Source organism: Canis lupus, chromosome 3 (genome assembly GCF_011100685.1).
Source record: "Canis lupus familiaris isolate Mischka breed German Shepherd chromosome 3, alternate assembly UU_Cfam_GSD_1.0, whole genome shotgun sequence".
Taxonomy (NCBI): Eukaryota; Metazoa; Chordata; class Mammalia; order Carnivora; family Canidae; genus Canis; species Canis lupus.
The window spans coordinates 49,981,675-50,053,763 of record NC_049224.1 but is presented as its reverse complement, the minus strand read 5'-3'; the positions used below and the strand labels follow the sequence as shown (position 1 = coordinate 50,053,763).

The 72,089-nt window shown below is 43.8% G+C and overlaps 1 long non-coding RNA gene across 1 annotated transcript; it reads left to right on the top strand.

Moving 5' to 3' along the window:
- Window positions 1–50,850: 50,850 nt before the first annotated feature.
- LOC111095372 lies at window positions 50,851–62,384 on the top strand. The gene is made up of 3 exons (XR_005356368.1): window positions 50,851–50,946; window positions 53,086–53,206; window positions 62,267–62,384. It is a non-coding gene; the product is annotated as an uncharacterized LOC111095372 (long non-coding RNA).
- The last annotated feature ends 9,705 nt before the right edge of the window (window positions 62,385–72,089 follow it).

The window sequence follows — 72,089 nt, the reverse complement described above, 5'->3', positions numbered from 1 at the left end:
ACTTCAGGGAGGCAACCAGGATGAACAGAATATTATCCAACCCCCTTGGTCTTCTTTCCGAAGTGGCCATGAGCTTTTTTTCTCTACACCTTTGTTTGTGCTTTTCCCTCTGCCAATAATGTTTTTTCTCCCCCTTCCCCACTTTGTTTTCCTTCTAATCCTGCCACATGTGACCTCCTCCCTACAAACCATAGCACTCTCACCTCCCATCTTCATGCTACCACATGAAGCATTTTCCTCTATGTCAGGGATCAGCCTCCCTTATATTACATTGCCCTTCAACTTTTATAAAATATTCTCACTCCATTATTTCAGCTTCCCAGCAGTCCTGATGGGTCAAGGGGCCATGTCTTATCCATCCCATTCAATGATATGAGCTGAAGCTCAGAAAAGTTTCAAGAGTACCACAAAGACTAGGCTAACAATAGTTGGGACATAACTTGAACTCAAGGCTTCTGGTACAAGTTCAAGGTCTTCCCACCTCACCAGGCTGCCCACAGGATTATCTGAACAGCAGGAAAATCTGTGTGCATATGGGCATGGTGTTCTACACAGTTCTTTTTCATAGCCTTTTGGGGGAAAAAATCAAACTTTCTGGTACCAATGGTCATTCTGAATGGAAAGTTACTTTTACTTTGTTTTACCCTTGTGCCAGCTTACAAAATGGGCTTTTGCTGGATTCAGTGGCTAATACCTTTAAAGCACTGAAGGAAAAGATAGGAGACTCTGGAATTATTCCCTACAGACCACTTGCTAGTTCTACCTTGGCACACAGAGAATAGAAAGGCACAGGCTGCACACACATGTCAGCTGTGCTCAGCCTCTCTCCTCCAAAGGCAGAGATGAGAAAGCCATTTCTTCAGCTAACATCCATTGAGTCTTACTGGGTCTCAGGCTCTGGGAGCACAGAGTGAATGAAATAAGATGATCCCTCGTCTCAAAGTGTTCAATCTGTGCGGAAAATAGGTAGATAGTCCTGCTATTTTACTATGATTCTCTTCTCCCTGTTGCTCCTTATTTTTTCCTGCTTATTTTTTCAAACGTACCTATTTTACAGAGTTGGGGATTTTTTTCAGCTTGTTCTATCATTTTCATGTCTTGAGGTACTAATTTTTGTTTGTTGTTTCAGCAGACTGTTCCTCTTGGTTGTTAGTTTGCTTATATTTTGTTTTGTTTTATTATGGTTGTATTAGCTTGTTTTCAGCAAGTATTGTATATGCTGTAGGATTTTGGTGTGCTCTGGGTTGTAAAACATCATTACAGAGTAGCTTGGGGTTTGCTTTTGTTAGGCTCCTGGACCTTCAACAGTCTGGACCACTTTTATATAAATCCCTTGCCTTTCAGTGAATTTGGACCCCACACCCAGTTTGGATGCAGATCTGAAGTTTATTTTTCCTTCAAGAACCTTTGCTCAGGTGGGAAGAGTTTTCTATTCCCTGAGACTCATCAGCTCTTTGAGGCTCTGGGCTTTATGAAAGGTAGGTGGCTGCTAGCTATTTCCTTCCTGCTTTTACTTGCCCTCAGCCAGGTCTGTTATGACTGAATAGATAACAGAATCTCAGTCTTGAGGACACAAAGCCTCTATCCAGTCAAAAACCCCAGCCAGCCACCAGCAGTAAGATCTCTACTATTCTGACTCCAACCCCTTTACCCTTTATGAGACCTGGGGGTTTCCCTTCTCTTTCTTTATTTTTATTTTGTTTTGTTTTATACAGACTCTCTGTGTCTTATAGCAGACAAACTGGAACCATGTATCTAGAAGTCCCAAATGGAGACTTAGAAAGCATAATTAAGGGCAGCCGGGGCTTGATCCTGGAGACCCAGGATCCCTGCATGGAGCCTGCTTCTGCCTCTCTCTGTGTCTTTGCCTCTCTCTGTGTGTCTCTCATGAATAAATAAGTAAAATATTTTTTAAAAAGCATAACAAATCGGGGCACCTGGGTGGCTTAGTGGCTAAGCATCTTCCTTTGGCTCAGGTCATGATCTCAGGGTCCTGGGAACAAGTCCCACAACAGGCTCCCCGTTGGGAGCCTGCTTCTCCCTCTGCCTATGTCTCTGCCTCCCTCTCTGTGTCTCTTATGAATTAATAAGTAAAATATTGAACAAAAAAAAAAAGAAACCATAATAAATCATTTTGATTTCTTCCTGATGAAAGCAGGAGACCTAGGAGGTTCCACAGTGATCTCTCTCAGTGACAATGCTGCTCGCTGGAAAATGTCTACTGCAAAACAGACACCCACCAGGTGCTCTGGAGACAGCGACCAGTCCTGAGCTTGCTCTGGTCACCAGAGTTTTCTAGAGCTCCATGTCATTATCCCTAATGAGCAAAGCTCTTCTTCTGTGTGACATGAGCAAGAGTAAGAGAGTTCACAGAAGTCTTCAGAAATAAGGAGGAAGATTGGATACTTGGAGCAATGTACAAAGACAAACATTGGGTACCAGAGAGTGGATCCCAAGGGAATGAGCTGGTGAGTGAGAGAACTATCCTGTCCCTGGTGTGCCTTTCCAGACTCCTAGAAGAGGGCAATGTCCATAATGTGTAATGGCCAAAGTAGTGATTGTCAAAGAAAGTGAAGGAAGAGGAGTGAGCATTTATGTAGGAATTACTCAGTGAAGTGTTCCGTGATGTACTCACTCTTCCATGTTCTCTCTCTCTCTCTCTCTCTCTCTCTCTCTCTAATTGGTAAACTTTATTTTTACAGCAGTTTTAGGTTTACAGAAGAGATGAGCCCAAAGTACAAAAAAATTTCCATATACTCCAGCTCCCACCCCACCCCCTTTCACAATCTCCTCTAATGTCAATATCTTGCCTTGGTTTGTCACAATTGTCACAATTAAGGAGCCAATACTAAGATATTGTTGGTTTGCAAGTTTCCAGGTGAAATCTGAAACAGATCCCCATACTTAAAAATCAGGGAGAGATTGAAGAAAGAAGCAACCACTCCAGATTGGAATGTGGCGGGTTTAATAAGCAAGGGGACTTGGCTTGACACATGGCTTGTCTTGGGCAGCATCAAGACACCATCTCTGCACCCACTCACCAAATCTTAAAAAGTTTATAAGAAGGTCTTAACTGTGTTCAGTTACATATACCATCCAAATGAGCTCAACACCACATCCTCCACTCAAGGCTACATTCTTGGGGCAGTTTCTGGAGTGGGGAGGCAAGTAAAATGCACATTCCAAGGACAGGTAGGCGGTGAGGATCCTTCAAGGATGATTGCCTCGATCCAACTCATAGGTCAATGAGCAGCGACATTGTCTGGATCTTACCAAATAGACATTATTAATAACTAAAGTCCACAGTTTACATTAGGGCTCACTCTTTATGTTGTCTATTCCGTGAGTTTGGACAAAGGTTTAATGTCATGTATACTCCATCATAGCATCATACAGAATAGTTTCACTTCCTACCATAAACTGAATGTTTATGCCCCCTGCCCAATTCATACATTGAAAGCTAATCCCCAATGTAACAGTATTTGGAGATTAGGCCTTTGGGAGGTGATTATGTTATGAGAGTGGAGCCTTTATGAATGGAATTAGTATCTTTACAAAAGAGACCCCAGAAAGCCTCCTTTCCCTGCTATCATGTGAGCATACAGCAAAAAGACAGCCATATATAAACCAGGAAGTGGGCTTTTACCAGACACTGAATCTGCTGGTGCCCTGATCTTGGGCTTCCCAGCTTCTAGAACTGTGAGAAATGAACTTCATTGTTTGAAAGCCACCCAATCTATGGAATTTTTGTTAGAGCAGCTTGAACAAAGACACTGCCCTATAATCTCATTTTCAAAACATATGTATTCATAAACATGTAATTGCCATATGATTCAGCAATTCGACTTCTAGGTATATACAATAGATTTGAAAGTAGAAACTAAAATAGTTATTTGTACATGCATGTTCATACAAGCATTATTCACCACAATTACAAGATGGAAACAATCCAAATGTTCATGGATGGATGGATAGATCAACAGAAAACAGAACTCTTTAAGGATTGAATATATATATATATATATATATATATATATATATATACACATATATATGTGTATTGTATATATATATACACACACATACAGTGGACTATTCAACCCTTAAAAAGGAAAGAAATGCTGATACCTAGTCAACGTGGATGATCTTGAAAACGTTCCACTAAATGAAATAAACCAGGCACAAAAGGACAAACATTATATGATCCCATTTATATGAACTACCTCAAATGGCCAAATTTGTAGAGATAGAAGGTAAAAAAAAGAGTTTACCAGGGGCTAGGGAGGCAGTGGGGAATCAGTGTTTCTTGGGGACAGAGTTTCAGTTTGGGAAGATGAAAAAGTTCTGGAGATGGATGGTGGTGATGGCTGCACATCAATATGAATGTGCTTAATGCCACTGAACTACATGCTTAAAAATTATTAAGATGGTAAATTTTATGTTATCTCCACAATAAAAAAATTCACATGAAAAGCATATGTATTCAGGTCTTATTTCCAAAAGATTTTAAAGAAGTAGGCTACCTTAATCCTCACAGAAACCATATAAGGTGACTATGATGCTCAGTTTATGGAGACACTCCCTAACCCTACCCAGCCAGTGCATCTCGTATTGCCCAGTATGACTGACTGCCAACCAGTGCAAATCTCAGACATCTCACCACAGCAAGGTCTAGCCAGATGCTCCCTACCCAGATTATGACATGGAGCAGTAAGCACCCGCTGTTCTCTACCAGAGACCGGAGAACAGAAGACACAAGCTAGGGTGGCCATTGCAAAACAAGAAAAATTCCTCTTGTGGGTCCATGGACCACTCAGTAGTTGGAAAATCTGGTTTGGATGACCCCTTTCATCCTAACAGCTCAGAGTCCTACCCCTGTAGGGCTTAAATGCACAATCAGCTGTTGGTATTCCTCACTGGTAGGAGAATAAAGACAATACCATGCTCCCATGTATTCACTTGGACTTTCCAGCTTCGACAAGTGGCATCAAACTGGAGGAATTAGTATTTCATTGCTATTCCTCCCTCCACCCCCAACCATATTCTCACTCTCTTCCTGCCAACCCATAATGACATTCCTGTTCCATTCCTCCTGTTCGGCCTGCCTTTCCTCCCACCCCTCCGCACCCTCCCCACTGACACACTGGGGGAAGTTAAAAGCCAGGTCTGGCAATGCTAGAAGTCATGTATCGAAGTTGGAAATAAATGAAAACAAGCAAGCTGCAGCAACATGACAGGGCCCTATGCCCAAGGCTTGACAAGCCACCCACACCAGTTCTTTCTGCTCCTGACAATGTGTTATGATTGCATATCTGAGTCACCTACACCAAATGATAGTAATTCAGCTCAATCATGACAAAAATAAAAAATGAGCAGCCATCTGGCCACAGGCTTACTCACCTATTAGAGCCACCCGCTGACATACTGTTGGCAGTAAAGGTCATGGAAGGTGGGTGGGTAAAGAGAGGGTTGTGGGTGGAGAGATGGCACTAAATGGCTTTAGGCCACGGGTCTATGACTTGGCCTCTGTCCCATCTTTTTGAAATAATCATAGAAGTTGAAGGCAGATGGTCAGAACAGAGGTTTAGACAAAAACCTCCCTTTATTTCTTCTCTCTCTTCATTGCTGCAAATCTTTCCGTTGTGAAATAAACTTATTCTAGCTACCACTTTTCTCCAATGCACTTGGGAAAGATAAAAATAAAATAAAAGGCAATATTCATTGGCCACAACTTTGCAATGAAACCTGCACTTTCATGTATGGCTACTTAGATGATAAATTAATACATTTGGGGGAAAGTGTTTGGGAATTAATGTATCAAGATTTTTATAATTGCTCAAACCCTTTGACCCTCTTCTAAATAATTCCTCTTCTAAGTTTGTATCCTAAGGATATAATTAGAGATAAACACAAAAATTCGTGTTACAAGAATGTTTATATCAGCATTACTTATAATAGCAAAAAAAGAGGTGGGGGAAGGGAAGAGAAAAAAAGAGAGAGGAGGAAAAAAAATTAAATATCCTCCAATGATATAAATGGTTAAATAAATTATGGTCATACATCCAATTTACTAGAAGACAACCGTTAAAAACCATGCCTTCAAAGAAAATTTAATGACATGGAGAAATGTTTATGATCTAACAGTATATGCAGAGTAGGCCATAAAACTTTATATACAATGTGAAATGCATTATGTTGAATCATATATAAAATTTCCTTCTTTTATAGGTCAAAACGGTTGAATGTCATCAATTTTATATGATGCGAGTCAAAAGAGAAAAAAATACTGTAAACGAAAAAATTTAAATTGTAAGTTGTGGTTTACTCTATCGAGTTTTCTTTTCTTTCTCTTTTTTTGTCTCTCTTTATTCCAATGTCTTATAAAAAGGCATTTTGCAATTAGAGGGGGAGAAAAGTGTAACTTGAAGAAAAAGTGAAATTTCAGGAAGCCACCTTCGGCAAAGTCAACCCCAGATCCACCCAGGAGAGTCACATGCTAGAACCAGCTTCTGCTGGCTCAGGAAAGCATACTGGGTGCTTTACCCAACTGTGTTCAATGATATCACTTCAAGTTGGTAGCTTGAAATTAGCCGTGGTGGCAGTATTTACACTATGGAAATTGGCAAATGTCACAAATCAGGTCTTCCTTTCTGAATCATCTACCAGTACATCGTTGGTCCAGGGGTTTTGTTGGTCAGGTATGAAACATGTCCAGCTCAGGGTACCCCTGAATCCCACTGTCTGATTGAATGGGCCATGCCCACACTGCAGGCTCTGAGTTCTTGCTCCTCACACAAACTTCTGATTCAGACAGTTTCAGTGGACTTTGCCCAAAGGGACAGGTCCGTGTGATGAACTGGTCCATCAGGAGAGAGACAAACAAAGTAGTCACATTTCTCACTATAATTTAATAAATTAAAATTACTAAATGGGGGGGTACTCCCAAGACAAGTTTGGTTCCCATGTGCTGCTGAGCCATGGACAAGTCTCTTGACAAGTATCTTACATCATATACAAAGATTAACTCAAAATGCATTAAAAAGTTGAACATAAGACCTAAAACCATAAAACAAGATAAGTGTTAAGTTCTTTGACATAGGTCTTGGCCATGTTTTTTTTTTTTAATCAGACTCCAAAAGCATTAGTAGTGAAAGCAAAAATATTCAAGTGGAACTACATCAAACTAAAAAGCTTCTGTACATGGGCTATGCTGGATCCATGGCTCCTTGGTTGACCGCTCAGCCTCTGCTCCTTCTTTTTTTAAAAGATATTTTATTTATTAATTTGAGAGAGAGACAGAGAGATAGAAAAAGCCCAAGCAGAGGGGAGGGTCAGAGGCAAAGAGAGAAGCAGACTAACCACTGAGAAGGGAGCCCAATGCGTGGCTGGATCCCAGAACCCCAGGATCATGCCCTGAGCCAAAGGCAGACACTTAACCGGCTGAGCTACCCAGGTTCCTCCAGCCTCTGTTCTTAAAGCCACATGTCCTGCATGCTCCTCCTCAGCAACTCCACACTTGCTATTAATAATCAGTAATACTAGCAGCTATAGCACTTACTGCTTGCTTACTGTGCAGGCACCATGCTAAGTGCTTGATGTGCACTGAATCATTTCATACTCATCGGACCCTAGTGAGCTACCTTGGAGGGCACAAGGTCATGCTTCTGAAACCCAGCCCCTTCAAGTACCTTTCTTTTCTATGTTCAGGGACTTCCCCACCTTTTGAGAACTCTCCTCCCCAAGCTGGAGAAGCAGAACTCAGCTTCCCAGCCTCTAGTACAACTAGATCACAGGCATGTGACCCAATCTCTGCCAGTCAGAGACATCCACAAGATTTCCTTTGGGAAGTCAGCAACCCAAGACAGCAGGTACAACATGAAAACCTATGTGGCAAGAGTGGCAAAGGGGACATCCCAATCCAGGGACAGGGATGCAGGTGATGGTCCAGGGCCAAACTGGCAGGGTGAGCTGCAGTCTCAGGGGTGTCTGCTCTGGAGCAAGCCAGCAGAGTAAGGCAGCCCCCACTGCAGCCTACATGCCTTCCAACCCTGACTCTCTGGTCCTCCTGAGAAATCCAGGCACTACTGAATATTCTTTACCAAACTCCTCTTAGGCTTAATGCCCTAGAATACATTCCTGTGATTTTCAAACCCTTTCAGAACCCTGACAAGTGAAATTATTACAATGTATAAACATGCATTAATATCCCCATTTTATAAACGAGGACACAAAGGCTCAGAGGAATTAGATTATTTGCCCAAGGTCACGTACTTACCAGGATTAAACCTTAATCTCTTTGACCCCAGAACACCAGCCCTTATTTTAAAACACTGCCACAATTGACCGTGCCTCTCTACCCCCTACATCAGTCTTATTGCTTCCATTTTACTGATGCTTCTGAGCTATCTTGTCAAGGACACACTAGTGGTTGGTGGTTAGTAGGGCCAGTGTTCAAGCCAGGGCCATCGCTTCAGCATGTTCCTCTTTCCTTCAAGAGCTGACTCCATGTTCCACGCCCACATTATCTCATCCAGCCCTCCCCAGCATAGGCTAGACCAGTCCCTCTCACTCTCTTACGTGGGGTGATGGCCCTGCCCTACATCACCTCCTTCCCTGCCTCTTCCCAGCCCCAGAAAGCTCCCTTTCTCCTCACTTTCCATCCACATTCTACCATCTTTTCAAGATCCACAGATTAAATATCACCTCCTCCATGAGGCCTTCCTTACTGTGCCAACCGACACAGTGACCCAATTTTCTGAACTGCCATGTTCAGAATGTGTCTGAACCACCCATTTGGGGATATCTCCTATGCTGCCCAGAGTGCTCACTAATTCTGTATTGTCTTCCCTTCCAGAATGACAGCCGTTGGCAGGCAGAGACCTGCCTCAGGTAGCACTAATTTAGCACCAAGCCCAGTGCCAGTCATTTGGTAGGCACTCAGGAAGCAATGCTAAACAAATAACTGAACACGCTAGCAGTCAACTTGCCCTAATCAACAACATGATCTGTATGAGTAATTATCTTAATGCTGTTTGTTCATCTCTGCCCCATTTCATTAGTAATGTAGATATAAAAGATGGATATTGGTGGGACTTTTGTTTCTCTACTCAGTGTAGCAGTCCTGTGGGAACCCAGCTACTGTGCACACAGACTAGACAAGCCCCATCCATATCTCCAAACAAGGGGATTCTAGATCCTCAGCCTTGCTTGTGGTGCCATCAGGTCAGGCTGTATCAGGGTGCTCTGAACCAGCTCCACAGCCCATCTGCACACATCTCCTCTCCCCTCACCAACACACAGTGGAGAACAATCCTGCTTCCTTCTCTTCCCCAAAGACACTGCAAAGTCACTGGCTTATGCTGTGATATCTGTTCCACCCCTAGCTCTCCCAGATTCTTTATTAATTATCCATTGTGTTGTTCTATCCTCCCTCATACTAATCCCTCCCCCTACACATACATACATATCTGTCAAAATCTCTACCTGTACCAAAGAAAATGATGCCATGATTTTCTTCTCCAATGTACCTGCGGTGGACACCACTGTTTGTCTGAACTCTCATCCAAAATTCTCTCCTCCTTGTGTGCCTTCGAACTGCAGCTGGCCATTTTGGATATAGTCATAAGTGTGCTGAGAAAGGCTTCTTTTCCAGGGTTTAAAAAGAAAGAAGAAAGAGAAGGAGAAAAGCTTCTTGAAAAGAAGGTCTTTAACCCCTTTGCTCCTCCCACTTCCTTCTTACTTCCTAGGAAGCAGACTTGATGCCTTGAAGATGAAGCAGCCATTTTGTACCCATTAGGCAGCCAGCATAATACTAAGGTTTTCACACTAAGGCTGGTGAAATGGAAAAACTAGAAAGACCTTGAGGTCCTGCTGAGTCACTGCACCTGCCCTAGACTACCTACCCAAGACTTCTCATGGCATGAGATGATTCCAGGTTGTCCATTTTAGTCACAGCCATGGGGCTTGCTGGGTTTGGGAGCTAACCACACCTCTAATAACACAACACCTTTTCAGATGCCCCCCATCCTGACTCCAAATGAGAAAGTGGCAAAGTATTGTCACTTGTGTTTCTCCCTTATGATTTATCCTATCATAAGGATATGAAAGGTACTGATTTGTGCACTTTCATATCCCACTTTGTAACAGCTTCAGGTGTTCTGGGGACAGAACCTGTCTTCCTCATCTTGGTCCCCCTCAGCACATTGCCAAGTACGTTGCCAAAGTGAGAACTCTCTACCTATCTGCTGATTTAGGATAAAGTGTGTTTCTTTCTGGCTCAGTCCTTTGGCCAACATCTCACAATCACAGGGAAGAACCTACCAGTCCTTCCACCTCTGTGTAAAGAAGGAAGCTGTGTCTTTCAAGCAATCATCTGAATATCACGTATATTTTTCTCTGCTGCAAAGCACTTATTTACATATTAAAGTGGTTATTAGAGGAGAGAATTCACTGATGCAAATTTGACATTCGGATGTCAGCTACGCCGTGAATAAGGTCAACTGTGATGAGGACACATGTTAGTCTCCAATTAGAATCTCCTAATGTCTGAATAATGCTAATGTGAGGCATCTGCCAGCCCCAACTAGGCTCATAAACAAAGATGCTGACAAGAGCCAACCTAGTCCACAGTTTCTCCCACTGCCATTTCACACTCTCCACTCCCAGGAAATGAGCCGTCTCCATCTGGGAAGAGTTCCGGTCGGTTAGTGGACACAATGGCCAAGTCCTAGCAACATGAAATCCCCCAGCTCTGTGGACCTCTGTAGCTAACAGCTGCTTGGAGGGATCTTGCTGCTCACATCACCTCTCCCCATGGAACGTGGACTTGTACAAAGCCTCCACGTAATGCAGAGCATATTTTCTGGGAAAATCCATTTTATTCAATGATTTGGTTAGGAAAAAAAGACATCTTCTGGGGCTTCTGGGTGGCTCCATTAGTTAAGCATCCCACTCTTGGTTTCAGCTTAGGTCATGATCCTAGGGTTACGAGATCCAGCCCTGTGTCAGGCTCTGCACTCAGCGGGGAGTCTGTTTGAGATTCTTCTTCTTCCTTTGCCCTTCCCCCCCAAAATGAAGAAATAAGTCTTTAAAAAACAACAACAAAAATAATTATATGTTTTTTACCTGATGATAATTTAAAGTATTATTTGATGTTAGACATGAATATAAATGCAAACTCATACAGTGTTCAAATAAAACATAACAATTTTAAAAATAAATAAAAAACATAAAAATGCTCACAGAAATTTCATGCTTGCGGCGAACTCCATTGGGTTCATCCAAGGTGGTGGCACCTTTGATGGGAATGTCTGAGAAACACTGATTTAGGGGAAATTCATTCCAAAGCCAGAGCCACCATTTTTCTGCTGCAGCCTGGAAGAATTATAGACACATCAGAGTGGGAAGAAAGACTCTTTCTAGAGGTAATGCCAGCCTCACTCCTAGGAAAGCCCTCTTGCCCCTCCCCAGGAATTATGGTTCCTTCTTTATCAAAACTGGCAGGTACCCCAGAGTCAATATAATTTCCCTGTTGTGCCATGTCCTCCAGGAGTAATCCTGGTCTCTTCCTCATGGCAGATCTTGACTTTAATTCCCATTAATTAAACTCTAGATCCCTTCCCTCCTGGTTTGGACAACCAGGTCAAACTTGGGTGCCCTCTATGAAGGATGGTTTTCATACTTAAATTCTGGCCAGGGCACCATGGAGGAGCAGTATATTGTCCCATCACACATGTTCTGTCGTGTAGGACCATACAGGCTTGGCCTTCCCTTTGCCCTGCCTCTTCCATCAAGAGAAGGGAATTGTGCATGGCCCATGAAAATGTCTAAAAAAGGCAAAACGGCCCTTCCATTCAAGATTCATAAGATATTTTTAAAACACTGGTAGCAATTACCCCCATGCCAAAATTACATAAAGCTCATTCTCACAAGCTTAATTCCCCTGCCAAAACTGCACTTTAGCAAATCAAGTGTAAACTCTTTAACCTGACATTTGAGGCTCAGGCTCACAGAGAAGTAGAGGTGGCCCCTTATTCCAGATGTACCTTTCAATCTCTGCCACTAGCATACTCATCGTATAGTCTGGTCAGATTGGATCTTCCCGATGAATTCTTTTTCCCTGTGTCTCGGTCTCTGTCTCTCTGTCTCTGTCCATTCTTAAATGCCCTTCGTATCCAATTCTAGGACCTGAAATTTATTTTTTTCCCTCAACTGACATCTAATCATTGAGAGTCCCATGAGCTAGGACTATCCTACCTATGGTGTATGTGAGGCTGCCATTCTACCAGGAGGTAGTGAGAGAAAATATCCAGAGATGATAGAGGAGACAGAATGAAAATAAAATAGGGTCTAGACAGAAGAGTGTAACAAAGAAACTCAGGTATCCCACAAAGGCCTCTCTGAAAAGGAGCTTTAAGCTGAGACCTACAAGAAGGAAAAGTAAGGGAAGGGAATACAGGGTACAAAGGCTTAAGATGCAGACAAGTTCGGGGGTCTGAGGAACTGTACGGAGGTGAGGGTATCTGGGAGCACATGAGATTTGAGAGGGACCCAGCCAGATAGGACCTTGCAGGCAAGGGAGAAGAATTTCACTTCTATTTGGAGTGTGAAGCAACATCATTAAAAAGTTTTTAGGAGAGAAGTGACATGACCCTGGGTGAGAATCCCACTTCAGCTCCTTGCAACTGATGTTTTCTTAGGCAAGTGCTTGATCTCACAAGGCCTTGAATTTAGGACCTTGTACAGTGTATAAGAGCCTGATCCCTAGACCAACAAGCATATGGCAGGTATCATTATAGTCAGAGCTCCTGGATTCTGATTAGAGACAAAGGATTGCTCCTGCCTCTGGCATCTCTCAGCAACATCTCATACATCTCATAGTCTTTCTACTTATTTATCCATCTATCTATCATCATCATCATCAATCATCACTTGCATGTTTTTAATCTTCCCCTAGTAATCAGTGACTACCTTGACAGTAAAGATCACATATTACTCAGTAATCAGTGACTACCTTGACAGTAAAGATCACATATTACTCATTACTCAGAGTCTCATACAAAAATTTCAGTGTACTTCACTAGGCAAAAATTCAGCATTTATTAAATGAATATATATGGAATTAAGAGAAGGAAGGAAAGAAGGGGGGGGCGGGAGAAAGGGAGGAAGGAAGCTAACAGTGATACCTGGCATTCTTCATGTTTGCATAGGGGAAAAGAAACATGCACATTGACACATCCCTTGTGAGCTTGGAGGTTATTTTCTTCAAAAGGAAAGATGATGAAAGGACGGTTTGCAAAGCCCTTCAGGGAACAAGCTTAGGAGATGATGATGACCAGTGTCATGATTTCAAAATAAACAGCCAAAAAGAAGAGTGGGGATTCCAGCTTTCCTATCTACTCTGAGGTGTGGCCCAACAAGGGCATCTTCAGAGCAGCATTAAGTTGTCAGACTCTGCCAAAACCCCATTCCCTCCCAAACAGCAGAAATCACTAAACCCCAGACCATCCTGAGTCAGCCCAGCTGGGACAGAGGATACAGAAGCCCTCTCAGCCCACCAGATATGCGATCTAGAAATGGCCTTGTCATTATCAAAAAAAAAAAAAAAAAAAAAAAGGAGGGGTGCCTGGGTGGCTCAGTCAGATAAACATTCAACTTTTGATTTTGGCTCAGGTCATGATCTCAAGGTCATGAGATCAAGCCCAGCATTGGGCTCCATGCTCATTGTAGTCTCCTTGAGATTCTTTCCCCTCTCTCTCCCTCTACCTCTGCTCCTCCTCTCCCTCTTGTGCTCTCATAACTAACTAACTAACTAAATAAATAAATAAATAAATAAATAAATAAATAAATAAACAAAATCTTTTTTTAAAAAAAAGAAACAAATACTAATAATAAGCCAATACCATGTACTAAGTTCTTGCTATATACTTATAACTGTACCAACACTTTGATTTATTTTTGTACTTTATTTATTCAAGATTTTTATCCTTACCACAATTCTTGGAGAGTGTCAACACTTGTCCAATATTGTACAGCCGATGGGTAGAGCAGCTGGGGGTCAAACACAGGCCTGTCTGACTCCCAAAGCCTGCCCCAAACTGGCATGAACTTTGGCACCTACTCTGACAGCCCAACTACAGTCTTTTCCATCCCTGCTTTTACCCTTTCTACCCCATCCCTGTGCCTGGGCTTGTTCCCATTTCCTGACTAGCTTCTCCATAAATCAAGAGCTGGGTCATACCTTGGAGGCTAGAAAACTGATCATTCCTGCCTAGCCCTTAAAAATCCCTCTTCCTGAGGCTGGACCCTGTTCTTGGGCCTTGACTTTAGGAGTAAAGCCTGAGGATGACACTGTATCTCGCAGTGATATTCATCCCTGAGTCAGTCTTCAGCAGACTGGGGGATGATAAGTCAGTTTCCCTGGCCCCACTCAGCTCTACAGGACTTTCTTCCCTTCCATCACCATCCCGACCCTAAGATTCACATCAAGCCTCAGGCCTTCCTGAACCAAAACTGAGTCTCCCCTGAGGGCATTGCAGAAGTTCGGAGCCACCAGCCCCATCTGTAGCACAGGTGGTTGTGCAATGCTGCCCATGTGCGTCTTGGACTATTGTAAATTGAATTTTAGGCTGTCCTAGTTCTCTGGTCTTATGCATCAATTTTTTGGATGGCCAGATGTTAAGACAGATAGAAATATGAATAAAACATCATCCTGACTATCAAGAACTTGCAAACATGTCAGGGAAACATGGAAAGTTAAATAACAACAAATGGCTTAGCAAACCAATCAATAGAGAAATTGAAAATGTATGAGAAAATAGTCCTCAGGCTGAATTCTTATGTCTCTTAGCCAGTAAGATTTTCTTTATCCTTGAAGTTTAGCAGGATTTTCCCAGATTATGCATGAATCTGTCTCAATTCCACAAAATCTCATCTGGAGCTCTGCATAATCTCCCAATTTGAAGATTCAAAGAATTTGCTTCCACTTAAGAAATGTTTTCTCTTTCTGTTATTTGTTTCATTGCTAATTCGCCTCCTCCTGTTCCTCTTTCGCTTTGTGAAACTGACATTGGACTCCTAGATCCATCCTTCTAGATGCTTATCTCATCCCGTGAGAATTCCTTCTTTGAATTTTTGCTCTGTTCCACTTATTTCTTCCTCTTGGTCTCCCTGGCCACTAATTCAGGTCGACATCTTCCTGTTCCATTTATCTAATGAATTTCTTATCTGGCAAATTATACTTTTTTGGTACCAGAAATTATTTTTGTCTTATACCTACTAAATCTCCTTTCATAGGATAGTGGGTTGAGTAGCATCTCTCCAGAATTTATGGCCATCCAGAACCTTGGAATGTGACCTGGTTTGAAAACAGAGTCTTTGCAGATATAATTAATTTAGATGAGGTCATACTGGATTAGGACAGGCCCTAATCCAAGGATTGCTGTCCTCATTTTAAAAAAAAAGGAAGGAAGGAAGGAAGGAAGGAAGGAAGGAAGGAAGGAAGGAAGGAAGGAAGACATAGAGAAAAAAGCCAGCCATGTGGCAATGAAGGAAGAGATTGGAATTACACATCCACAAGCCAAGAAACACCAGAGAGTGCCAGGAGCCAGGAGCCACCAGAAGCTGAAGACGCAGAAATGGATTCTCCGCTAGATTCTTCAGGGAGAGCATGGCCCTGCTGGCATCTTGCTTTTGAACCTCTGGCCTCCAGAACTATGAGAGGATAAATTTCTGTTGTTTTAAGCCACCAACTTTTTGGTGATTTGTTACTTCGGCCACTGAAAACTAATACACATGGTCATAAGGTTTGCTGAAATTTTTTCCAGCCTGTGTATATCAGTTCTGGATGTTTTACAAATTCCATCTTGGCACACACTTTTGTCTTCCCCTACTCTGCTCACAGGGGCTGACTCAGAGCTGCCATGGTACCCTGAGAGTGATGAAGACATGGCCCACCCTCTGATGTGCACAGCTGGGCTGGCAGGTATCTAACAAGGCAGACAGAGGCCAGCACTCAGCCTCAAGGGCAGAGAAGCCTCAATTCCTGTGACTTTACCATGAGCGGGAAACCCAGACAGTCCTCCACACTGCAGGAGTCATCCCAATTCCCAAGGCCCCAGACTCTGCAGACCAGCTTCCCTCCAAAATCACCACACTCACGTGTTTTTCACTCCAGGGTCCTCACCTGTCATTCCCAGTCAATCTACCAAGGGGAAAAAAAAATGCTATAAAGAAAAACCTCCTCGAGAGAGAGCCTGGAGTTTCTCCCCCAGAACTTCCTGGGTGTGGAGGAGGGGTGTCTCAAAGAGGTCAGAAGAGCCATCCATCCCCACCCATCTCCCCACACATCCCTTGGAGGTCTTCATTAGAGTCATGCTTCCTACAGGTGGGGGAAATCCAGCCTGAAAGAAGAAAAAAGAAACTTTTCTAATGCACTTATTCTGATTTTATAGGATTAAGTGTTAGAAATTTCTGGGGTGAGACACCTGGGTGGCTCAGTTGGTTAAGAGTCTGCCTTCAGGGCAGCCCCGGTGGCCCAGCGGTTTAGCACCACCTTCGGCCTGGGGTGTGATCCTGGAGACCCGGGATCGAGTCCTGCATCGGGCTCTCTGCATGGGGCCTGCTTCTCCTTCTGCCTGTGTCTCTGCCTCTCTCTTTCTCTCTCTCTCTCTCATGAATAAATAAAATCTTTAAAAAAAAAAAAAAAGTCTGCCTTCGACTCAGGTCCTTGGGATGGAGTTCTGCATAGAGCTCCTTGCTCAGCAAGGTGTCTGCTTTTCCCTCTGCCCCACCCCCCTGCTTGTCTGCTTGCTTGCTTGCTCACTCTCTCTCTCACACACACACAAATAAATAAAATCTTCTAAAAAAAGAAATTTCTGGGGCATATTCATGTTTGTCTGGGAAAACATGGAGCCAACATAAGCCTTCACACCTGCCCCAGGAAGGTAACTATGAAAAGATCAGCAGTCTATGCCCTATAAAGCCCTCTAGTTCTCCTGATTTATATTCCCCCTTTATAATTCTCTAAAGCCCATCTTTCAAGATCTAAGCTCCTAGACTGGGCTGTGGGAAACCAATCGGAGCTTTCTCCATACTAGGGCCCATGAGTGAAAGGAGATTTGAGGTACCTCGGGATCCAGGAAGTGCCAGGAAGTAGGTTACAGCTTCCCTTTGGGGAACCCAGGGCAGCATGGCTGTCCACCCCTGCTAAAGATTCTACTTTAAAAACCTTTGAAAAGTCTTGGGTTTGACTTCTTCGACTGGAAGCAGCATTCCCTTGCTCTCTCCATCTCTTTTTCAAGAAATAAGCATAGAACCATCCCAATTCATAAGACCTCTTGTTTTCTGAGATGAGGTTCACATAACATAAAATTAACCATTTTAAAGTGAACATTTCAAGGGCCTCTAGTGTATTCACAATGTTGTGCAACCACCACTTCCATCCAGTTCCAAAACATTCTCATCACCTCAAAAGGAAACCCTGTATGTACTCATTAAGCTGGTTCTCCCCTTCCTCCCAGCCCCCCACAACTATCGACCTGTGTTCTGACTCTGGATTTGCCAGTTCTAGACATTTCACATAAATGGAATCATACAAAATGTGACATTTTATGTATGGCCTCTTTGACTTAGCATAATGTTTTTTTTTTTTTGTATTATGTTTTTTGAGTTTTGACTACATTGTAGCAATTATTAGAACTTTGTTCCTTTTATGGCTGAATAATAGTCCATCGGCTCTACCACATTTTGTTTAGCCATCCATTAGTTGATGAGCATTTGATCTGTTTTTGATTTTTGACTGTTGTGAATAATGCCACTACTAACATAGGTGTACATGTATTTGTTTGAGTATAACATTTTGGCTTTTTTAGGTATATATTCAGGAATGCAATTGTGACACTTTCCATTTTAAAACCCAGAAAGTAAAATAAATAAATAAATAAATTAATTAATTAATTAATTAAAATAAAAAAATAAAACCCAGAAAGTCTCAGGCAAACCAGGATGAGCCTGTCACCTACCTTCAATGTGTCAAGCATTAGGACACCCATGAGGTGCTCAGATACAAAGAAGAACAAAAGAGGTGTATCTGAATGGAGACACTTAAATAGATTATTCTGATCACTTAAGGGAAGATGGAGAAGAAGCATCTGACCTAGGCAGGGGTAGGTAGAGGTGGGAGGGGACCTGGTCAAGAAAATCCTTAGTGAAAGGACCAGAGTCCCACCCTCAGGGGCTTACAGGTGGATTGGAGAGGCACTTAGACAATTAACTTAATAAATGCAAAATTAGAGAAAAGCACTTGGTTCTAAAGGAACACAGGAGTGGAGGTGGGGAGCACTAGAGGGTCAGGAAGTTTTATAGACCATGAGACACCAAGGCTGACTTTTGAAGGACAAATAGAAGACACCCTGATGCAGAGCAGAGGAGGAAATTATAGGCAGAGTGAATGACATTGCTTGCCCAGAGACACAGAGCTGGATGGTAAAAGTCCTCCCTTATGCGTTTCAGGGTAATGAATGTCCCAGTCCAGTGGATTTAAACAAAAGACGTTGCAGCTGCAATATGATACCAGAAACCACTACTTCACCCACAAATTACAAAATGCCATCAAAACACAAAGTTTCTTTGGTAAGGAGTCTTGAAAATGTACTAATAAGGGGATGCGATGTAAAGCTGGGTTGTACCTGATTCGGTCAGGTTCCAAAAGGACCATTGGCCTGAGCCAAGATATAATTTTCTACTGGCAAAATTTCATTTGAAAAGATTTTGTCTAATCTCTAAACTAGGATAGCCCACTGGCTTCTAAGGTGGAGCCTTGTAAGGATCATGAAGGAGTCACCAGCTACAGTAATAAATATGGCTCTTGATGTGCATGCGTTGCTGTGACTTGCTGGTCACAGGAAAGTCCTGAGTGGAACTGTGGCATCTCCAAAGAAAACGTCTTGGGGCTCTCAGTACATAATCATTTTTGAGAGTCTAACACAGCACAATAAAACTTAGAGAAGAACCTCCGTGAACACCACAGCCAGGAATATTACTTATTCAAGTGTGCCCGAGAGTAAACCTCCAAATCAACTGCTCATGGCTCGAAGGAGGCCAGTCAGAAGAGGCAACTCCTCTCTTTCAACTTGCTAAAGAGACGGGACACTGAGTGCTGGGGAGGGGCATGGTGGAGGAGTCATACTTTGGGCTCTTTGCAACATCAAAGAGCAGAATCTTGTTTCCCTCCAAACTGGGAAACCACATTATCTCCTCTTAACAAGACTCCCCTTACCTCTAGCCCTGAGTTCAAACTTTCCCTCAGGGTCAGCCTTCTCCTTTACCACTTTCATCAGAAGACAACTTCAGGCAAAATCCCCCTCCTTGATCTAACGCAGGATAAGTTTCAAGGATCTTCACTGGGAAGAATCCTCCACCTTTTCCTCACTTCATCCAGGTCATGCTTCAACTACCCCACATCCTCATGACGTTCCCATGCTCCCCATTGTGTCACCCCAAAATTCTTATACTGAAACCCTTATCCTCAGCATGATGGTATGAGGAGGTAGGGTCTTTGGAATAAAGTCATGGATGTGGAGCCCCCTGAACAGAATTAGTGCCCTTCTAAGAGTCACAAGAGCACCTGCTTCCCAGTTCTGCTCTCTGTCATGTGAAGATATAACAGGGAGTCAGCAGTCTACAATTCAGAAGAGAGCCTTCACCAGAACCCAACCATGCTGGCATCCTGATCTTAAACTTCCAGCCTCCAGAACCATGAGAAATAAATTCCTGCTGTTTATAAGCTCCCTAGTCTATCTTATTTTTGTTATAGCAGCCCAAGCTGACAAAGATAGCCCTGCTGTCCATATCCAACCTATTTGAGGGATGAGGGGCTCACTAACTTCCAAAGAAGTTCCTAATTCCTATCCTCAAAATATCCCTTAAAACAAAGGTTAGAAATACAAATGTGGGGCACCTGGGTGGCTTAGTCAGTTAAGCATTCAACTCTTGGTTTCAGCTCAGGTCATGATCTCAGATTCATGAGATCAAACTGCATCAGGCTCCACACTGGACATGGAACATACTTAAGATTCTCTCTTACACTCTCCTCTGTCTCTCCCCCTTTCCCCATCCCCTCTCTCTATAAAAAATAAAAGTAACAATAAAGGGGTTTTGTGGGGACTTAAGAAAGTAGAAGCCACCTAACAAAATTGTTTCCATTTATCTTCAGACAGAGGGATGGATTCATCCAGGAATATAAACCCAAATTGCCAGCCCTTTTAATTTTTCAAAGGAAGCTGGAAATCCAGATCTTAGTGGGAAATTCCTAGCATACAAAACACTATTCAAGCCAAACAAAATAAATCTAAGGTCAGACTTTACCTCTGACCCATCTGTTTAGCATCAAACTTTTTTATGTCACCATCATCAAAAAGTTCAACTGAAGAATGATTTTAGAGAACACTGAGGTCCTAAATTCATCATTAAAGACCCTGGTCACTGCTGCAAAGATAGGAACACTCTCAAGAGGAAAGGCCATTTTGAGCTAATGGGAAGGAGAAACATTGGAGCAGTATCAGGTATGATCCCTGTTTCTGATGTCTCACATACCTCCATGTCAAATGATTGCTATGATAACTTTTGATCCCAAAATACACATGTTGCTTTCTCAGTCAAAAATATTTGGAATTTGGTAAGGCTACTAGGTAAGTCAGCACTTTGGGATAGCAGCCTTATATAGTATGAGAAAGTGCTATTGGGTTGTATCTGTTGCACTTTGATTGGCTCTCACTCTGCTACAAAGGAATTACTTATGGTCTTCACAGATCAAGATAATCGCTCCCTACGCCTATGTTCATAAAGTTGAAATTCCAACATGTTCCAATCCAGATAATTATCTGAGCACCCAGACAAGTGACTGAATTTTTCCTTACTCTACCATTTATAAGCTGTATGATCTTAAAGAAGTTTTAAATTCTCTGTGTCTTAGTTTCACTGTCATACCTCTATAAAATTGTCACAAGCATTAAAAAAGCTAAAGTGGGGCACCTGGGTGGCTCGGTGGTTGAGCATCTCCCTTTGGCTCAGGGCAGGATCCCGGGGTCCTAGGATTGAGCCCTGCATCAGGCTCTCTGCAAGGAACCTGCTTCTCCCTCTGCCTATGTCTCTGCCTCTCTATGTGTGTCTCCCATGAATAAATAAATAAACTCTTAAATAAATAAAAAAAAATTTTAAACCCAAAAAAATAAAAAAGCTAAAGTACTTTTAATGCTTATTACAGAGCCTTTCTCATTAAAAAAAAAGTGCTATGGAAGGGTTGGCTGGTGGTGGTTTTGGTTTTGTTGTTGTCATCACTACTACTATTTGAAAGCAAATACATGAGGGCTTTAATCACCACGATGATGAACTGACATTCTGAAATAAACATTTCTGTGCAGTTCAGAAAGTATATCAATGATAAAATCATCAGTGCAAATGGAAACATACAGTTCTACCTTGTGTTGGCTGTAATTGCATCATAGATCTGTTAGAATCACCCTGACTATTCCATCAAAGCCATCCTACACTCATTTAACAGGTGCCTACAGTCTGCCCCAACCAGCATAGACCCTTTATAAAAGAATAAAAATCAGGAGATGAACAATGATGAAATGCCACTGTATTCCCATCCTACTGGCAAAAATTAGAAAGGTGGATAACACCTAGTGCTGGCAAAGATGTGGTGACTGAGTGAGCCTCATGCACAGATGATGAGATCAGCCATTCTGGAAAACAGACAAGGAGACTTTCATACATCTCTGAACAAGCATGACCCACAGACTAAATGCCACCTTAAACTGTGTGTCCTTGGGCAACACACCCTGTTCCCAGCTCTGCTGAGTATGTCCCTACCCTATAACCCAGTAATCCCATTCCTGGGTCTATATCTCAGAGAAAGAATCACACAGACCCTAACGGACATATCCCATCTTTACGATTCTCACACATCTTTGTCCGTCAGGACAAGGAAGCTCCTCATGGCACTGCAGAAGCAAGGAGCTAGAAGCAAGGTCTGTGTCTATCACCAGGGCATTCAATACAGGAAATATGGCAAATGCATATTAAGCAGTTGCCTATAGCATTTAGAAACACCCAACTAGATGTATATATATAGCAGTGTGGATAGAGTTTACAAACAGTGTTTTATGAGGACAAAATCTAAGAAAGAAAATTAGACATTTTAGCATAATACTGTTTTATGTGAATCAGCAATATTAACAAAATTATGTAAATTAACAAGTACCACTAATGCATGTTTAAGCATATTTCAAACACATAAACGTGAGCACCTATGGGAGATGATAGTTGGGAAAAGGGGTAAGGGGGAGAAAGTAAAGGAATATAAGCAAAGGGCATTGGAAGGGTCAAAGGTAATAATGGGCTGCTAACTGGGGAATAGGATTAACTCAAGCCTCTGCACCTGAGAACCATCAACAATTCCCTAGACCAGGCACAAGATTCTCTGTCTCTCTCTCTGTCTCTCTCATGAATAAATAAGAAAATAAAATGAAATCTTTAGAACAGAGAGAATACAAGTCAGGAGAATATCTCAGAGTATCCTTGAAGATCCATCAAGTGTCTTTAAGGATCAAGTAGAATTTGCACCATTAAATAATCAGATAAATAACCATAATGCTAAGAATAATAATAATCATAATACTTTTTGAGCCCTTACTTGACAACACCAAGCACTATAAACACTTTGTGTTTGTTAAGCCTCCAACCAACATTACAAAGGGAAAAATTGTTATTCCCATTTCTCAGAGGAGAAAACTGAGGCTCAGAGATATGAATAGGGAACTTTCTGTAAGTCCCACAGCTAGCATGCAGCTGAGGCAAGATGTGCGCTTTTAAATCTCTGCCACCAAAGCCAGGCCTTGTGTTACACACATATGTGTACAGCACTGAGGGCAGATGGACAGCCCATGAATCAAAACCCAAAGGCTAAGTTTCAGGGTCAGTGGACAGAGAACTTGGACTGGTGGCAGAGGGGGGAAGGGCCCTGACGTGATCTTCTAAAACGATGTCTCCAAATTTCTCTGCTCATATACCTTTCTCAGCTTTCAAAATTTGAGTATGCCACCCCAATGTATCACTTCTTTGTTTATTTTCTGCATGTCTGAATTTATTAACATGTTACAAACTTTGTAAATCAAATATGAAAAGCAAAAATTTTAAAGAGATAAGATAAAACTCTAATTCAACGTTCTATTATTTTCTTCTTGCGCTCCTATGGAAAGCCTTGCAAACACTGCTCCAGGTGCCTCCAACCCAGATCCTGCTTTCTGAGACTTGCCATATTCTCTTCCTTCAAAAGCTGGGGGAGATCTCTGATATGCCAATAAACTATGCCAGTGGAAATCAGGAGCTGGGACTTCGGAAGTCGGTTTCTCTGTCCTTCTCTGGTTCTGCCCTACCCCTCTGTGAGGCCCCCTCTTCAGCTAAGTTCCACCTCTGCCCCGCAAAGGTCCCACACTGTTCCTGAGGCCAGGGGACAGAGGCATGCTGGCAGAAATCAGACTACATCCTCCCGTTGCCGCGGAAACATGGAAGTCAGGGATTGTTTTCTTCCACTGGCAACGCTGTAAACAGTAACAAAACAGCCTTGCCAGTACCAAGGCCAGTCTATAAAGGGCACAGCCTCCCCTTGATGGACAGGCGGTAGGAATGGGGGCCCATTCGTTCCTCTCATATCATATTAGCAATGCCTGGATTAAGTTTGATAATCCTGACGCCATCCCATAGCAGGTGGATTTGTTTATTGGGAGCCCTGTCCTGACCACATGGGAATTTGAAAGAGTAGCTTCCCACTATTCCGGAGCCCACGTGAAGTATGCCGGCCATGAGGCCGAGGAGCCACCAAATGGCCAGAATGGGACCTCAGTTTCCAATCTCTTCTTCCACACATGAGCCATGGAGGAAGGATGGGCAGGATTGTAAGGAAGGCCTTGACCTCAGAGCCCAGTGAAACTTCGTGGGCAGGAATCATCCAGTGACAGAGTTGAGTGAGCTTGGGATTTACATTCAACCAGTCTTGGGTTGGATTTCTGGCTTTGCCAGTTGCTAGTTGTATTCATTTGCTGGGCCTACCCTAACAAAATGCGATGGACTAGGTAGCTTAAATGACAGATATTCATTCTCTCCCAGTTCTGGAGGCTGGAGTGCTGAAATCAAGGTGTTGGCAGGGCTGTGCTTCCTCCAGAGACTTGAGGGAAGGATCCTCCCATGCCTTCTCCATGCTGCTGGTAGCCTCAGGAGCCCCTTGGTGGGGGGGGCAGCCTAACTCCAATCTCTTCACTTCGTGTGGCTGCCTTCCCTCTGTGTCTGTGTCTCTGTCCAAGTCTGTCTCTTCTCAAAGGGACATCCGTCCTACTGGATTTATGGCCTACTTCATTCCAGTATGACCTCACCTTAACTAATTATATCTACAGCAACCCTATTTTTAAATAGGGTCACATTCTGAAACATTGGAGAGAGGAAGGTTAGAGCTTCAGTAGATGTTTTCGAGGAGACACAGTTCAAACTATAATAGTAGTTGAGTTACGTTGGCAAACTTAACCAACCTCTCTGAGCCTCAGCTTCTTTGGCTGAAGGAAAACAGGGCAGTGACCTACTTCACATGGCTCAGGCAAGATCCACAGAGAAAGCTCCTGGTAGATGTTCAGTGCACGTTATGCCTTCTTTCTTTCTTCTTTCTTCTCCCCCTATGCCTTCCCACCTTCCCTCTTGATCTCTTTCCTACTTTGGGGAAAATTTTGTCCCTGAATCAGATACAAATTGTCTGCCTGCTGAACCACAGATCTAGCCACAAGTATAATGCAATCAGAGCCCAAATGGAAAAAAGGCAGGGAATGGGTCTGAGAAATGACCTGGATGTGAATCTGGCCTGGAAATGGATGGGCTTGATGTACACAGCATTAAAAGCCATAAGATTCAGAGGACAATTTGGTAATATTTCAATTAAAAGTTAAAAATGTCTATGCTCTTTGGATGGTAATCCTACTTCTAGATATTTATGCTAAACATCTGTTCTATGTGCCAAATGAAGCATGAGAGGGATATTCATTCCAGGATTGTTTACTAAAGCAACAGATTGAAAACAGCCTATGCTTTATGGTACATCCATGTAATGAAATATTACGCAGTCATTAAAAATAATGAGGCAGCTCTTTGTATGCTGATATGGAATGATCTCCAAGATACAATTATAAGGAAAAAACAGCAGTCAGGAAAGGAAGAATGAGCAAGTGGGGCACAGAGAATTTTCAGGGCAATGAAAATACTCGGTGTGATCCTATATCAATGGATCCATGTTATCACACATTTGTCTGAACCCATAGAATGTACAATACCAAGAGTGGACCATGTGAACTACAGATTTTGCGTGTGATGACATGTCATTGTAGGCTCATCAATCATAGCAAACATGCCCCCTGGGGTGCTGAGTGGCTCAGTCAGTTACACTTCCAACTCTTGGTTTTGGCTCAGGTCATGATCTCAGGGTTGTGAGATTAAGCCCCATGTCCAGTTTACCACTCAGCACAGAGTCTGCTAGGGATTCTTTCCTTCTTCTTCTCCCTCCCCCTCTGCCCCTCCTCCTTCTCTCAAATAATTAAATATATAAAATCTTTTTTAAAGACTTTTTTTTGTCTGATGGGAGGTGTTGATCATGGGAGAGGCTGTCTCTGTGTGGGTGGTAGGTGCAGGGAAATATAAATGGAAATCTCTGTACCCTTCTCTCAATTTTTGTCATGAACGTAAAACTACTCTAAAACATAAAGTCTATTTAAAAATGAATAAATGAATAAATAAATGACTCTAGAAAAAGCAAGATCAGAATAATATTCTTTTATAACTCTCATGGTGGGAAAGAGAAACTACATATATACAAATATATGTTTGTATGCACACACATACACACACATATATATGTGTAATATTTCCAGAAGGATATATTAAAAAGTTATAATGGTAGTTGCCTCTAAAATAGAAATTGGGCAACTGGGACAGAAGACAAAAAGAGACATACTTTTCACTGTTTATCTCTCTGTGCCTTTTGAATTACATACCATATAAACAAATTACAAAAAAAATCAAAATGTTAATAATAATAATAGGTTTCAAAGGCTTCTGACCAGTTTGGCTCCACCTAGACTAATGAGGAACTCAATAGAAGGTTCCCATCTGGTGTGGGGAGAGAAGCATGTCAGAAGCTGATGGTGTGCAGCCAGGCAGAGATCTCTTCATTTGGGGTTCAGATGCTAATCACAGCTGGGAATACAAGAACAGGGGCTGGCCTTCAAAAAGAGAGAACGATAAAAGCTAGTTAGACAATTGTTGGTATTTCCATGTGTGCTGAGAGCAGAAATAAGGCTCCAAGAAGGAAGAGGAATGACATATAGTGCCACAGGCCTACCTTGCTTGTGGGTTACATGGGAGTAGGGGGTGGGGGAGGACCTAAGGAAGATGCTTAAGGCTCTGGGGAATGGAGGCCCAGCCAGGCTCCACAAGCACACACACCTTAGCACCTGCTGGAGAGGGCAAGTCTGTAGAGAGAGCACATCCCCCAACAAGGCAAGGAAGATCAGAGAGCCAGGGAGTAGACAACTAAAAAACCATGCAGTATGTACTCATGCTATGTCTCATTCCCTCAACTTCTTGCTAGGTGACTGGTTAATTTGGTAAACTTATCGAGACACATTATCAGGCATTATTTCATGAATACCTCATGGGAGCACAGAGGATGTTTCCTCTTGAATCAACTTGACATTGCAGAATTAATAGCTGTCAATTGTTTAATTTGTTCATCCTTCCCAGGGGCAATTGCATTTTAACTGGCACTTCAGACACTCAGAGGAATGTGTGTCTATGGAAGTTATTTCAAGAGTGTGGCAGGATGATAGAAGAGAGCTATTTGGGACAGGAGGCCTTCTCTGTATCCTTCAAGCCCCATGACAAAGGAGGATGACCCGATCCACCCACCTTTAATCCCAGGTCATCCCTGGAATAAGGCTGAAGACCACTTTAAAGGAACAAAAGCCCCCTTGGAGTGGAGACTGCCAGTGCCTGTTGTCTGTTCCAGAGCTAAAGAAAGTGCCAGTGTTACCTGAATGGCTCACAAAGCACAACTGACGTGGGGTCTGTCAATCAGACACATTCCACTGGCATAATTTAGCTGCCACAATATGTCAGGTCTATAAAGAAATAATTGCTGGATCCCGAGACAATCAACACTCCACACCCGAGAACATTCCTTTCTTCCCCGAACTATGAAACTGCGAGAACTTGTCCAACCCAACCCACTGAAAGAACTATTAATTATTTTTCAAGGACAAAGCCCCTCCTTTGTGTTGCTGCACACAATGAAGAAATCAGCCTGTCTGGTCCACCCTCAAAGAAAAAGCCAGTCAGTGCACTTCACCATGATCACTCACCATTCACTAGAACTTGCCAACTCCCTAATGGCTGGCTTCTTTTAGTATGCAAGGTGTGCAAACTCCTTGTGCCTCTCAATTGCCCTGGTGCAATTATTGTATTGATTTGATGCAGCATTAGCTCCACGTTTAAGGTGGTTTATGTTTTTTAATTTGCAATTAAATCAAATGACGCCTCTTCGCTAAGATGGCTGACACTTGTTTATATACTGCAGCAAGCAATGAAGGCAACTTTTATTTAGCATCATAAAACATGCAGGGTGGGGAGCTTGAAATTTCAAGCAACTCAATTTCTTGTCTGGCTCTTCAGCCTAGTTAAAAACCCAAGGACCTGCCCATTCGTTGTAAAAATGGTCCTGAGTAATAATTGGTGCTTTACAGTGATGATCTAAAGATGTCACCAAGCAAACAACGTTGGAAGCATAATGTTATGGAATGAGTGTTTGTTCCCCCCCACACACACACACCAAAATTCTTATGTTGAAGCCCTAAACCTCCTAAATTATGGTATTTTGAGGTGGGTTCTTTGGGAGGTGATTAGGATCAGATGAGGTCATGAGGAGGGGCCCCTCATGATGGGATTAGTTCCTTTATAAGAAGAGAAAGAGAGATTTCTCTCTCCACACGTACACACCAGGGAAAGGCCATGGAAGCACACAGTAAGAAGGTGGCTGTCAACAAGCCCTCTCTGGACCTGAATCTGCTAACACCTTGACCTTGGATGTCTCAGCCTCCAGGGCTGTGAGAAGATAAATATTGAAGCTGCTCGGTTTTTGGTATTTTGATCTATCAGCTCAAGCAGACTAACACAGATAATAACTAGAAGAACAACAAGAATAATTGGTGATTTTGTTGCATCTTCCTTTCTGGATGATCTCCAAGCATTTAACCCATTTAATTTCTTTCCAACCTCTGATATGGATGCACTGCCTCTCCTTGTGCTATTGCTTTTGGGTTCAACATCGATCTCAGGACACTTCTTCCTCCAAGAATAGGCAAGATGGTAGTTGACAAAAGTTTAAGTCTCAGGAGGGCATCCCAGAATCAGAGCAATATCAGCAGTCACCGATCACTTCCTCTGAAAACTCAGAAATATCTCAGGCTGCCCCATCCCCAGCTCTTTAAATACAGTGTACCCAGCAACTCACCACATGATGACTGGCACATAAATAGCAGCTGCAGAAAATAGTGCCTGGTTTTTGAATTATCCCAACATTTAACAACCCAGTAAAGTAAGGATGAGCCTGCAACAGACATGGAGGAGACACAAGAGTGTCACGGGAGGTAAAGGAAGAGAAAATTTCAAGGACATTCATTGCTGCTAAGAGGTAACAAAAGAGGAAGACCACAGTGAAGGTTGAAAGGATGATTTCCAACACCAGGGACACTCAGGTGACCTCTGTGATAACTGTTTTGGTGGAGTGACAGATGTGGAAGCCTCGGAAGTGTTCAGTGGAATGCAGAGCTGGCAGTATGCAGGGTGGATGCTCCCCTGCTCTGCGCACCTCAAAGACCAAGGCTATGATTACATAAGGAAGATCCCTCACTTTAAGTACCTCCTCTTAGCAGTATTCAAAAGGATGCTTCTCGTGCTATGATGCTCATCTTTTTAGGATTAATAGTATTAGTAGTATACCATTTATTAAACTGGTAACTCTGACAGTGATTGACATAAAAATGATCATTACCTTATGGGTGTGGGTTTGGCATTAAATGCCCCTCCCCCTCTCTGAGGTATTGATGAAATTCCACCAGCAGTAGCTTAAGGAGCTTTTCTGTGCTGGCCCTCTGGTCTGACTTTACTACTGCTTTTTAGTCTCTTGGCTTCATCATTCCTACTCCATTTCTATGCCCCATGCCAGTCCAAGATCATTATTGAACCATGACAATCTGTGATGGACCAGCCACTTGCTCATACCAGAGCCAGAGCAGCATTTACTGAGGGTTCTGTTTCTATATTGCTCCTAACATCTAAGTAACAGTAGGGCTTTGCTCTGTCTTGTCCCATGCAAATGCTGAAGCAACCAAAGATGGAGGCTCTTGCCAACAACCTAGAGAAAAGCCTATGAAAGAGTCCTACAGGTACCATTTCTAGCTGTGGGTGGGTAGTTCAGACTTCCCTGGTGTTAGTGGGAAATAGAAGTCTTGAGTACTATTATTACCTGGAAGCTCTTCCCCTATTACTCTAAGACCCTTGAGACACTGGGTGGTGGGAACTTGCTCCTTCAAACAAGTTTTCTTGCTATAGTATCCATTGCTCTAGGGCAGTGTGGAAGGGGCATAGGTTTATGGGGAAAATATGGAACAGAGATCACACAGAAACAAAGTCCTACTGTAATGATTCAACCTCCTCCTCTGGAAAGAAAAATGACCCCTATAGATAAAAGGGAGACAAGAAAGGGATGTTTCTTGCCCTTAGAGGGTGCTAATGTTCATGAATTGATCTGATATTAATGGCAGAGTTAAAAAGAGTATTATGTACAGTCAATTATTAACTAATTATTCAGGCTATTGGGACCAGGAAACATCAGGGCAATTAGACACATTTGAAAAATATATATATCAACACTCAACAGTGTCTTCCTACCATATGACCATTAGGAAAATGCTCAACAAAAGATCAAGAGGGAAAATGAGGAGGAAAAACAATACTGTTATGGGTTAAATTGTGTCCCTTCAAAGAAGACATGCTGAAGTCCTATTCTCCAGTACCTTATTGGGGGGGAAAAGGGTCTTTACAGCAGTAAACAAATTGAGGTTATCAGGGTGAGTCCTAATCCAATATGACTGGTGTGCTTCTAAAAAAAAAAGGGGACATTTAAACTCAAAGACAGATACATACAGAGGGAAGACAATGTGAAGACACAGGGAGAAGACAGCCATGTGACTGGAGAGATGCATCTATCTGCAAGGCAAGAAATACCAAGGATGTCCAACAAATGGCCACATGCTAGAGACAAGGAAGGATTCTCCCCAGAGCTGTCAGAGAGAAAATGGTCCTACCAACACCTCGATTTCAGGCTTGTAGGCTCCAAAACTATGAGACAACAAATTTCTGTTGTTTTAAGCCACCCAGTTTGGGGTCCTTTTTCGTGGTAGACCTGGGAAACCATCATATTATCACATACAATGCATACATTAATTGTAGGTCTTATTTCAATTTCTGAAAAATGAAAGTATGAAAGAAATCTCTATCTTATGACTCAATAACAACATCATACAGATTTTTTTAATGGTATGTTTGATAAGGCAACTGTGGGAATGTTAAAAACAGAAGGAAAGATAGAATTTTAAAAATCCAGAAGTAAAGTTAGGAACAAAACATCTAAGATTCTTCATAGTTTGCTACAGGGATATAAATTTTGTTCTGGGCTCCCTAGTGACAAATTTAAAGAAAGAAACAAAGGCTCTAGGGCCATTTGGCTGCAATATCTGTCACCCCATTGATCACCAGGGTTGATGTGGCTGATCTGGCTGGCTAGGCAGGAGTCTCCTATCTCCTTCACCGCCCTCTGTGTGACCCTCCTGCAGCGGTCCACTTGGGAGAAGAGGACAACCTTCCCCAATAAAGGAGAACTGTTTCTGATCAAGGGTAGCTGCACTCCCCTGCTGGAACCTCCAAACAAGCTCTCAGGGTCCATTTGTAGAAAAACGTAGGTTGGTCAAGCTTCCAAGACTCCACATACATCCAAATGAGGCACTGGATGTGGCAGTCTGCCTTTCGGGAAGGGAAGGGAAGGGAAGGGAAGGGAAGGGAAGGGAAGGGAAGGGAGGGGAAGGGAGGGGAAGGGAGGGGAGGGGGAGAGGGAAAGGAAGGGGAGGGGAAGGGGAGGGGAGGGAAGGAAGGAAGGAAAGAGAGGAAGGAAGGGAGGGAGGAAAGAAGGGAAGGAAGGAAGGAAGGAAGGAAGGAAGGAAGGAAGGAAGGAAGGAAGGAAGGAAGGAAGGAAGGAAGGAAAAGAGAAAGAAAGACCAAATCAGTTACCTAACACAATTTCCACATGGCGGAAGAACAGTTATCAGGAGAAGCAAAACTATTTCTGGTACTGAAGCTTAAGAGAAAGTTAATTAAGAGACTTGTCTGATTACTGAATTATATCCTCAGCAATATCCTTCATCCCATAAACACACTGTTTAGTTCTGACTCATGTAGGGCTATATCTTATAATATCCTTCATTTTTAGCCAATGACCATGCAGCCTGGCAAAAGCTGTGATTTTCAAAAAGGATGCCAACTGGTTTATAGCTCTCTAATGATGAGGCTTAATCCAGAGACAAAACCTATAATATTTTAGGCTGTGATTCCTAAATGCTAGTCCACATACTAAATGCATCAGGATCACCTAGGGATCACCTTTAAAAAGATACAGGTGTCTGGGCCCTGCCCTGGGGGAATCTGATTCATTGGACACTTATGGTGCCCAGTCTAGTGATCTGAAGGATGATCAAGTGCATAACCTCGGGCAAGCCTCCTGATATAGAACCATATTTCCCTCCCTCAAGATTCTGATAACTCTTGGACAGAAGAGAAGTGAAGGTGAGACACTGCTCACCCCTCAGGACAATTTTGGGTTTCTCAGTGCACTAATGTAGATAACCACTTAATGTGTCACTCTAAAAGAGCTGCATCCTGGGGCTGGAGTGACTCCTCACTTACCCCTCCACTTGCCCAGCGGGCCTCAATCCCAGTCCCTCCATTTATTATCCATGTGGCCCTTAGCTGGGTCAAGGGACTTCTCTAGGCTTCACATGGCCTAGAAAAAAGTGGACAAGAGCAGTGGCATGAATGTGTTGTAATCATTAAATAAGACAGTATACGAGAAACTCTTAGCAAGGTGCATGTGTGGTAGAAAAACCCAATTAAGGAAACTTTTGTTGTTTAATTTTCTTTTAGGAAATACTCTTATTCTCTGACTACACCCCAAGGCACCCTCCCTGACTGTAAGGTAAACTGCTGGGTCACAGTGGATACCCCCCTGGCTACCACCAGCCCATGATGCCTTTCTCATGGCCCACAGAAGAGATGGAGGGGCAAGTATGCAAAATGCCAGGTGTAACTGAGCAGAGCATAGTCTTACAAGAATGAGGACAGATACCGGAGCAAATGACTCAAAATCTATAAAAATAAACCCAACTTCGCTTGCAGCACTTAAACTCAATGAGGACTCAGGAGGCCTTCTGGAGAATGGTTTGTGTTATTTTTATTTAGTGAGGGTCTTTTAAATCCTTTATTGGTTAATCCTCCTATTGGCTGGATAGCTCCATCTTATAGGATCATAAAGCTAGGTGTAATCTCAGAGGGGCCATTTTGGGGCTTTCTTCTCCACCTCCAAGCATTTGTTTGTCTAAACCTGAGTGCCCAAGGTACCTAAAGTGTATATGCTGGGATAGCTGATTTCTATGTGTCCCCAAACCTAGGAGCTCATTGTGGGGGTGGGGGAGAGAGAAGATAGCCCAGGTAGAGAGGAGGGGCAGCCGGGGAGGCTCAGAGGTGGGGTGGCGGGCAGGGCAATTAGCAGGAAACTCATTAAGGGTCTCTGGGGAGGCAATGTGACTGCCAACATCACTTTTGTCTCTGCCACATCTATCTGATGGTGTGTGTGATGCAGCCATTTACAAATGTCCGAGGAGAGCTCACAATAACATGAGAAATGCTTATTTCACATCTCAGAGCTCCACTTGAGCACAAACTCCCCACTCCTTATTTTATATATATTATCTCATTAAACCAACACCCTGCAGCCTAAGTTTTATTATTATTCCAGACAGGAAGGTGGAGAAACTGAGAATCAGAGAAGCTAAGTCACTGGTCCAATGACTAAGTAGAGAACCAGGGTTTAAAGCCCTATGTAGGGATCCCTGGGTGGCGCAGCGGTTTGGCGCCTGCCTTTGGCCCAGGGCGCGATCCTGGAGACCCGGGATCGAATCCCATATCGGGCTCCCGGTGCATGGAGCCTGCTTCTCCCTCTGCCTGTGTCTCTGCCTCTCTCTCTCTCTGTGACTATCATAAGTAAATAAATAAATAAATAAATAAATAAATAAAGCCCTATGTATCTGATTCCAAAGCCCAAGTTTTAATTTTTGCCACAGTATGGAATAGCCAGCAAGGACCAACACAAACAGAAAGAAGGAAATAGGTCACTGTGATTACATCTGAACTCAGGGCATTTGGGCATTTTGTAAAGTCCCTTCCCACGGGACATCCCAGGTTACAGGAGGCCTCTTACAGACCTTGTGGCAGGCCCTGGTTCCTGCCTGGGGCCATGGGCTGAGAGCTGAAGCATCCCCACTCTGTGATCTTCATGAGGAGGGTTGCTTGTTCACCACAAGAGATGAGACTGGGGTTGTTCAAATGTCTTTTCATCACTCTCGGGCTGTTTGCCAGCTCCAGCCAGACTAGCACCAGAGAGAAACAAGGCCAGGAGCTCCTGCTGCCCCACAGCCCCTTGGAGACCGTATTCATTTCCTGCCATAAGAAATTAATACAAGCTGGGTGGCTTAAAATAACAGAAATCGATCCTTTCTGAAATCAAGGCGTCAGCAGGGCCCTGCTCCCTCCAGAGGCTGCAGGGGACGTTCCATTCTTTGCATCTTCCAGCCCCTGGTGGCACTGGTGTCACATCACTCTGACGTCTGCCTCTGCCTGCCCTCGTCTGAATCTCCTCTGTATGTCTCTTCGAAGGACACTTGTCATTGGATTTAAGCTCCACCTAGATAATCCAAGACAATCTTGACATTGGGCCCTTAATTTAATTACATCTACAAGACCCTTTGTCCAACTAAGGTCACATTCAGGGAATTAAGATGTGCGCATATCTTTGGAGGCAGTTAACCGTTTAGCCCACAGTTGAGACAGCCCTCCTCCTACCCCGGGCTCAAGACAAGCAACAATGCAGACAGATATTAGAGTCACATCTTGTGGCATCACTTGTCCCAAATGTTAGCACCAAGTGTTGAGTTGCCTACATCGCATGACGAAAAATCTGCTGACAGTTGAAAAAGAAGAGAACAGTAAGCCCCTCTCTCCATGTCTCCCAAACCAAGCAATGTCTCTTGCATAGCAGGCAATGATTGATGATAAATGAAGCAGTGTCCCTTTAAAGTTCCTGAGGCCCCAAACCTTGAAATCTCTCTTTAATTGTATGGTAATCGTTAGGGACTTTGTCGGGGAAAGATGACAGGAGTAATCACCCGAAAACAGATTTCTAGGTAATTTATACTTAGTCAATCCAAACCTAATTCCTGAGTGACCTATACTGTGCCTAAGGAGCCTGAAATAATCATGTATTTACCCTTTACCCTGAAATTAGATGGTACTTACTATGCAATTATCCAGCCACTAAGTGACAATTACCGTGTAATTAAATGGTCAGTGGTTACCATATTATTAAATAGCATTGACATGATATTTGTTCCACAGAAGCTTACACTGTCGCCACAGAATTAAACTCCCCATCAAGAAATTACAGCCATTCCTGGGAAGTTCTGCTTTTTTGCTTGGATGGTTTTCAAGTTGGCAGAAAGTCTCAGTGCCATGTGCCTCTGTGGGAGCCAGGGTACAGCCAAAGCTGGGCATAGATATAACATAGCCTCCCCGGTAGATGTCTTTTGTCAGACCAGGGCAGGACCTCTGCAGCCCGACTCCAGTCCAGCACTAGGACATCTGGGCAAATTTCTCCAAAACCATTCTGCAGCGAAGTGGCAGACATCACACTCTTTTTGTCCTGGTGTGGTACCTACCCAGGGATGCAGCTCAATGGGAAAGCTTGGAGTCCAGAGTACGGCAAGAGTTCTGTGTCAGCCTGGGAGAGTCACAAAATCATCATTATCAGCATTATCATTATTCCCTGAAGACAGGATCTCTCTCTACCTGCTGCATTTATTGCCCTATCACCAACACCACCCCTGACACATAGTAGATGCTCAGTAATATTCGTTGGATTTATTTATTTATTTTTATTCATTCATCCATTCATTCATTCATTGGTGTGCATCTACTACCTGCCAGCCACTATGCACTAAAAACTTTTAAGGACACTTAGATCTGATGGAACCTCAGAGAGACTGAGTCATTTACCCAAGGTCATTATACAAGCGGTCAGTGGCAGATGCAAGACCAAACACAGGTCTGTCCTGTTCCAAAGCTGTGCTCTTTCTAAGGCATCATAATGTCTCGGCCACATACAGCCTCAAACCTCCCTGACAACTTAGGAAGAATTTGGGGAAGATAATGACTTCCCTAGGATAAATTGTTTTGGGATCTAAGCCTTAATTATGCAGAGCAACCATGATAGTTTATGTCAGCTATTACATTCAGTAGAGAGAGAAAGTAAGGCTCAGAGAGATTAAGCAACTCATCCAAAGTCACACTGCTGGTAAGTTGCTTGGAATTGAACTCGGACTCAAAAGCCATTTGTTCTCCTGGCGTAACTGGAGAGATACAGATTGCTTACCCCAGGCCCTCGTGTTTTTACCGTTAGAATGTTATGTCTTTGGATCAGCATCATTTCCAGGTGTTACTGCTAAAGTATAATATCTCACTAGCACTCTCTAACATCCTGGATCAAATTACCTAGCCTCCAAAGACAGATTCAGAGTGGAAGGTGGGGTGGGGTGGGGCGTGGAATGAGACCAGACAGGAATGGATAGAATTTGAAGTTGTACAGAGGAAAAGATCCAGGCAATAAGTAACAAGTAAGACTTATCCTGAACGTTATCTCTGATCAATTGATCATAGATGCTTGGAGCACTCTGTTGTGAAGATCTGAGGTCACATTAGGGCTCAGCAGGATAAAGTATCATAATCGATTAACGATGTCTGCCAAGGACACTAGCTCAGGAGTGGCTGCACACGGGTTTGTATTTACCATCTGTAATCTAGACTGTGGGATTCTACAGAATAAGGCCGGGTTTAGCCATTGTCAGGGCCAGAGAGAAACCAGTGCATATGTCTGGAAGGCCAACGAACAAAGTAAGCAGCCATGGGCATTGTTTTCCTCAAATTCAGATGCTGAAAGGAGAAAATGAAAAGCCTTAGTACAATGAAAACCAGTCAGAAAACCCAGTCTCGGTTCTGCAGTTAATTAACTGTAAGACCTTGACCCCATCGTTGCCCCTGTCCAGCTCTCCGAAGGTGTTTGAGTAGTGAATCTCCAAACCACTTCTGATTTCAGGATTCTGAAATTCCACTGAACTGAGTGAAAAGAAGGGAAGAAGAGAAGTGGGTAAAAGCTGATTGAACCCACTTTTAACTCTCAATTAGTGGGGTATCAGATATAAGGTAGAAATCGATACTTCCGTTTTGGCCAAGTTGAGTGTTAGATGGCAATTTTTTTTTAACTTTTATTTATTTATGATAGTCACACAGAGAGAGAGGCAGAGACATAGGCAGAGGGAGAAGCAGGCTCCATGCATCGGGAGCCCGATGTGGGATTCGATCCCGGGTCTCCAGGATCGCACCCTGGGCCAAAGGCAGGCGCTAAATCGCTGCGCCACCCAGGGTTCCCTGCAATTTAACACCCAAGTAGAAATGTCCGGTAGACAATTGACATGTAAGTCCAGTACCCAAGGCATACATCTGGGTAGAAGGGGTAAATTTGGGAGTCATCAATAAACAAATGGGACTTGGTAAGGTCCCCTGAGGAGAGAATGTAGGGCCCAAGGGAATTCCCACATTTAGACTTTAGGTGGAAAGAAAAGGAAGACTCTACACAGACTGAGAAGGAATGCCAGGTGAGGTAGGGAGAAAAGCACATGACAGTCACAGAAGCACAGGAAAAAAGGGTTTCAAGGAGGAAGTTGGCAGCTGGTCCAATGCTACTGAGAAAAAGAGTCACATGTGGAAGGAGATTCACCTTGGCAAGTTAGATCAAAACTACTTAAGGGAGTGATGGGGACAAAGTCTGATTGGAGTGAAGAGACAAGATACTGGGAGGTGGGGAGGTGGGGACAGCAAGCGTGGACCCAATACCTGGCTTCAAGGGACACATGACCCAAAACTCATTGTTAGCTCATAACATTTACAAGAGAATGTATGTGAAGGGTGTATCATAGCACTTGATCTAGTAGATGCTCAAAAATACAAATTCCTATCCCTTTAGTCCACCTGCACTTAATCAGTCTGCCATTCTCCACAAAGATGCCTTTTTGACAATTTGTCAGGGCTCCCTGTCAGATTCTAGTATTAAAGTCGTTTTGTCTTGACCTTGGCCCTGGGGAAAACTGATAGACCTGCAAGGTTTGTCTGCATATCCTTTCACCTCCCATAGCCGTGTCAAATAGATATCTCATCAGGCAGGCCACCACTAAGGCCAGATAACACCTTATCCAAGGAGAGGAAATTAATCATGTACAAATGACTTGGAAAGAGCTTTGCCAGGGCGGGTATGTGAGAGACCCATAAATACTGCAGAGAGGGCTGTCATCCTCAGCCACAGACTCTACTGCCCTTCCTGCAAGAACTTTACAGTCAATATTCCAGTGCTACCAAACAAATGTGGTTACTGATCATTCATCCCGCTTTCCTACATCAGAGACAGTAAACCATCTATGATAGCTGGTGATGCTCATGCTTGCCAATCCAATCCATCCATTGACTTGTTCAACATGCATTTCCTGAACAGATCACTATGCTCCATACTGTTGGTACGCAATGAGGCATATGACAATTATGCAAAATTCATATACATTCATTAAACATCTAGTCTGTGCCAGTATTCTAGGCTCTGAGTTTCATCAGTGAGAAGACAAACAAAACTCCAAGCCTTTATAGAGTTTATACTCTAGTAGCTCTGGGTCCTAGGTTCAGTAGTCTTGTAGATCAGGTCCCGGAAAGGGTAACAATTCATACGAAGGATAAAATGCCCAGAGACCAGAGTAAATGATTAAATGTCTGCCCAAAGGTTCTGGCAGTAAAACATTAGCACCCATCCATCATGCAGTCACCCAAGCATAGAAGACTTCCAGAAGAGGGTGGAAGTGGAACAGTCTTAGAGGGCAGAAACTTCTGACCAAAGAGACTGAATGGAGAGGGCTTTCCAGGAAGGCAAATTAAGAGTGCTGAATCCTAACCACTAGACCACCAGGGTACATTAAGATTGAAAGAAGCAACAGTAGCAACATGGAGATGACCAAGGATATCTAAGGCACATAGGTTGAGAAAACACTAGTGGGACAGATTGAGGAATGGTTATGGAGCAGATTTCAAAAGTAGCCTGAGGAGTTTGAGCTTAGTTCGAGTGAGCCATGGTGGAAGTCTAAGCAAAGAGGGGAAACGATGAACACCATGCATGAAGAAGAGCTCTATGTGCAAGATATAAATAAAGGTAAAAGCTAAGGGAGTCCTCTTTTTCACTCCCAGTCCTGTGCCAGATACCCTACCTAAAGGATTTCGTGTTTCTTAAATAATTTTTAATTTGGGAGGCACCTGAGTGGGTCAGTTGGTTAAGCATCTGCCTTCAGCTCAGGTCATGATCTCTGGGATGGAGCCCTGAGGTCGGGATCCCTGCTCAGTGGGGAGTCTGTTTCTTCCTCTCCCCCACCACTCATGTTCTTCTTGCTCTCTCTTGCTCACTCTCTCTCTCTCTCTCTCTCTCAAATAAAAAAATAAAATCTCAAAAAATAATTTTTTTATTTGGAAACAACCACAAACTTATGGAAAAGTTATAAGTAGAGTTTTTTCCTGAACCATTTGATTGGAAACCCCATCACCTCTAAATTTTTTTGTGTTGTATTTTCCTATACAAAAGGATATTCTCCCACAGAGCAATAATATAATTACCAAAATCACCAAGTTAAGATCTTTGCCATCATTTGATCTTCAGACCAAGAATGCACTGTGGGTGATCATCAGACATGATGAGTAAAATAGAAAAGCCAGACGGGCTTTGGCTCTAAAATCCCTGATGAAGCACTGTGGGCTCTAGCCTTCATCTCTAATGTTCAGTGACAGTAGGAGACTAGCACATAGCTTTAAGATTTAAATGAGGTAGGACCATTAAGTGTTTAGGACATGAATGATTCTAAAATAGTACTCAATAAATGTTAGCTATCACCAAATGAAAAACAACCCTGGATTTAGATAAGGTGAGCCTTTATTTGAAAGGATTATTTTAAAGCAGAAAAGAGACTATTGCAATTGAGAGAACATTCCAACCAAGAGATCTACAAATATCTCAAGGATAGGGGAGAAAGGAGCTTTTCTTTTACCAGATAGAATGAGGGGCACCTGGGTGGCTCAGTTGGTTAAGCATCTGCCTTCTGCTCAGGTCATGATCTCAGGTTCCTGGGATCTAGCCCCTTGTTAGTCTCCCCACTCAGTGAGGAATCTGCTTCTCCTTCTCCCTCTGCCCCTGCCCCCTGCTCCTGTTTGCTTTCTCTCTCTCTCCCAAATGAATAAATAAAATCTTAAAAAAAAAAAAAAAAAAAAAAAAGATGGAATGAACCAGGCTAGGAAAAACCAGACCTGGGGAAACAGGAAGAACAGGAAGAGGTAACTGGATCTGACAGTAAATTAGAGACAATAAGGCAAGGGGGATTTCTTGAATCTTCACTATTTTTCAGGATCACATGGCTCTGGTAAAATTCAGCAGTGTCACGATGATGAAAACATATTTAATCTCTGGAAGCCTCTGCTTCCTCCTCTGTAGAATAGGGTAATAATACTTACTTGCCAGGATGGCTGTGTCTTTAAAAGAGACTAAGGATACCATGTGCCAACCACAGGTCCTGGTGCATGGTGAGCGCTAAATATTGTTTATTTTTTTTAATGTTGCATATTCACTATGTATGAAACACCGTGCTCAGCACCATAGGAATGAGAAACAGCTTGCAGATGGTTTTCTACACTGAGGCAAACAGGGCTGGGAGTAATTGAGCCTCTGGGATTAGGCTCCCATAGGTTGTAATAGAGATGAGAATCAATGCCAGGGTCTTGCCTGCTGGCTGGTGTTGAACCAATCCTTCAGCTGCTGAATGGATCATCTTCACCATCCCTGCTGGCCAGAGGAGCCATCCCTAGCATTCCCCCCTCCAGCCTGACCGCACCCACGGATTTCAGGAGGACACGGATAGCCTCTACCCCATCCTCTATGCCTGCGTGTAGGCAGTGAGAGGAGACACGTTTAATCACCTCTCTCATCCCTGGGCTGTGCAATTCTAAGCCACAGGCAGTCTGAAATTAACACAGCATGGTATTCGGGAAGATTCCAGCAGCTTCATCAGTCTTCCTAGACACAGAATACTGGTGACTGCACTCACTTCCATCCTTGGACCTGGAGGCTGAGCACATGCTCCGAGTCCACCTTTCCTGCAGACGGCTGGTGGCTGGACAGAGCAGTGCACAAATGCTCCTCCATGCAAACCCAGCCAAGGACCGGCGACCTCAGACACTCCCCACAGGCTCTGCAGTCATCCTGTCCCATGATGCTGCAGAGCTCTCCTTGTGAGTACTGGTGTAAATATAGTTCCCTCAGGGCAGCCAGCTGGAGCCATGCCCACCAGCATTCCTGCTCTTCACATACTACTTGGTTTCACTACTTGGAGCTGTTCCACCACTCCGGCCTCAGTATTTAAAGGGCTATGGGAAGCAGGGCCAACTTGCATTTTTATGATTTTGTTACTGCTCTCTCAGCCATGCAGACCCCATCTCTAAGGAATGCCTCCTCAGGGGCACCTGGGTGGTTCAGTCAGTTAAACGTCTGCCTTCAGCACAGGTCATGATCTTAGGGCCCTGGGATGGAGCCCCATGCCAGGCTCCCCACTCAGCAGGGAGTCTGCCTCTCCCTCTCGCTCTGCCCCTCCCCCCGTCATGTTCTCTCTCTCTCTCTCTCTCTCTCTCTCAAATAAATAAATAAAATCTTTTTTTTTTAAGATAAAAATACCGTATTCTCGGTATTTATGTCAGCGCCTGTCATAGTTTCTTAGCAAATACAGATAGACATGGGGAGATATATACTAAGTGTTGATGAAATCAAATAAATTAAAAGCGTAACTTGGAGACGTTCAATTAGGAGAAAGTCACCCCAGGAGAGCTTGAACAGCAGTTATCTTTACATCTTCCCTGTCTGACCAAATACAGCTACCAAAACAGCTATTTCTTTGATTCCTTCCTGGATTATCTGGCCACTCCCTGCTGTGCTGCCTGGGATCAGGCCAACCCCGAAACTTATGCCTGGAAAATAAGCCTTAAGGATATCCCTGTTGATGAGCAGCAATCAGCAGATGTGGAGTAACAGATTTTGCATCAGACAAAACCCACAATACACAGCAAGTGATCCCAAGATGCTAGGACAAGAGACCACTGTGGTACCGATTGGTACAGGTCTCTCCAGTACCTATCAGACAAATATCCAGTTATCCTCAAGTGCAAATTTTTAATGGTAGTGACCAAACAATGAGGAATACGGGTGGAGCATGAGGTAGTTCCTGTAAAGTCGGTTCCAACATTATGCAGGAGCTGGGACATTGCAGGGCTGTGATCAGCATGACAGCTCTGCAAAATTGGACAAGGTAGGGAGCAGCAAACGCTGCCTCACCTCATTCATCCTGTCCCTGGACAGCAGTGAGGCTCTTCAGGGCACTAGGTCTTCCTAAATGCTCTAGATAGAAGATCCTCAGTTGATTCCAGAAGGATCTGGTTTTCATCTTTGATAAGTAATTTAGAGCTGGATCTGGGAACTCCTGGCTGAAAGAGTGGTAAGGAAGATCCAAGACCAATAAAAACAGCCACTCCTAAAGCCAACTGGTCACCTGCATGAGTCACTGTTTCCCCTCCTTATTCCCTCTTACATCAAGATGGAAGCAGTGGCTTGACATCAAGTCCACCCAAGGGAGGAGCAAGGATAAAGGTGGGAAAACAAACCAAGGTTAGCGGAATACTTGCTGAGTGAGAAAACTTTTGAATGCATTGTCTCATTATTCCTCCCTCCAACCCAATGAAGAGGTCCTTTCTTCACTCTTCATTGTAGACTTGAGGGAATTAGGACTTGGAGGACTTTAGCAATTCACCCCAGGTCACGTGATCAGTAAGGGGGAGAACAGGGACTTGAATCCAAGTTGATTGAATTCCAGAGGTTAAAATCTTCACCACCAAAATAGGCTCAAACATGACAATGTCTAAACTCTTAACAGCTCCAGCTAATATCTTGAAAGGCAGAGTTTACAGACACTAGTCCAAATTAGATTGAAAGAGTCTCTGTGAATTGACTCTCTTGGGATCTCACCCCTCCTGCTAACCCCCATCATAACAGAAAGGGAGGGGATAAGATCTGCTTGAAGCTTTCCAAGGAAATCCAAAAGCTGCCTGTTCCTCTCCCACTCTCCTAATGCTCCCTAATCCCAGAGATTATCAGAACATCAGAGGATGAGGTTGAATTCCAAGGGGCAGTGCCAAGTCCTCAGAGCTGAGGAAGGCCTATGTGTCTCTCAGAGTTGGAGACAATCAGCCAAAGCCCAATGGGCAAAGTCAAAGCATGAAGGAGGTTGCCCAACTGGGCCTTCCCATCTCTCTTTACTCTCACCCTAAGAGCTGGTCTCATGGCTTAAAATATTGGCTACGTGCTAGAGAGTCTGGGCTCCAGACACACATATCTGAAGTGGATGTTCCACCACTGGTGCCTCAAATGTAATGCATCCTCAACAGAATTATGAATTCCCCCATCCAAACCTGCCCCTGCTCTCCTAGCCTTCCCCATCAGTAGCAACACTGCTGTTCATCCAGATACTAAAACTAGAGTCCTAGGATTCAATCTTTCAATTTCAACATCTTATTATGAAAAAGTTCAAAAATGTACAAAAGTGAACAGAATAGTATAGTGAACCCCCTTGTACCTGTGACCCAACTTCAAAATTTTCAACTCATGGCCACTCATTTCCTCTATTGTGCCATCCCCTTCCTCCCTCTCAAAGTGTGGTCCATGGACTCCTGGGAGTCTCTAAGACCATTTTAGAGAAACTTCAACATCAAATTGTTGTGCCCAAGATTGCGTATCCGAGAAACCACCAAGGAGCTGACACCGATGCAAGTGCACGAGGGTTTATTTGCAAGCTTGGGCTTGGATCCAAATATACCCAACACTGCAGAGCAGGGACTTGGACCCCGAGGTTAAGAGGCAGCAGTTTTATAGGGGCCAGTGGCCAATGAGATTGTAACACACACAGAAAGTTGCATAGTCATGTCAGTCCACACGCAGGTGGCCAATTGAATTCCAATTTACCCTATAGTGACCGTTTGAACTAGCCTATCACTCTGGTCAGAATTGGCGTGCAGGTTTGGCGGGTGAAAGGCGGGGTTTACATTCTTAGGCAGTTAGGGGTTTCGCATTCCTATATGAGCCAGTTTCTGGTAAGGGTGTGCTCAGCAGCTTGACTAGGGTGGGGAGTGCCTTAAACAATAAGCAGGTCATGTGGGGGTTATATAGGAAATGGTGAGTGTAGCACAAAATGGAGTTAGTCCTGTTCTGCTTGTCCAGCGGTAGGGGATTTTTGTTAAATTCCTTGGGTCCCACAAAATCTATTTTTATTATCATGCTAAGACATTATTTACTTAATGGTGCAGAAGGTTTAAGTAAGTAAACTGCTGGTGCCCTAACATGAATCATGGCAGCATTGCTTTCTTGACTGCCACTCACTCACGTTAAAATAAACACCAGTTGTGTTTAAGAGGTCCTTGAAGAAGTAGTAATAATTTTATTAAACCTCAACTTTTAAAAAAAATTTTAAAGCTTTTATTTATTTATTCATGACAGAGAGAGAGAGAGAGAGAGGCAGAGAGACACAGGCAGAGGGAGAGGGAGAGAGGGAGAGAAGCAGTCTCCATGCAGGGAGCACTGGATCCCAGGTCTCCAGGATCATACCGTGGGCTGAAGGTGGCGCCAAACCGCTGGGCCACGGGGGCTGCCCTAAACCTCAACTTTTGAGTTTACATCTGTTTTATATGGTGTGCTACAACATAGAAGTATATACCCATGAAGTGCTTATTCTATACACCAAAGTGTAATAGTTGCCTCAAGAAAAGCAGTTGCACAAATGTTCCCATGACCAGCTAAACTAGCCACTTTTTTAAATAGAACACCATTTCTACTCAAAATTTGGACTGATGGACAAACTCTGGTTGTATAGACTCAGGTATTTAACACAATTTTTCTCAGATGTGAATAAGGTAAATTTGTCATTTCAAGAAAAATAACTGACAGCACTTGTTGTCAATGATAACATTCAACTTTTAAAACAAAAATTAGGACTTTGGAAAAATTGTATCTGCCACCATGAGTTTGACAACTTTCAGATCAGTAGATCAACATATTAATACATGGGATTTTTAAAATATTATATAATGAAATGTGCCAACATTTGGAAGACCTGCACATCCAGTAAACTGGTATTTACAAATGACCAATGAACAATAATAATATAAAATCGCACATGGGCAAAGACCTATTTCAAAGTACAAGACAGACAAGTGGATTGTAATAGAATACAAAAAGTTCATTGAGATGATTACAAATAGAAGCTAACACTTTTGATATAATATCAAAGAATACCCACAACAATCTGAAGTCTATTAAAATAGTCCTGCCTTGGGGCACCTGGATGACACAGTTGGTTATGCAACTGATTCTTGGTTTCAGCCCAGGTCATGATCTCAGGTTGGGATCTCAGGGTTGTGAGATCAAGCCCCGTGTCTACTCCATGCTCAGTGAGGAGTCTGCTTAAAGATTCTCTCCTTCTGCCCCTTCCCATTGCATTTCTCTCTCTCTCTCTCTCTCAATCTCTCTTTTAAATAAATAAATAAATAAATAAATAAATAAATAAATAAATAAATAAATAAATAAATAAATAAATCTATCTTAAAATACCCTTGCCTTTACCAACTATGTACTTGTTTGAGGTCAATTTTTTTTCATATGCTCCAACCAAACCAACACATTGCAACAGACTAAATTCTGAAGCAGAAATGAGAAACCCAACCATCTTCTTTAGTTAAGCCAGAATATCAAAGAGATTTGCAAAAATGTAAAACAATGGCATTCCTTTTGCTAACTTTTGCAATAGTTATTTTTCACAAAAATGTCACTTGTGTTACAAATAAATACATATAAACAAATGCTATTAATTAAATATTTTACATTTTTGAAGGTTTATTTTTTTTTAAGATTTTATTTATTTATTCATGAGAGACAGACAGAGAGAGAGAGGGGGACAGAGACACAGGCAGAGGGAGAAGCAGGCTCCATACAGGGAACCTGACGTGGGACTTGATCCCAGGACTCCAGGATCATGCCCTGGGCTGAAGACAGGTGTTAAACCCCTGAGCCACCCAGGGATTCCCCATTTTTTGAAGGTTTAATTTCCATCATAGTAAACATCAATGGCTAAACTCGCATTAAAAATGTCCTTTGGGGTCTTCAATAATTTTTAAGTAGATACATGTTCTGAGACCAAAACATTTGAAAAACTGCTGATTTGTACTGTCAATATTTCCGTTTGGATCTCTTAAAGATCAGGAGTCTTTTTTTTTTTTTTTTTAAACATAATCACAATCTCACTCTTCAAATGAACAGCTGGCAGCAAAGCTGTTGAGGAGAATTTAGAATTAAAACAGAAGTCACAACTTGCAAAATATACCCTGATTCACCAACAGATACTCTGTACTACACCAAGCCACGGTCGTGTGTCCTAGAATATGTAAAGCACAACCCCTTTTAACACTATTTTCTTCAGATTCATATCTTACAGGTAAGATCAGGCATACTGATCTTGGAGACAGACTAACCTGCAAACAGACTCATGAGTTCTAAATATAAGATCTCTTAGGGCATCTGGCTGGCTCAGTCAGTACAGCATGTGACTCTTGATCTTGGGGTCTTGAGTTCAAGTGCTATGTTGTGTGTAGAGTTTACTTTTTAAAAAAATTAAATTAAAAAAAAATTTTTAATTTTTTTTCAAAAGGTAAGTTTTCTCACTGTGACAGCAGCTTCCAAAATAAAATTCTGGTCAATTTCTGTTAAGGGCATCTATGATTAACCCTAGCCCTCAAAACTTTCTAAGTATCGCTTCCCTATGGAGTACTTCTGAGTGCTTTATGGTTTCCCATGGTATACAGGCTCCCTTGCTGCAGCAAGTAATAAATCTAACTTTTTTTGTAATACACATGTGTTCCTTGTGTGATCCACAGCTGATGGGATCTGACAATTCTAAATTTAAGACATTACCTTCTCTTGCCCAAACCACAACAGCCTCCTGCCTTTGTTCCCTATTCCACTGCATAACAAATTATCCCAACACTCAGTCGCTGAGACCAACCACTTTAACTTGCTCATAATTCTGTCAATCAGGAATTTGGAAAGGGCACAGCACCTGTCTCTGTTCCCTGAGGACTGGGGCTCAGCTGGGTCCATGCTAAGGCTGAGGGTATCTTGATGGCTAGAAGCTAGAAACATCTGAGAAGAGCCTCTCCATGTGTTTTGGCTCCCCCCACAGCATGGCAGCCTTGGGGGAAAGGAAGTCAGACTTCTTCCACTGCATTGTATTAATTATGAGCAAGTCACAACCTGCTCAGGGTCCAGAAGACTGCAATCAGACTTCTCTTTTCTTTTTCTTCAGACTTCTTCTCTTGATAGAATCTTTGAAGGTTCTAAAAGAACATGGGGGAAGGGAGTTATTGTTTGCAGCCATATTTGGAGAATATAATCCGTCCCACTCTTTTTTAGTTTGTTGCTTTATTGACCATTTTCTTTTCAGTAGGGAAGGTTATATATTTCTAAAATTAATCAGGTTATGTTGCACTCTTGCCGGAAATGCTTCACTGGATTTTCAGCACACTGGGGTGGGGAGGGGAGGAAAGCCAAGTATTTTACTACAGCCCAGAAGGCCCTGCATATTCTAATTCTATGTATATGCCATTGTCTTGCTCACTCACTCCCTCCAGCTACAGTGCTCCCTCCATGGCTCTTCAGAAGACTGGCTTCTTCTCACCCTTCAAGTTTCACTTAAATGCAACCTCCTCAGAAAAGCCTTTCTTAATGATGCCCTGCAAAGTGGCCCCAGAACCCAGAGTTAAATCAAATGATTGATTGGTTGATTGAACGCAAGATAAAGAGCAGAAAGAATTACTGCTGCAGAATCAGAATTCTCTATGCAGGTCCCAAAATTTGTCCTGTGAAACACTAGTTTAGCCAGATGTTCAATAGACATTATTCAAAACTATGAATCCACAGCACACATCCTTATAAAAATTTGAGTAAGACAAAGCAGCAGAGTTTTCATAATAGCATGACGCCTTCAAGTCTATAATATGCTAATTGCATGCTCGGTCTCCATGAGAAGGATGTCATAAGCAGCAGCCCTCAACTTATGCAACCACAAAATCTTTTTTTTCAAGTAGTATCTCCTGATTCCACATTGCAAAAACCCTTTCCCCAACATTTATGTCCCTGTTTATAAAGCAAAGGAAACTAGAGTCCCCAGCAGGTTGTTCTGAGTCCCTGACCCACGTCTTCTGAGTGAGTTACAAATAACAGGAAATCTGTGGAAGGTTTAGCTCTTCTGGGAATAGTCTGATTGGGTGGAATTGAGGTCATACTTTTGACTAATGGTCCTGATTGGCTGTCAGTAACACTCCACCATTGCAATAGTGTCCAGCAAATATACAAGCCTCTCATCTAGATACATGAATTATACTCTTTAGAGCAGTGAGTCATTGAGGCCAGCCTCTGCTGAGGATTGCATTTTTTTATTGGGCCAAGAACTGGCTCCGGGCCTGCTCCCATATAGTAGAAGCATGTCTTCAGCTTCCCAGAAGCAGACCGGCTGGCCCTGGGGATGGGGGAATGGGTTCAACAAGGGGCTATAACCTGGACAGCTCAAAGGAGGTTATTTGTCTCTGATGTTCCAACACTCAGTTCCCAGAATCCCTCTCTGAAACCATCAGGAAGAAGAAAGTGTTGCATTTTTATCTTGGATAATGCTTGCTAGAAATTCTTTAGGAGGGTTGATCAGAAAACCAAAACAAGGGAATCCCTGGGTGACTCAGCAGTTTAGCACCTGCCTTCAGCCCAGGGCATGATCCTGGGATCCTGGGATTGAGCCCCACATCGGGCTCTCTGCATGGAGCTTGCTTCTCCCTCTGCCTTTGTCTCTGTGTCTCTCATGAATAAATAAATAAAGTGTTTCAAAAAAAAAGAAAACCAAAACAAAATATTGTTATTGTTAAACCAAAGTTGACCTCCTCTCCCATCCACCTCACTGTATAGGGAACTTAAGTTTGATTTAAAAAAAAAATCCTTCAGTCCTAACAATGAAATCAGCACATCTTCACAGTATTGGTGGTAGCTAACACACAGCCCTTGCTATGTACCAGGCCCCGTAGAGAGCACTTCATAGCCACCCTGTGAGACAGCTATACATTTTGTCCCCATTTTACAGATAAGAAGACCAAAGTACCAAGATGTTACTGTCTTGCCCAGTACCTCACAACTAATAAACAGAAGAGCAAAGGTTTGAATTCAGGTACAGCTAGCCTTAAAAAAACATGCTTTTAACTACTCCATAGCTTTTAACTAATATAACAGTTCAGCAAAGCTATTGTATAACTAGTGTAATAGCGCAGCAAAGCTGCTGGCCAGTCTCACCTGCCTAGGGACACAGTATCTGACACAAGCTTCTCAGTCTTTACTGTGCTCATGAACCACCTGGGGATCTTAATAAAACATAGATTCTGATTTGTCTGGGGTGGGGTTTGTGATCTGCATTTCTAACAAGTTTCCAGGTGATGCTAAGTGCTGTGGCTCCCCAGCCATGCTTTGAGACAGTAGTTCTTCAATTTTGCTGCACATTGCAGTCACCTGGAGAGCTTTTAAATATCCCAGGGCATGGGCCTCAGCCTCTGCCAAATATATAAAAATCTCCAGGGGTAGGCCCTGGATATCAGGAGTTGTTTGAGCTCCCAAGCAATTCCAGTGTGTAGCCAAGGTTGAAAATACTGCTCTGGGGTCATAAGAAGTCCTCAGAATAGTTAGAGGGAGAGGCCAGGTCTCAATTTGCTGTTGAGGTGAGTGAATTTCATAATTTACTTCATCATTGTTGGAAGTTCCCCCAAAAATCATTACTGTCCTTGTTAACCCATTACCACCTACAAAATCATGGTGGCCAGGCTCTCTACAAACTAGCCATCTGGCATAATGCCAGATGTAAAATGATTCCCATGCCCTCCCTTCCCTTAACACACTGTTCACCACTCACACCTCCCTAGGGCTCACCAATATGACCTTGAAGTTGAACTTGGCCATTCCCACATGGTCTATCCCCCACTCACCCGCGAAGGCTCAAAGCACTGAGCTGCTTTCCTGCACACCCACTCCACTCATCACATGGAAAGTGTGAGCATAAACACCCTGGTGTTACTGAAGCAATGAAGGCTGCACCAGCTGTCTGTTTCCCTTGAGTCGAACCAAAATACTCACAACTGACAAACGGAAGGAAAGGAAGACAGAGGAAGTATGTCGAAGTTAAAAGCTTTTCAAAGAAGAAAGGAAGGGAGGGAGAAGGAAGGGAGGAAGGAAGGAAGGAAGGAAGGAAGGAAGGAAGGAAGGAAGGAAGGAAGGAAGGAAGGAAGGGAGGAAGGAAGGGAGGAAGGGAATTGGAGCAAAGAAAGGCTGTCCAAACAGCCTTATGACATGAATTGGGGCTCTGTCTCCCAAAAGCTCCCATGTGTGTGCTTCCCATCCGCTGCCGGGTGCCCTGTGCACACTCCTCAGAAGACCTTGGTCTCATTTTTCTTCCTCATCCCCTCCCCCAGTTGCTTTTCTCTCTATACCCCCTTTCCCTCTGGAAGGCAAGGAAAATTAATTAAGGAAATCTTTTTATCTTTAAGACTTAAATAGATGTTCTTCTCGGTGGAGGCCTGGAGGTCAGTGGAGATAAAGTGAGAAATAGCCTGGCTTATGGTGAGCAGGGCACAGAGGTCCACCATCTGTTCAAATGGGGAAAACAATGAGGAATCGTATTTAGAAGCAGCCAGGGGTACATCTCATCAACAGAAACCATACTAACAGATGAAGAAATCAAAAAGGATGCCCATAGAAGCATTCCAAAACATCGATGCCATAAACAAACCAAAATATTTTAATGATGAGATATAAACAACTTGCTGGGGAAAACTGGGTTGAGTCTAACCATTCTCCATGGCAAAGCACTCCCCACACCCTCAAAGGGAGGCCTCCCAGTTTGGCCAAGCGATGTGTCCCATCACCCTGGAGCTGATGAGGAAATACAAGTCCCTTGGGGTGACCACGTTAACCCAGTTTGCCTGAGACATCCCTGGCTTCATCCCTGAGAGTCTCATCTACCACCAACCCCCTCAGACCCACGCAAACTGGGACAGTTACTCATTCTGCCCCTCCCTCAGCTGGGCATTGGTCCTGGCCAACTGTAAGAGGCCTCTTACCAGAAACTGGGCTCCTCGGTCCTCATTCCCAGCTGTGGCCACCACAAATAGGTGAGTGAGGAGGCCAAAATGTCCCTTACCTTTCTGGGTACCAAGATTGATAGCTTTAAAAACAGTGACTTGCATGCTGGGTTCATTAAAGTAAGACAAGCCTGCTTTTTCTCTCTGGTACTGGTTGAGGGATTACCCTTGTACCCATTTCAAATACTTAGCTTTAAATATAAATGGTCAAGACTGAGCCACGGCAATGTGCAAGGTCAGGAGATGCATTGATTTCCACTCCCCACATCTAATGAATGGCTAAATGCTCTGTTAGGCTTGAGCAGGACTCCTTCTGAGACCAACTACCCCCAAGAATCACCCTTCAGAAATAACCAGAGGCAGACAACCATGGTGGATGGCCTGGGCATCTTCAGGCAAAAACAAGCAGAAAAAAATGGCCTGAGCAATTTCATCCTCATTTCTCATCCATCCTCATTGCTCTTCAATAAATTTCCAACCCTGACTTGAGGTTCCTCCAGGTGATTCCCCTGTGTGCTGATGTGATGATTCACCTAGCTATGCTCAGGTGGACCCAGCAGGTAGACCTGTGAGCCTGAAGGAACCAGGCACTGGTTGGGGAGATTTGGGCTGCTTCCATTCAGAGGAAAGAAGGGACAGAGAAAGCCTACAAAAAAAAAATAAACACTAGGCCAACACATTCACTATGCTTTAACCACAAAGAAATCATCATGAGACCAGCCTCCTTTGGACAGCTATGGAAACTCTAAATGTGTAACACTTTGTGACATTACTAGGACCAAATAGCCCCCATTTCCTCACGAACTCCATGAGGAACTTCCATCCCTGACCCCTCCCTGAACTCTCAAATGTCTCATCTCTTTCATTTGGGGTTTACTGACAATGACACCCCAATACCACCATGCCTCTCCCCAGTGAACAAATGGCCCAAAGAGATTTCAGACGTGCAGAAAAGAGGAGCTGTGGGTTGGCTATACTGGCCCAGACCCCCTCAAAATTAATTTGGAATAAAAGCCAGGAGACAGCCAAGACAAAACAGCAGAAGAGCAATGCCGTGTTTTCAGGATTACCGCCAAGTATCGCCTTTAGAACCAGGCTCTGAAAAGTAATAATGGCATACCAAGGGAAGATCACTTCTGCTCCTTCATGACCCAGAATAAAGGGGGAGGATGTGAGGTGTGTTTTCACAGATGCCTCCGCCAAGGCCTGGGAGGTCATAGCTACTGGGAGCTCAGGGACTCCAGGGGTTCTCAGGTCTAGGTCCTTAGCCCTTGCGACCCTTGCCCAGCATTGCTGCTAATGCTACAGAAAGCAAGGTGGCCAAGGACACTGATGCCGATGCCATGAAATTTTAGTAATGCAGGATATTACACTGGCTTCTCTAAATTTCTCCAGGAACACTTCAAGTTCCAACCCTTTAGACTCTTCACCCTGACCACACTGAGCTGAATCCCCCCGATGTGCCCTGCTGGCTCCTGCTCTCTAGCACACTATGGTTGATCAAAATAGTAATCGTGGCTAACAGTATTCACAGAGCTCAGATCTGGACCCAGGCCTCTCTGACTGGCAAACCACATCTGTGTTTCCTTTCCCCACTCCTCAGGGTGCAGGCTCCCTTGACATCAAGCCCCAGGCATGCCCGCCAATCCTTCAAGTTCTAGGAGCATCTCCCTGACCCTTTACAGTCTGGGCACACTTCTGCTCCTTGGCACCCTTCCTTGAATTGGGCTTGCTTTTCTCCCAGATCTTACCACACGGGTGAAATCATAGGTTAACTTATCTCTCCCTTCTCCTGCAGCCTCCAGTCAATGAGGGCCCAAGGGGGCTGGAACTTGCAACCGTCTCTCTGTGCCCAAAGGCAACAACTACCTAGGACATCATAAATGCTACTGTGTGTGCCCTATGAGATCAGGATCTATGCCTACCTCACTCCCCCTCACATACGTCATGTGGAGGGCACAGCACATAGTAGGTGCTCATCAAACATTAGTCCAGTGCATACTTATGGACAAATGGATGATGAGCATTCAATCCTATTGGGGACTTCAATGTTCACAACCCAAACACTCTTATCAATGATTGAAGCATTTCTCAAATGTTTCTTTTACCTCCCTCTCTGTGCTCTGTTTTGTTTGTTTGTTTGTTTGTTCGTTTGTTTTTATGGATTAGATCAAAGCTTAACACCGTGTGACTGTGACAAAACAGATTCATTGCGTGACACTGTCTGAATTGCTCCCAGAATGGAAGTCTCCACCCCACTTGGCCACCGCTCAGGCTGATGCTCTTTCAGGTACACTCCATGGTCCAGCCTGCCAGTTCACTATTCACTGTAGCTTCACAGCCTGGGGCAAACATTTCAACCAAATAGGCATGCTTTAAGTGCACACTATGAGCAGCAGAATATAAAAGGTATTCTGCAAAAATATGAGTAAGATCAGTAGTCACTTCTGAGAGCTTTACAACGAGAATATAAGATGAGACATTAACTAATAAGTATGACATATGGGAAACAGGTTTTCCCTGGCAAGAGGACAGGTTGCTATGGGAAGACACAGACACAGAAGATGCTACTTTTGGCTGTGCAGAGGCATGCTTTGATGGCAGAAGCTCTTAAGTTGGAGAGCCTGCTGAATGAATAGGATTTTGACGGGGGTAGGAGAAAGGCATGCATTCTATGAGGGAAGAGCAACAGGGTAATTATAAAGGGAACCGAGGTGGGGGTGTACAGGACAGCTTTGCAGATACCATGTGTGCAGTGAGTGTCCAGAGAAGAACCCTGGAGAGGTGAGGTGAGCCAAATACTGCAGATCTGCAGGCCAGGCTGGGAAGTAGTTATGATAACCCACAGGCAGGAGAGGGACACTGAATGTGGGGAGACCTTGTAGGGCAGTGTGCACAAGGGAAAACATCCCGCTTTTCTCCTGGAGGACAGTCACCCAGCTCAGCAACACCCCTATGATGTGAAAGGCCCTGTCTCCACTCTCCCAGGGTTCCCTGTGGGCCTGACCTAGAGAACAGATGGATTTGGAAAGTTGGTGCTACTCAGCAGTGGGCATCCAGAAAGCAAGGGGTGACCTTGAAGTGCTTGCCAGTCTTTTCAATGTTATGTGAAAACTTTTCTTTCCTTCTTCCCATGTCCTTCCTCTTCTTTGAGGTTCACCCAGCCCATGAGCATCCCTGGAGAGGAAGGGAGGGAGAGGTGCTCTTCCAGGTCCTAGCAACCTTTGCCCTCTAGACTTGCTTCACAGCCAGCCTGTGAGCACAGAAGCTCTGGCTATGGTAACCACAGCAGCGGCTGCCCACTGGATACCTGCATCGTTGCTCTTTGCTCAGTAAAGCTTGAGAGGCTTAGAATGGCAAGTGTCATTGGGAGACAATGTGTCTCAAGTGTCACTGGGAGAGGTGGCATAGCTTGACCTGAAGCCATGTTTGCCTCAGCTTCCAAAAGAAGCTGGCAGGTCTCTGCAGCAATGAAGGAAGCATCTCCAGACCTGCCTCAAGGGCTGGAGGACCTCTTAGAAAGGAGAGCCAGCTGGCATAAGGGCTGAAAAAGGGGCAAAGAAAGAGAAAAGATGGGAAATATTCCCTGGACGTGGCCACTCCCCAGGTCCTGGGGCCCAGCCCCTCACAGAGGCCCAGTCACAGCGCTCAAGGACTGCCATAAGGGGGTGAGAACAGCAAGGGGGTGATTTATTTTCCTCCTCTGTGAGAATCTGCAGCAGAGAGACCTCTTTTGGTGTGAGAGGTGACAAGGTGCCTCCCTCTAGAGTGCATGCGCAGGGGACAAATCAAGCAAACAACTTCCCCAGGCACATGTGTACACCCCAGTACTCCTATGACCCCTTGACCAGAATTTGAGGACAGAATCTCCCTTTTAGCAGAGGAAGGCAGATTTAGAGGAATCCTGTTATATAACATAGTTATGCCCCCATTTTTAAATTCAGGCTGGGTTTCTCTGGGAAAATGTTTGTGGCTAATCCATGATACCACTTTTTTTCCAGCAAGCACACCTCGCTTCCCCACTCTTTCAACCCCTTCTCTCCTTAACCCCATTCATTCTGAATGGCACTCCCCAAAAAATGGAAAAGGAAGCTTAGCACTTATATGAACTTTAAAGAACGTGCTTAACATCTTGTCTGAGCATGATAAGCTCTAGCAGAAATAAAAATATCTAAAGGAAAGGGTTCAATTAAAATCATCTGCTCTCACATTCAAAATTCTTTTCTCCCTGATTCTTTATTCTCGCTCATAGAGACTTCTGAAGAGTATCCTTCCATTTCTCTAAGCAACGGTATCATTTACTGTCCTTCCAGCTTTTCCTGTCTCTTGCCCCTAAAACTTTCCATGGGCTTTATGTGCTTTGTGATTAATGATGATTTAAGAGGGGTGTTGTAACAAATATGAGCAGCCTGGCCCATTTGAATGTAAGGCCCAGAATCCTGGCAAGGGCATCCTACTGATTCCCCCCAGGGATAATGTAGACCACCACTAGTCTTTGTGTGTCCACCAGCCTCAGAAGATCCCAAAGATCATCTTGGTAATTTACAACAATGGTAAGAGAGGGTTCTCTGTGTACACAGTGGGGAGTGCTGGGGATACAACCATACAGTGTCTGAGAATATCTGTAGCAACTGGGCAGGGAGTGTATCACCTTTGCAGATGCTATTATTCTAGGAGGGTCAATGAAATTAAAAACAGGCCTCTCTCCACTTCAACAATTTGTCTCTGCCATGATTTGCTCAGTTCTGCAGAATATTAGTTATGTGTCTGCCATACACTTGGAGGTTGAGGCTTAGAAAGAGGAGTGGTTTGTCCAAGATCACACAGGCCATCAGGACAGAGCCCAGAAAAAAAATACTTCCCACCAAATCCTCCTTTGTCACAGTGCTACCCTGGATGGCACACTTCTTGCAGACAGGACATGTGAGCAACCAACTGAGCTGGATGTTAGGAGTACACAGAGAAGCAGCATAAGCTGAGCCTTCCTCTCTCAGCTCTGTTACAGTGGAGGACTTGGATCCAAGGAATTATATAAAGAATTACAAAATGTGGTCTTGTGATAGAAATAATATAGGGGTTTAGAGGGAGGAACATGAGAGGTTGGCCCTTTTTTGGATAGACATGGGCAGAGATGAAAATTAAGCTGAGACTTACAGTATAAGGAGTCACCCATTTGAAGAATGGAAGCTGGGACCTTCCAGAAGAAAGAGAGAAGAAGGGGGATCATGAGAAAATCTGAGCTATCAGTGGTTGAGCATCTGCCTTTGGCTCAGGGCATGATCCCAGGGTCCTGGGATTGAGTCCCACATCAGGCTCCCCACGGGGAGTCTGCTTCTCCCTCTATCTATGTCTCTACCTTTCTCTGTGTGTCTCTCATGAATAAATAAATGAAATATTTATAAAGGAAAGAAAAGAAAATCTGAGCTAGGAAAGGGTTTGGGTGTTGTGTTGCCAAGCTAAAACCAAGGCCAGTGTGGTTGGAAAATAGGGAGAAAAGGCCAGGAGGACAAGGAGGAGTAGATTAGGACCAGCAGGCAGGCTGCGTTCAGTGATTTGAATTTCATTATAAATGCATAGGAAGCCATTGAAAAGTCTTAGCAGAAGAATGACATGATCATATATACATAACCAAAACCATATTCTTGCTGTGTTAACATGGATTGTAGGAGGGTAGGTAGGAGTGGAAGTGAGCAGAGCAGTGGCTTTGCAGGACTCCTCCAGAGAAGGTTTTCTTGGACTAGATCAGTGGGATACAGAAATCAGGGTGAAATGGATGGAATTGAGCCATGTGACAAACTTGAGGGTGGGCTGTAATGAGGAAACAAGACAAATCACAGCATCCTACATATCTGTGACTCAGATTACTGCACAGGTGGTCATGCCATTGACAGAGTTAGGGCCAGAGAGCATGGGGATGGGCTTTACAGAAACATGATGTGGACATAGCAGGTCTGTGGTATGAGATACAGGAACTGTGAGTGAAAAATAGCAAGAGGTCAGTTTGAGATGAGGGTCAGGAGCTCAGGACAGAGGCCTGTCTGGAAAGACACTTTTGAGAATCTTGGTTTGAATGGTGATGTTTAAGTCTGGAGAGAGAGATGATGATACTCCCTTAAGGGAGGGAAGAGGAGGTGTGGCCTCCAGCCTCAAGAAAGCCCCAAACTTTGGAGGTCAGGCAGGAAAGACAGTAAGGGTGACAGGAGAAGCAGCCAGTGATGTAGGGAAACAAAACAAAAAACAAAATATTTCAAAATCTAGGAGAACGAGAATCAAGGAAGGGGGAATGAGTATGAGCCAAGCAGGATGCTAAGGGGAGGGCACTTCCTATGGAAATGGGGCGGCCAGAGACACTGTCAGGAGAAGTCTGGGTGGGGGGTGGTAGGGCAAAGACAGAAACCAGCGTGGATCTGTTGATGAGTGAGGACTGCATGAGTGGAGAAACTTCTTCTCAAGAAGTTTGGTTATGCTGAGAGCAGAGAAATGCAGCACAGCTAGAGGATGAGTGTCTAGTGAGGCTACTGTAAGATGGGAAATCCTCGGGAAAGAATGAGTGTGCAAAGAGGGGTTCGTGATGGAGGAGACAGACGGGCTGACAGAAGGAGTGAGGGTTGGTCCAAATACAAGTGAGCACTTAGGTGGGCACAGTTCATATCTGAGCCTGTGTGTCCTCACGGACATGCAAAGTGGGCACATCAGGGAAGAGTAGCAGTGGAGGAGGGAGCACGGACAGCCCAAGGAAAGTCTCTATCCCTCTCGAGACATGGGGGGTCCATTTGACGATTTTGTATTTGGTGTGAATCCATAATAAATAAGTTAAGTAGTTAATTAATAAAATAAAGTGAATCTGGACAGCCCTGTGGTGTGACCTCCTCTGGCCATGTCCAGCACTCACTGTGAGGACTATGATAGTTAATCATATGAATCACCCTGGCTAGACTATGGTACCGTATGACCATGATATGGTCAACTATTATTCTGGATGTTTCTATGAGGGTTTTTTTTAATGACATTAACATTTGAATCAATGGCCTTTGAGTATAGCAAATTGTCCTCCATAACATAGGTGGGCCTGATCCAATCAGTTGAAGGCCAGAACAGAACAAAGCATGATGTCTTCTGAACAAGAAGGAATTCTGTAGCAGATAGACTTTGGATTGAGCTGCAACACTGGCTCTTCCACAGATCTCCAGCGTGATGGCATAGTTTGTAGATTTTGGAGTTGACAGCCTCCATAATCATGGAAACCAGTTCCTTAAAATCTCTCTCTCTCAATCTCTCTCTCTCTCTCTCTCTCTCTCTCTTCCCTCCCCCCTCTCTTTCTCTCCTCTCTCTCTTTCTCTCTCTCTTTCTGTATCTATATACCTGCTATTGACTGTATTTCTCTGGAGAAGCCTGACTAATACAGGAACTAAGATGCTCGTGGAGGCCAACCCAGAGCTGGAAGTGAGGGACAGATAAATGAGGAGAATTTCAAGCAGGTGTTTCGAGTAAACACTTCCTTGCTCATGGGATGCGCTCTCTGGATTCACAAGGACCTTGATTTGCTAAGGAGACCACTGGGCTGGAAAAAGCAAAGCCAGGTTGGAATCATATCCTAGTATTGAGTGGAGAATGGACAAGTTTCTCTCCATCTGTGATGTTCTTTCATCATGAAGACCTTTCTCCTCCTCCTTCAGGAGAGATTGTCCCAGCCTCTGGCTAATCCTGAGCCAGGGGTTTTATAGATCTCAGGAAAAAGAAGGGATATAAAATAGTTCAAAACAACCCCTTCCTGGGATCATTTCTATGGGTACCTTATTCAAGAAGTCCATAATATAATCCTTTTTTAACCTTCCCTGCAAGTGGGACCACATACAGCATAACAGAGCCACAGCAAAATATGGAAGAAAGGTGACCAGTGAAGATGTTAACTTTACAATCCTGTCACCAAATCACCAAATCTGCAATGCACTCTTATGACCTTACTGGTAAAAAGAAGGATCCCCAGCACTACATAATACAAGATGATCAAACACTCAACACCCGATACTGGAGATTCGCAGCAGCTTCTGAGTCACACATACTCACAATTCAGATGAGGAGGACACGGCACCATTCAGGGCCATATGGGTGTGGCACTCAGGAGCAGAGTGAATGACCATGAGCTGTGACTGGCAGGCTTTGCAGGGTCAAGAGGGTGAGGTGACCATTGGTTCTTACGGGAGAATATGAATGGTTTATTTGAACAACTCCTTGAGTTGGCAGGGACATGAAACCATCGAGCTGAGGATGCTGCAGGAAGCACCTGACCAGGCTGGTCGGGGTAGTGACTGGGCAGGACCCGTTCCCAGCTGTATGAAGGCCATATCTGGTGAGGGTTTGGGGGACCTGTAAGTCTCCCAGATGTCAAGGCAGCAGCACTTGAAATGCTACATCTTGCAATGCAGAGCTCCAAATTCTTGTTTTTAAATGTTGTGATTATCTTGTGAACAGCACATTTATAATAAAATATTTTGGTATGTGTTAAAGGAATTAATGAGAAACGTAAATATTTGAAATATACCATAATTTATTTTTTAAAAATGTCTATCCATATGTCTTAGCTCAGGCTGCTGTAGCAAAATACCACAGACTGGATGGCTTAAACAACAGAAATTTATTTTCTCACAGTTCTGGGGGCTGGAAATCCAAGATCCGGGTCCCAGCATGCTCGGGTTCTAGTGAGAGCTCTCTTCCTGCATTACAGATAGCTGCCTTCTCTCTAAGTCTACACATGGCCGAGGCAGAGAGAGAGCACTCTCTGGGGTCCCTTCTGATAAGAGCACTAATCCCATAATGAGAGCCCCCACCTCGAGACCTCATGTGAACCTGATTATCTTCCAACGACTCCATCCCCACATACTATCATACTGGGGCTTACAGCCAGTTGCGGGGAGGGAGGGGGGGACATGATTCCATTTCCTGCAGCACACAGTGGGAAACCACTCAATAAATAAAAAGAAACAAGATATTGATACATACAACCCTGTGGGTGAAGCTTAAAAGCATAGTGTTAAACCAGACACAAGACTATTTCATGATTCCACTTATACAACATTCTACAAAATGTAAAACAATACGGCCAGAGAGCCAATCAGTAGGTGGCAAGGGCTAAGGGGAAGGGGTGGGATTTACTACCCACCTTACTACCCACCAACCACCTTATACCTTAGGCGCATAAGGGAATTTTTTTCGGAGCAATGGATGGAACTGTTTTATATCTTGACCATGGTCATGGTTATACCACTACAGGTATTTATCAAAACTTATCCAGACATACACTTTAAAAAAAAAAAGGTGAATTTTATCACATGTGACTTATTCCTTAATACACCTGACCCCCTGAAAAAAATCATCTTCTAATGAGATAATGCTTTATAGTTAACCATGCATTTTTTCATCCATTACTTTGTTGATTTCACAACAACTTGGCAAAGTGATATTATTACCTTCATAGGAAACAAGGCATCAGGAGGTTGGTGACTTCTGAGCTCCTCCAGCCTGAGATCCTATCTTCTGAGTCCTAAACGAGACCTCTTTCCTCTCTGCCTGGAAACTCTGATTAGGCAGTAATGTCAATCACAGCCCCCTCTCCTGCCCTGGACTGCACTCTGTGATACATGCTTTCCACTCATTCTTTTGTTTTCTTCTCACTAATAAGCTCTAAGGGAAGGATCACTGTCCCACTTTACAGATTAGACCAGAGAAGGCATAACTAATTGGTCCAAGAGAGTGAGAGCATTACAATTTGAACCCACAGCTAGATGGCTAATTAGACTTAAGGTTTCCCACACCAACCCCACGCTTCTCAAAACAAATCCAATTCCAGATAAGAACTAAAAAAAAAAAAAAAAAAAGCCAGAGTCGCAGGGAAATAAAATAATTATGAGCCCCTTCAAGCAGAGAAGGTTAACAAGACAATGTTCTCCAGTCTTCTGGGTATTTTTTTAGTTCATTAGTCTTTAAAATTTTTCAAACTCTCCAGACATTTCCTGAAAGACTCTGCATCCAGTAAATCCAGTCACCTTTCTTAATGCCCCATCCACCTGTCCTAGACTTTCTGTTCTGCCCACAGCACAATCCTGCGCGGACTACAAGTTGATCAGCAGAAGATGAGAATGCTAGGCTAGACCAAGAGGTCTTAGCTATAGACATTGGTGGCACTTCTGCCACTGTTTCACAAACCCCAGGGCAGGGGCACACCCTCTAGCTCCCCCTATAATGGGTACCATCTCTAAGTGCTTTTTCACTGGAAGAAGAGGGTCGTGACATGAGAAGAGAAGAGATCTTTTCCTTGCCCTTGTCATACGGGTAACTGTAAGCTTTACAAATATCTCTATGGCATTCCCCTCCCACAGACCCAAAACTGATGCCAGCAGATTCCACTTTGTAGATGGAGGATCTGGGGCAGAAGAGGGAAATGTCTTGCCTGGTTCCTTGCAGTAGGAGGAAAGGAAAAAATTTTGAATACCTTCTGGGAGTTTTATGTGTTGTGCTATTAATAGTTGACATCAATGGAACATGTTCTGTACGTCAGGAATGCTTTCTTAATGACAATATATCTATGAAACACTTCCTCTATGTCACTTTTATATACATTATATCATTTAATCTACTCAACAAATCTATTTGATAAGTACCATTACTATCTCCACCTTACAGATGCCAAAATTGAGGTTTATAACCATTGAGCGATTTGCTTCAGGTCACACAGCTACCACATGACAGAGGCATTTCAAACCCAGAGATGCTGGCTTCAAAGTCTCAATTCTTTGCATGACACCACCTCACCCACAATGTTGGACCGCTACCCTCTGCGTAAGTCCGGTGTTTCCATCTCCAAAATCAGCTCCGAACTCCATCTAATCCAAAAGAGGAGGTGGGTATTTTAAAGGAACATTTAAGTCGGTACATTTCACTACTCTTTTCCCACAGGAAAAAAAAATCCTGTGTATCAACTAATATTTCACAAACATTTTCTGAGCTTCTACTACATCTCAGGCCCTATACTAGATGCTTGCACATTATGTTACCTAACAGATAATTTAGAAATTCAGAAACAGCCAATGCATGCTCCCCCTCCCCACTTAGCATACATCCCTAATCAATCAGTATGCTCACTCCATTTGGGTCTAAAGGCAGCCTCAGAGCCCTTCTCAACACAGAGATCCAAAAATGCTGCTAAATTCTGGCAGCATCACACTTAAGGAAGCCTACTGGACCTTCGTGCTGCAGAATCCAGGCAGAAATGACCATGAAACGACAACATGGAACGGAGTATTTTGAGCAGAAGTTCTGGGATTAAAACCTTGTTCTACTTCTCATTAACTAGGTGTGAGCAAGTAAATTAAACTCTCCTAGCCTCATGGAGATGACAGGAAGATCTCATCTGTGTCACAGGACTGCGGGACCCCGAATTGTTGGTGGGAGTGAGAAGAGAAGGCTTTATAGGCTTTACCAGAGGCCTGAGGTGAGGGTCGTAGCAAGAGACCAGACAGTGAGAGAACACAGAAGACAGGTTTTTGCCAGGAAGTAGCCTAAGATTTCCTGCAAAGGAACCATGTTGGGAGTGGGATGCCTTCAAGGTCAAAATGCCCCGTGCTTCGGGCTCCCTACAGGGAGCCTGCTTCTCCCTCTGCCAGTGTCTCTGCCTCTCTCTCTCTCTCTCTCTCTCTCTCTCTGAGTCTCTCATGAATAAATAAATCTTTAAAAAACAAATGCCCTGTGCTATACCATGGGATGGAGTTTATTATGCATGATGGTGGTAGTCTCACAGGTAAATGGTGGGGCTAAGCCAGGCCCCAGGCAGAAACAGCCATGCCAAGGAGGAACTGGCTGCCTGGTTTGACTCCCAGTACAGTCACACATACCAGCTGTGTGATCTTGGGCAAGGTCTTTAATGATGAAAAGGTGGAGAAACAGAGTAGCCAGGATGTGGATGCGTTACCCTTCATAGGCCCTGTCTTACTTCCTTCTCAAAGCAAAGTTGCTGCATAGGCATAATTGTCCTCTTTTAACGGATGATGAAGAGACTCAGAGGTTACACGACAGGCCAAGGACAGGAGAGTCACAGAGCTGGGCTTCCCCCCAGGGTGGTCTGACTTCTACAATGACCATGGCCTTCCTCCTGCTGCCCATTGCCTGGGCTGTGATCTGTACCCTGGCACACTTTGCTATGCCCACATAATACCTTAACAGCTTGCCTTCCTCCAATGTTTTCCTATAGTGGATGCACCATGAATGCCTCATGAGCTGAAAGGGAAGGAGGAGAAGATGCAGAATTACAAAGACAAGGTCATAAGAAGGACAAGTGAGGGCTACAAGCTGGCAGGCTTTTGCCCTTGGCCAGTCTCAGAGAAGTGGCCCAAGTGAAGCCTGGGCCTTCTGTACCTGTCACCAGCTCCTAATGGGGGGAGCACTGGGTATGGCTAAAGCATCCATCAATTTCCAAATACAGTGCTAAATGATGTATCTGGGTCATAAATACTGTATAAGCACTTTGCAAACAGGTCCATTTTTGTCAGCATTTCATTCCTTTTATACATCATTACCTATTCTGACCATTTAGAGCAAACTGTTTGAGAAGAAGCACGGCCCACAGCTAGCCATAGCCCCTCTTAGATTATTCTCCAAAGACTTGGCAGGGTGATGGAGGAAAGATGAGGGCAGATATTTATCATCCTCAGATCTGCTCAGAGTCCAGCCCACCTGATCAGACTGTCAAAGTGCAACCTAAGGGGTTTTATTTGAGCCTCCCTGTGGCCATCGAGCCCTTGCTATGAGCCAGGGATCTACAGCGTCATGATAGGAGATGCAATTTCTCTTTTAGACAGCCAGCTCTGCCTGGAGGCTGCTTTGCAAAAGTCATCCAACTTTGCTGGGCTAGAGGGCCCAACACTAGAGCAATGGTGCCCATCATCCTTCGGTAAAGACACTGGCTGTCCCAACCTCCATCACCGAACTGCCAGTGTGACCCAGCTGAAGGGTGGAGAAGCTTCAGAGGTATAGCCTGGTTCAGGGAGGAGCTTCTGGTGGGGGGAGGCCAATTTCTCAAATAACTCAATCAGCATTGAACTTCCAGGTTCAGTTTCTTTACATCCTAACGTAGGGAATGGGGTGTTCTTCTGGTAAGGGTGGATTTGCTTGTGGCAGACTGCCCCTCCTGCTGAAGCAACTAGAAAAATAAAAGATACTTAAAATATCTGTTTGAAGGCATCAGAGAACTGCCAAAGAAGCAAGGACTTGTTACAAGAGTGCAGAGTGAAGAGGAAACAAGGGTGAGTCATCATTTGACACTGATTCTCCCCTGGTGACATTTGCCATTTCCATTACAATCACCAGTGGCCAGAAAGCTGAACAAAATTTAGATGTCTTAAGAATTTCAAAGGAGGGCAGCCCAGGTGGCTCAGCCTCATTGGTTTAGCGCTGCCTTTAGCCCAGGGCATGATCCTGGAGACTCGGGATTGAGTCCCATGTCAGGCTCCCTGCATGGAGCCTGCTTCTCCCTCTGCCTGTGTCTCTGCCTCTCTCCTCTCTGTGTATTCTCATGAATAAATAAATAAAATCTTTAAAAAAAAAAAAAAAGAAAGAAAGAAAGAACTTCAAAGGAATAAAGTTGGAATCCAGAACCCACCAAGCAGCCAAGGCTCCAGAAAACAGTCTGGACTCTCCATTGAGAACCCTAAAGGGCTTCCTGCTAGGAGTTGGGCAAACAGGGTCACAGAGACTGAAGTCCCCCTTCAAGTCAGCCAAGACACCAAGCACACCAGGCAGATGCTACCAGGCAATCGGAGCTGGCACGCCAGGTGGAAGCTTGTGTGTCCCGTGAAGAGCTCTGACTCTGGAGTCAGAAAGACCTGTTAAGTTCCCATTGTATGCCCAGGTCCCTTAACCATTCTGCCCCACAGTCTCCTACTCTTAGAACAGAGGCTGAGGGAAGCAACACAGAAGTGCCTAGAACCTCCCCCAAACACATATGCAGAAACAGAATCTGAGGCGAGTGGGGAGGAACAGTGCACTTTAAGGAGGCAGGAGACTGGACCATCCCCAGTGACGCTGATGTTGGACAAATCACTTGACATCTCTGGGTCTCAGTTTTCTACCTTATTAATCAGGTGGTTGGATTACAACCTCAAGGGTCACTGGTGACTTTAAATTCTCTGTTTGTCTGCTGGGCATCTTGCAAAGTCTAAGGTAGATAGATGAAAAATAGATGATAGATAGATAGATAGATAGATAGATAGATAGATAGATAGATAGACCTCTCTGTGTGTCTCTCATGAATAAATAAATGAAATCTTTTTTAAAAATGTTTTTATTAGGACTTCCTTTGTCAAAGGGCCTCTAGCAGACATCACATGCTGGGGAGGGGATCAGGGGACATTTCTGCCTGTACTTGAGCAGCTTAGTCTCCCAGGTCCAGAGCTCAGGATGCCCCTAGATCATCCCAGTCCAGGTACAGCATTCCCCCTCTTCCAGAGCTGTCTCCTATCTCAGGCTACAGAGCGCTCAAAGCCAGTAGACGAGGAGAAAGGATTTATTTAAAAATCCTAAGAGCCTACCAGCTGACTTTGGCAACAAAAAGCATTACATTTGAACCTGTAGCCTCTCCCTTAGGAAACTACAGAATTCCCGGAGGCTCTCTCTGATACTAGACTTGCAGAGATGCTCTTTTATCTGGTGGGTGGAGGGACCTATGAGGAGTGTCTGGGACTTGTGCCAGCTTCTGCAGACACCTGAGCTTAGAGTTGGCCTGGAGAAGGGGTGATAATGTCCCTGGAGCACATCTTGAGGAAAACATACAGACAATATAGGAGGTGTTGGCAAGTGGAGGCAAGTTAGGGGCTCCATGCACTGCTTCTGAGAGACAAGTGGGACCAGGATCAGTTTACCCAGGATCCCACCCTTCTTCATAGGGTTCTAGGGTGAGGAACTGAACATTCGCACCCCCCCCACACACACACACATAGAACTGTGTGACAATTTCATTGCTACTGGAAGATTGCATTGATCAATCAGTGCTTTGATTACAAGGGTGAACACCTGACCCAGATTGCCTGGATTTGAATCCGAGCTCAGCCACTTTCTACCTGTGCAACCTTGGGCAAGTCACTTGACTTCTCTGTGCCTTCGTTTCTTCATCTGTAAATCGGAGACGATAATTCTGTTTCATAAAGTTGTTCAGAGTTAAATGAGTGCTTGAACATTCAGCCCTTGATAAGCTCTACCCAAGTCTGAATTATTATAAAGGTCTTGTCTACAGTTGCTTCAGTGCCCTTGATGTGAGCAAATGCATCCCTTTGGCTGATTCCTTATAATTTCTCTGATGACTTGTGGGCATGCCATGGTACAGCTTCAGCCTTTTTCTTCTGAGCTATCATCTCCCCCACTTGGGGTAACAACCCCTTATTGGCTTTTTCTCTTTCTCCAACCCACAGGAAATACTCCCATTTGACCTTAGTCCGTGGGGATGCAATGACTTTCCAAAGGCATCCCTTCTGTTCAACGAGTCACCTGCAGACAGCTTCAGCCACACACTTTTGCTCTGTAGATTCCCCAATTTGAGATAGATATCAGACCACTGTGGCTTTCAAGCACTAGGGGATGCTTGCCAAGATCTTTGAGAATTCCCATTAATATCCTTCTCAATAGGTTTGGGATCAGAAAGAAAGTATCCCCTGGTCCTCTGCCATCAAGAGTAAAAAAAATCAGTGCATAGCTCTCTCCATAGAAATTCTGATCACCTCTCTCCTCTTTTCCAACTTTTTATATCCTGTCTTTATACCCCTTTTTCAGACCCCCCAGTGAGTAAGGGCTTAAGGTTCCAAAACCAGTTTTCAACCATCTCTTTCATAAGTCTTGTAGCATCTGACTTTGCAATATTTGAAGAGTTGGCCTTGGTTGCCTTGGAACGCCAATTGAGGTGCCAGGTTCCATTTTAATATCCTTTTGAGAGAAAGAGTTCATAAGTAAAAAGCACCTGTTTCGTATAAATACTTGAAGGAAATTGAGCCTGGGAAGCTCACAGGATGGCCATGATGACTCCCAGGGTTCAGGGCTGAGGGGAGACAGATATGCCTTCCTTAGTGTGAGGCCATTCCCTCGCCAGCAGAAACAGGCTGCCAGGGGCGCTGAAGCTGACACTAAATCTGCACGGGAACATTTTCCAACAGCTGCTTGCTAACTTCCCTTAGAGGCTGAGTTCATTATCCTCTTAAAAGCTTGTTTTCTCATGCAGAGGAGCTTGGCAGGCCAGAGGGTCTGCGCATCCCTACTCTTGGTCTGTTGCTTTCCTAAGAACTTATTCCCACAGACCACTGCTCAAGCCCAAGCCAGCTCCCACCTCTGCCTGTGGTGAGCACGAGACTGGTACTGTCCTTCTGGAGTCCAGCTTCCTTTCCGAGGGAACTGAATGTCAGTCACCCCTACATTCAAATTTTTTTGAATTTGAGGGCTTTCTGAGAGGGCTTTCCCACTCACCAGCACTGAGACCCCCAGTGAGGTTTTTTTTTTGTATATTTTTTTATTGGAGCTCAATTTGCCAACATATAGCATAATACCCATTGCTCATCCCGTCAAGTGCCCCCCTCAGTGCCCGTCACCCAGTCACCCCCACCCCCCGCCCACCTCCCTTTCCACCACCCCTTGCTCATTTCCCAGAGTTAGGAGTCTCTCATGTTCTGTCTCCCTCACTGATATTTCCCACTCATTTTCTCTCCTTTCCCCTTTATTCCCTTTCACTATTTTTTATATTCCTCAAATGAATGAAACTATATAATGTTGAGACCTCCAGTGAGTTAATGTAATTTCTGGAGACCTCAGTTTCCTTTCCTGTAAAATGGGAGTCTTAGCTCCTTCCTTTTGAGGGTCTGGGGTGTATGTGATAGGATATTGTACATGAAGCATACAGCAAAGTGCATGAAACATAAGCAGAGTCTCAGGCACTTTGTTCCTTTTCCTCTGGGGCATGCTATAATCCATGATTTCTTTTTTTAAATTTTTTAATATGACTTAAAACTTTCCAATTTTGACTGATGAGAACGCCATCTGAATTATAATCCATGATTTCTTGTATTGCTCTTCATTCTATGGATCTTCATACGATGTCAGCACAGTATGACAAAAAATAAAAATACTGTCCTACACTAGAATAATACTCACTAATAACTTATACCATCTGCATTCATAGAGACACAAAATATATGTCCTGACTAGATGAACAACCTTTACATTTCACAAATGAGGACACTAAGGGGAAAAGGAAGATGCATGCTTTAGTCCACAGAGTCACTTACTTGAAGATCAGGCCCAGAAGCAAGGCTTCCTGCCTAACTTGGGCTGTGGACCTGTTACCCTATTTCTGGGAGTGGCTGGCACAGCCTGATAAACTACAGATGGAAGGAAGGAAGAGTGTGGAAGGAACCAGAACCAGAGTAACAAGCAAGGGTAGGGAAGCCATGGAAGAGACAAAGCCCAGGTGATGATAACAAACTGCTCATCATTATTGGGCATTGACGTACTGCTTGCCCAGAGCTGCATGCATCATGCACATTACCGTATTTATGCTTAACGATTCTCTACAATTGTTATTACTATTCTCATTCCAACATGGGAAATCTGAGGTTCTTGGAGATTGAGCAACTTGACCTACATTCCATAATGAGAAAATAGTGGAGCCAGGTCTGTCTGGCTCCCAGTTGTATGCATTAGGAGAGTTTGGTCTGCCAGCAACATATCCAAAGCATCCAGAAACAATCTGTCCAGGCAAATTCCTCAGACTGCTTGTCCATGATGAAGCCACATGGATATGTCCACAGGATGGCGTGCTGCAGAATGTGTTCATTCATGCATTCTCTCTCTCTCTTTTTTTCTTTCTCTTTTCCCTTCATTGAACAGGGACTAACCCACGTCCCAGCTGATGCTGAGAAACTCCTCCCAGAGTTCTTGCTCTCCTGCCCAGGAGAACATCCCATCTCCACTCCATCCTATGAATGCCATGGAAGTGTCCAAAGCATCCAGGAAAAGTTTGGGGGGATAGGGGGGTGTTATGGGTTGAAAAAAAAAAGGTACATTGAAATCTTAACCCTCAGAAACTCAGGATATGACCTAATTTGGAGACAGGTCCTTTGCTGATTTAGGCAAGTTAAGATGAGGTACTTAGAGTTGTTCCTAAGACACTGTGACAGACTTTCTTTCAAGAAGAGGAAATTTGGACACAGGCACACACAGAGGGAAGATAATATCAAGAGGCACAGGGAGAGTACCATATGAAGACAGAGGATTGGCGTGACTCATTTAACTACCAGAAAACTACCGGAAGTAGGAAGAGGCAAAGAAGGGTTCCCTGTAGGTTTCAGAGGGAGCATGGCCTTGCTGATACCTTGATTTCTGACCTCTAGCCTCCAGAACAGTGAAACAGTAATTTTCTACTATGTAAGCTGCCCAGTTTGTAGCACTTCCTTATGGCAGCCCCAGCAGGATAATACAGAGATGCCCCACACACCCTACCCTCTGCCACATTCAGAAACATCTAGACCTATTGCTCAGAGAGATCCCAGATGCCCTTTGGCAATCAAGCCAGCCCAGCTCTCTGTGCCTCATTCCTGCCTTCATACCCCCTAAATTTTCCAAGTACCAATTCTATGCCAGATACTATTCTGGTTGCTGGCATTACAAACATAGGGTCACAAAATACATGCCTCTGCCATCAAGGAGCTCACATTAAGAGGTAGAAATTCAGAAGTGCTCAGAAATTCAAGCAGGCAGCTCAGAGCACCCTCTACAAAAAGGTCATCCAGGAGGGAGCCAGGGAGAGCGGGAGGCTTAGGAGCCAGCCAGGGCCTGCCTTCTAAGAGCTGAAATGCTAGGCACAGTTTCTGAGTCAAACCGAGGCCCAGATGGCCAAACTATAGGTCTAGAAACCAAATGAGAACCAGGAAGGCAGGGCTAGAAAAACTCCTCCTACCTCAGGATTGGTGTGGGAGCCATGGCAGCGCTGGTCCTAGAGTGGGGTGACACACTGCATCACCATTACGGTGAGAAGCAGACAAGGTGTAAGGAGCTCCTCTGTCCAGCACACATTAGGCCCCTTGGAAATCTCACTTGCAGTGGGCTCACCAGATCTTCTCTCCCCAGTTAGATTGTCCCTGTGGCTAGAAAAAAGGAACATATTTGGAAGAAGCTTGGCAAAGGATCTCAAATTTGTCAACAATATTAAAAATTGGCATGATATTATCAACAAAGAATTACAAAGTTGAAAGGAATGTGTTTCTAAGCTCTCAATAATGAAAAGCCAATTGGATCAGCCTTGCTGCAGGGAAGACTGAATCATCTTTCTATATCATTTTATGGCCTCTCTATAAAAATATTCCAAAATCATTGTCATATGAAGAGGAAAACAAAGTATACAAGGCCAAGACTGGTAGGAAGAAAAACATTACAGACGTGTGTGTGTAGGTAATTACTAAAAAAAATCATGTTCCTTTTCTAGATTGTGTGATGTCTAAGCTATTCAGCAGCTTTTTTTTATTAATAGACTTTTTTTTTCCAATTTTAGGTCCACAGAAAAATTGAACAGAAAGCACACAAATTTCCCATAAACCCCCTCACACACACTCCCACCTCCAATTGATTTGGGAGCTTTTTAAAGTTTATAATCTGTTGTGATTCCTCATCCTAAAGAAAAATTCATTTGGGGAGGGGGGCTGGGTGTTTTAGTTAGTTAAGCATCCTACTCTTGATTTCAGCTCAGATCATCATCTCAGGGTCCCAGGATCGAGCTCCTGTCAGGCTCTGAGCTGGGTGTGGAGACTGCTTAAGATTTTCTCTCTCCTTCTGCCTCTGCCTCCCACCTAGACTCAAGTGTGTGCGCTCTCTCTCTTTCTCTCTCTCTCTCTCAAAGAAAAGGAAGAGAAAAAAAGAAAAATTCATTTTGTACCTAATTTTACATCTGTCATTCTGTATTCTTCTTTACAAGAGCACCTTCAAAATCTTACAAGCTTCAAGTCCCACAAAGCCCAGCCCAATCCTCCCGGCCCTGCCACCTCCTTGGCTGGTTCCATTCTCACTACACACACAACAGACATCACAGCCATCACAACCATCCTTCCCACAGAGCTCTGCCGGAGATCTTTGGGCTTCTTCCTCAAGCTTCAGCCTGGCTCATCTCTGCAGGGTAGAACTCCACTTGTTCAACTGGAAAGGGACCATAATAGCAACAGGTCTGTGATACCCAGAAACTCACTGAAATTCATGAAGCTCTGAAAACTGAAAGTCTTTCAAAACTTGTCAACCACAGAATCTGACCCAAATGGATAAGAGACTCTTAGTGATCTTTATTAACCTAATTTGGTGTGAATATTTCTATGTTCTGCTGTTTGATTTCAAATGCTGTCCCAGATCCCACAAGGACTGTTCTGTCGCACACAGGACAGCACTGTGGTTGTTCTTCTCAAGTCTGCAGAGCTCTCAATTCTGGGATACATCTGGCCCCAAGGGCTTTGATGAAAGTTTATAAACCTGAACACTTACAGGGTTGCTGTAAGGATGAAAAGTGGTAATAACACACATGAGCAGGTTGGGAGAATTACAAATCACCAGCCAGATGTAGGTGGTGGTGATGGTGGTGGTTGTAACCATGACCATAAGCTTTATCACCACCCTAAAAGTGTTGTTCAGATTGAAATTGAATAACATGTCCACTTGAGATGTTACCTGAGAATCAAGCACACCACCTGGGCAGAATAAATACTAACAACTCCGAGTCCATTTTGGGGACACTAACATCTGAGCCCTCAGAGCTTCTTCACATACCTCCATTTTGCTGGAGCCCACTGACCTACAAGTATAGTAGGAATTGAGGTCTGTTCCTAGTCCTGATCTTCCGCCTCACCCCAAAGCAATCTGGGCCCCTCTTCCCTTTCTCTAAAAGGTGGGAAATTACAGCTCACCATGGTCTGTGACATGGCTGAATTGTGTCTCCCCCCTCTACCACCTCCAAAATTCATTTGTTGAAATCATCACCTTTGGTATCTCAAAATATGTCCTTATTTGGACATAGGAATTTGACCGAGGTAATCACGTTAATATGAGGTCATGAGGACCCAGTTTGACTGGCGTCCTTGGACAGGGAGACCTACAAGGAAGACAACATGAAA